The following is a 72,089-nucleotide window of genomic DNA, read 5'->3' on the forward strand; positions in this document are numbered from 1 at the left end:
TTTCTAAAGACATTGTATTGCAGACATCCTGAGGCCACAGGACAGACTGCCACCTCTGCACACCTCGGCCCACATCCCTGGTCCAAGGGGAAACTGCACAGTACCTCTGGACAGAGGGATATAGGCACAAATAGCCGCCAGTACCCATGGTACCGCACCCAGGTCCAAACTGATCCCACCAAACAGCTCCCTGCACCCAAATCCAGTAGGGGAGAGAGCTGGAACCTCAGAAGTGTGGATACTCCTGAGAAGTCAGAGGAGAATATCCTCTGCCCACAGTTCAGACCCAAGAGAGAATCCCATAGTGCCAACTGTGCCCACTGGGTGCAAGGACCTACATGAGCAATCGGGGTCAGGACCTTTGATTCCTGACTGTGCCTAGAGCTGGAAGACAGTCTCCAGGAGTGCTGCCCCAGCTGAGAGCAGAGCACCTGTTCTCAGGAAAGGCTGAAAGCAAACAGGAAAACAGTTCTACAGGAGTGCTGACACAGAGGTCTACAGCAGGGCCAAGTCACTCTCAGAAACAGCAAGACAAGCTAACACCAGAGACAACCCAATGGCTAGAGGCAAGCACAGGACCCTAAGCTACAGAAACCAAGATTACTTGGCATCATCAGAGCCCAGTTCTCCCACCAAAGAAAATACTGGATATCCAAACACACTAGAAAAGCAAGATTTAGATTTGAAATCACGTCTTTTGATAATGATGGAGGACTTTAAGAAAGACATAAAGAACTCCCTTAGAGAAATGCAGGAAAGCACAAGTAAACAAGTAGAAGCCCTTAGAGAGGAAACACAAAAATCACTGAAAGAATTCCAGGAAAACAGCCAAACAGGTGAAGGAATTGAAAATGGAAATAGAAACAATAAAGAAAGCACAAAGAGAGACAACCCTAGATATAGGAAACCAAAGGAAGAGACAAGGAGCCGTAGACACAAGAATCACCAACAGAATACAAGAGATAGAAGAGAGAATCTCAGGGGCAGATGATACCATAGAAAACATCGACACAACTGTCAAAGATAATGTAAAATGCAAAAAGCTCCTAGCCCAAAACATACAGGAAATCCAGGACACAATGAGAAGATCAAACCTAAGGATAATAGGTATAGAAGACAGTGAAGACTCCCAACTTAAGGAGCCAGTAAATATCTTCAACAAAATTATAGAAGAAAACTTCCCTAACCTAAAGAAAGAGATGCCCATAAACATACAAGAAGCCTACAGAACTCCAAATAGATTGGACCAGAAGAGAAATTCCTCCTGTCACATAATAGTCAAAACACCAAATGCACAAAACAAGGAAAGAATATTAAAAGCAGTAAGGGAAAAAGTCAAGTGACATATAAAGGCAGACCTATCAGAATTACACCAGACTTCTCACCAGAGATTATGAAAGCCAGAAGATCCTGGACAGATGTCATACAGATCCTAAGAGAACACAAATACAAGCCTAAGTTACTGTATCCATCAAAACTTTCAATTAACATAGATGGAGAAACAAAGATATTCCATGACAAAACCAAATTTACACAATATCTTTCTACAAATCCAGCCCTACAAAGAATAATAGATGGAAAACTCCAGCACAAGGAGAGAAGCTACACCATACAGAAAGCAAGAATATAATTTCCTTGGAATGAAACCAAAAGAGAGACAAACAAACATAATTCTACCTCTAACAACGAAAATAACAGGAAGCAACAATCACTATTCCTTAATATCTCTCAACATCAACGGACTCAATTTCCCAATAAAAAGACATAGACTAACAGACTGGATATGTGAAGAGGACCCAGCATTTTGCTGCATGCAGGAAACACACCTCAGAGACCAAGACAGACACTACCTCAGAGTAAATGACTGGAAAACAACTTTCCAAGCAAATGGCCCGAAGAAACAAGCTGGAGTTGCCATTCTAATATCAAATAAAATTGACTTTCAACCAAGAGTCATTAAAAAAGATAAGGAACAACCCTTAATATTCATCAAAGGAAAAAAATCCACCAAGATGAACTCTCAATCCTAAATATCTATGCCCCAAATACAAGGGCACCTACATACGTAAAAGAAGCCTTACTAAAGCTCAAAACACACATTGCACCTCACACAATAATAGTAGGAGATTTCAACACCCCACTCTCATCACTGGACAGATCATGGAAACAGAAATTAAACAGAGACATAAGGAAACTAACAGAAGTTATGAATCAATTGGACTTAACAGATACTTAAATAACATTTCAACCTAAAACAAAAGGATATACCTTCTTCTCAGCACCTCATGGAACCTTCTCCAAAATTGACCATATAATTGGTCACAAAACAGGCCTCAACAGATACAGGAAGATAGAAATAATCCCATGCATCCTATCAGATCACCACGCAGTAATACTGGTCTTCAATAACAACAATATTGACAAAAAACCCACATATACATGGAAGTTGAACAATGCTCTACTCAATGATAACCTGGTCAAGGAAGAAATAAAGAAAGAAATTAAAGACTTCTTAGAATTTAATGAAAAATGAAGATACAACATTCCCAAACTTATGGGACACAATGAAAACAGTACTAAGAGGAAAACTCATAGCTCTGAGTGCCAGCAGCTCGACAGCACACCTAAAAGCTTTAGAACAAAAAGCAATAAATAAACCTAAGAGGAGTAGAAGGCAGGAAATAACCAAACTCAGGGCTGAAATCAACCAAGTAAAAAGGAAAAGTACTATACAAAGAAGCAACAAAAGTAGGAGCTGGTTCTTTGAGAAAATCAACAAGATAGGTAAACCCATAGCCAGACTAACCACAGGTCACAGATAGTGTATCCAAATTAAGAAAATAAGAAATGAAAAGGGAGACATAACAACAGAATCTGAAGAAATTTTTAAAAAATCATCAGATCCTACTATAAAAGCCTATATTCAAGAAAACTGGAAAACCTGGAGGAAATGGACAATTTTCTAGACAGATACCAGGTACCGAAGTTAAATCAGGAACAAATAAATCATCTAAACAACCCCATAACTCCTACAGAAATAGAAGAAGTCATTAAAAGTCTCCCAACCAAAAAGAGCCCAGGTTCAGGGTTTAGTGCAGAATTCTATCAGACCTTCATAGAAGACCTCATACCAAAACTGTCACCAAACTATTCCACAAAATTGAAACAGATGGAGCACTACCGAATTCTTTCTATGAAGCCACAATTACTCTTATACCAAAACCACACAATGACCCAGCAAAGAAACAGAACTTCAGACCAATTTCCCTTACGAATATTGACGCAAAAATACTTAATAAAATTCTTGCAAACAGAATCCAAGAACACATCAAAATGATCATCCATCATGATCAAGTAGGCTTCATCCTAGGGATACAGGGATAGTTTAATATACAAAAATCCATCAAAGTAATCCACTATATAAACAAACTCAAAGATAAGAACCACAGGATCATTTCATTAGATGCTGAGAAAGCATTTGAAAAAATTCAACACCCCTTCATGATAAAAGTCCTGGGAAGATCAGGAATTCAAGGCCCATATCTAAACATAGTAAAAGTAATATACAGCAAACCAGTAGCTGACATCAAACTAAATAGAGAGAAACTTGAAGTAATCTCATAAAATCAGGATATAGACAAGGCTACCTGTTGTGGTTTGTCCGGAAGCTATCTGTATTTTGATGCTAATTCCACTGCCCCAAGGAGAGCTGCCTAGTCACTACTCAGCAATCAGGTGACTTCACCAGAACCTTCTCCCCATTGAATTTGTAAAGTACAGATGAGGGGCAGGTACAGCATAGAAGGAGGCCTGTCATTGGAGGAGACGGAAGGATGGGCGGGAGAGAAGTTTGAAGGAAGACTAGAACAGAAAGGAAGAGACAGGAGGGAGAGAGAAGGGGAGAAGCTGTGGCAGGACAATGGAGGCTGAGGTAAAGTTCTCTCTCTGTGTATTTACAGGTTGTTATCAATGTTCCTAAGGAATGGTTGGTACCTGGCTTTGTATGTTTAAGTGGGCAATTATAGCTGTCAATTGGAACTAACATTATTGTGTTGTGTGTTCTTTTATGTGACAGTTTGAGTGTAGGAAAGTGCGCGGCAGCAGGAGGCACTGGGCCACCGAGGAGTTGGGATCTGTTTCCGCCAAGATGTCTATCAGATATCTTGGGGCACCGTGGCGCTGAACCTAGCGAGGTAAAACACAACTATACTTTTTTTATTTTTATATTTTTACTACAACAGCTGCCTACTCTCTCCCTGCTTATTCAATATAGTACTCGAAGTCCTAGCCAGAGCAATCAGACAGAGAAAGGAGGTCAAAGGGATATAAATTGGAAGGGAAGAAATCAAAATATCACTATTTGCAGATGATATGATAGTGTACTTAAGCGACCCCAACAGCTCCACCAGAGAACTACTTAACCTGATAAACAAGTTCACCAAAGTGTCGAGGTATAAAATTAACTCAAACAAGTCAATAGCCGTCCTCTACTCAAAGAATAAACAGGCTGAGAAAGAAATTAAGAAAACGACACCCTTCACAATAGTCTCAAATAACATAAAATATCTTGGTGTGACTTTATCCAAGCAAGTGAAAGATCTGTATGACAAGAACTTCAAGTCTCTGAAGAAAGAAATTGAGGAAGATCTCAGAAGATGGAAAGATCTCCCATGCTCATGGATTGGCAGGGTTAATATAGTAAAGATGCCGTTTTGCCAAAAGCAATCTGCAGATTCAATGCAATCCCAATCAAAATTCCTACTCAGTTCTTTATAGAGATAGAAAGAGCAATTTGAAAATTCATTTGGAATAACAAAAAACCCAGGATAGTGAAAACTGTACTCAATAATAAAAGAACTTCTGGGGAAATCACCATCCCTGACTTCAAGGAATATTACAGAGCAATAGACATAAAAACTGTATGGTATTGGTACAGAGACAGGCAGGTAGATCAGTGGAACAGAATTGAAGATCCAGAAATGAACCCACACACCTATAGTCACTTGATCTTTGACAAAGGAGCTAAAACCATCCAATGGAAGAAAGTTAGCATTTTCAATAAATGGTGCTGGTTCAGGTGGAGGTCAGCATGTAGAATAATGCAAATTGATCCATTTTCATCACCATGTACAAGCTTAAGTCCAAGTGGATCAAGGGCCTCCACACCAAACCAGATACACTCAAACTAATAGAAGAAAAAGTAGGGAAGAGTCTTGAACACATGGGCTCTGGGGAAAATTTCCTGAACAAAACACCAATGGCTTATCCTCTACGATCAAGAATCGACAAATGGGACCTCATAAAACTGCAAAGCTTTTGAAGGCAAAGGACACTGTCATTAGGACAAAATGGCAACCAACAGATTGGGAAATGATTTTTACCAATCCTACATCCGGTAGAGGGCTAATATCCAAAATATACAAAGAAATCAAGAAGTTAGACTCCAGAAAGCTAAATCACCCTATTAAAAATGGGGTACAGAGCTAAACAAAACATTCTCGGCTGAGGATTGTCGAATGGCCAAAAAGCACCTAAAGAAATGTTCCATATCCTGAGTCATCAGGGAAATGCAAATCGAAATAATCCTAAGGTTCCCCCTCACACCAGTCAGAATGGCTAAGATCAAAAACTCAGGTGACAGCAGATGCTGGCAAGGATGTGGAGAAAGAGGAACCCTCCTCCATTGTTGGTGGGATTGCAGACTGGTACAACCATTCTGGAAATCAGTCTGGAGGTTCCTCAGAAAATTGGACGTTACACTACCTGAGGACCCAGCTATACCTCTCTTGGGCATATACCCAAAACATGCTCGAACATACAACAAAGATACATGCTCCACTATGTTCATAACAGTCTTATTTATAATAGCCAGAAGCTGGAAAGAACCCAGATGCCCTTCGACAGAGGAATGGATTAAAAAAATGTGGTACATCTACACAATGGAGTACTACTCAGCTATCAAAAGCAATGACTTCATGAAATTCATAGGCAAATGGAATGGACTAGAAAATAGTATCCTGAGTGAGGTAACTCAATCACAGAAAAAAACATTTGGTATGCACTCCCTGATAAGTGGATATTAACCAAAAAGCTCAAATTACCCAAGATGCAATCTATAGACCACAGGAAGCTCAAGAAGAAGGATGACCAAAATGCAGATGCTCCCACCCCTTCTTAAAAGGGGGAAAATATTCATAGGAGGGGATATGGAAGCAAAGTTTAGAGCAGTGACTCAAGGAATGGCCATTCAGAGCCTGACACACATATAGCCCATGTATATACAGCCACCAAAACTAGATAAGATTGATAAAGCTAAAAAATGCATGCAGAAAAGGACTGGATATAGATCTCTCCTGAGAGACACATCCAGAGCATGTCCAATACAGAGGTCAATGCTAACAGCAAACCACTGAACTGAGAACAGGACCCCTTGGGGGGAATTAGAGGAATGAAAGAGTGGAAGGAGCTTGCAACCCCATAAAAACAACAATGCCAACCAACCAGAGCTTCCAGGGACTAAACCACTACGGAAAGACTATACATGGACTGACCCAGGGCTCCAACTGCATAGGTACCAGAGAATAGCCTTGTTGAGGCACCAGTGGAAGGGAAAGTCCTTGGTCTTGCCAAGGTTGGACACCCAGTGCAGGAGAATATGGGGGAGGGAAATAAGGGGGATGTACAGGGGGAACACCCATATGGGAGAGGGGGAGGGGAGGAGATGGGGCCTTATGGAGAGAAAACCAGGAAGGGGAATAACCTTTGAAATGTAAGCAAAGAAATATATAATAAAAAAATTAAAAAAGAAAAAAATTGCACAACCTAAAAAAAAAGACATTGTATTAATCTGTTTTTCATTATTGTAACAAAATGCCTAACTTTTGAAAGAAAGGGGTTTATTTAGCTTACAGTTAGTAGTTAAGCTTGAAAGTTCAAGATTGTGTGGCCACATTAGCCAGGTCTCTGTTGAGGGCCTCCTAGCAATGGCTTCACAGCAGGAATACTTATAAGATATGGAGATCACCTGGCCATGTGGGACGCTGAAGACAGAGACTCCCAGCTTAGGTATAGGCTTTTTTATGACAACTCTCATGAGAACTCCTTTACGGAAAGCAGCACTTCTGAAGCCATGGTTCCCCATAATCTCATGACTTAACCATAGGTTCTACCCCCGAAAAGTTCCATTAGCTCCAATATTACCACACTGGAACCAAACTTAGAACGTGTGACTTGAACCATACTGAAACCAAATTCAGATGATATCAGACTCCGTTTCTAGGTGAAATTGCAGCCATAGGCACTGGGCATGATGTGTGTACCTTAAAGGGTTTAACGGATGGCTTTACCTTGGGTCCTTCTCACTTGATTTCACCTAGGGAACTACTCTTGCAACTCATCTTTTCTCAGGTTAACGTGAAAGGAACCGCCGTGACTCTGGGTGTTCACATAGTTAATTCTAGAGCAATTAGCATCATGGTTAGGATGCAAGATGCTCTTATTAATGAACTTTGATGTGACATGGTTCAGATATCCTGAATTCATACGTGAACATGTTAATCACCTAGTACTCTGTCTAACTTCTGCCCAAGCTCCATTTCGGACCATTATCTCTCAATGCAGATATTTTTGAAACCCTATCCTTCCTACCTATCTATCTATCTATCTATCCATCCATCCATCCTCTATCATCTATCTATTTGTTTATTTTGGGTGTGTGTCTGTCTGTCTGTCTGTCTATGTGTATAGAGGTGGGATGCCCACAGAATCCAGAAGAAAGTAGCAGATGCCCTGGAGATGCCCAGGCGGGTATGAGCTGTTTGTGGGTGGTGGGAAGAAGTCAGGTCCTCTGGAAGAGCAGCAATCTTACCTGCTGAGTCATCTCGGTGCTTCCTTTCGGTGTACAAGGTGAACAATTATATATCACAGTGTAAGCTTCCCTATTTATCATGGGTTCTAAATGCTTTATGGTTATGTAATTTTCATACAGTGTACCTATGAGATGGGTGCCATTACTTCCACATCAAGGCAGCAGAGACTCAGGCACAAGGTGACCCAACAGCTTTCCCAAGATCCACTAGGTAGGAATTCCACCGCGGGGATATGAATGCAAGTATTCTGGTTTCAAAGTCCACAGCCTTAATTGCCTCTGTAGTGGGTCATTTATCCCAGAGCCTAACCCAGACATCTTTTTTGGCTGTCGCTCATCTGGAGTTCATTCAGATACCTCCTCGTATCCGTGCACTCATGGGAAATTCTCTTTAATGCTGTCATTGGTCGAAAGAGATGTGATTTGTCTCAGGAGCTTATAAATCAAGGGAACAGTGGTTTTTGTATGTTTTTTAAAAAGGTAAGCACAAGTTCTTTAGAAGGTCCTGGAAATGATTCTCTCTCTCTCACTAGTGTTAACTTCTTTGTGAGTGACCATCAGGTAGAGTGACTTACAGTCCTTACTATGTACCAATAAACATGAGTGTGTGGGTCCCGTGGATAGCGTTCAATCACTCTGAAGCATTCCAAAGTACTCAGCTTCATTTCAGTGGCCCAGAGACAAGTCAAAGCAACACACACAGATATTAGTTTTCTATTTTGATGCAGAATGGCTGCCTAAGCTTAGGAATAGATCATTTGTTGATAGAAAGTCCCTGACAGTGGAAGGTTCCGAGCAGTTGACGTACCCAAGCACAGCAGAACTTGTGTGTACCATCTTCACATTCACAAGAGGAAGGCATGCTACACTTTAGGGATGATGTCTTTGATGGATGAATCTTGTAACTTTGACTTTCACCAAGGGCCAAACTGTAAATCACTAGAAGGGAAAGTTAAGGGGAAGTGGTCAGCATGCCACTCTGGCTGCTGGGAGGACTGAGGGGTTTTTGTTCAAGTTGGTATAAGGGGTTAAATCTGGCTCATGGCACTAGATAATAGTTGTCCACTATCAGAGGAGGGACTGGGAGAATCTGGTAGGAGGGTAAATCAAAAGCGTCTGGCACGTTGGGGAGCAGGCTGTGGGAAGCCCCAGGCTCCCTACTGATAACTTATCTGTCTTCCACAGTGAGGCTGGATCATGCAGTTGAACTATAGCCAGGGTATATTTTACATGTGTGGCATTGCACAGATATTTATAGCAAGTTAAATTTCTTAAAGTTTAAATGATATGATGGTTTAAGCAAATCTATGTGAAAAGCAGTGACATTGATAGAAAATACTAACCCAGTCAGATTTAATCAGTGTTTGCTTTGTTTTTGTTAACCATTTAACATTTTTGTGTGGTGTTTTTAACTTTATGTGCATTGGTTTTTTTTCTTGCATGCCTGTGTGAGGGTGTTAGATTCTGCAGTTAAAGACAGTTTGTGATCTGCGATGTGAGTGCTGAGAATTGAACCCGGGTCCTCTGGAAGAGCATCAGTGCTCTTAACCACTGAGCCATCGCTCTGTCTAGTACACCCCCTCTCTTCTTAAACAAACAAACAAACAAACCAGCAGCAGCAACAGCAAGAGCTTTCCAGAAATCTTTAAACATTTAAGGGGGAAAGCAACAATCTTATCCCATCCCCAGCCACACCTTACCTCTTCACATCCTTAGAAAATTTATAAGGAAATCTTGTCCATTCTTTTGCATCACCCACACATTTTTAAGCAGTGAATTGTAAGAGATAAGGATTACTTAAAAAAAATCCATCCACAATACCATGTCACCTAAACCATTTCATAGCAATTCCTTAATGTGCTAAAAAGTGTCCATCAGTGTTACATTTTCCCTGCTTTCTATTCTTTGTCATTTCTAAGTTTGTTTTCTTTTTTTTATCAGAATGGAAAAGTTTAACAGCCTTTTTAACTCTCCCGCCTTCAGTCTGAGGAGTCCTTTTTCCCATCTCTGTTTATCTGTCTTGAAACTCCCTTGTTGAAGAAACTCTAAAGTTTTGTGCATTGCTTCATTGTGACTGCAGCTAACGTTTTTCTTTGTCCTCTTTTCACCACTGTGGGATTTGAATTTAGACACTGGCATGGTTATACATTCCCTTCTTATCAGTCGGAATATGTACAGAGAACATGTATTCCTCTCTCAGGGGCACGTCATACACGTTTGTCTTTCCTATTGCTCAGATTCTATGTTCATGGGCTCTATTTTTCTCCCTTCTTTATTAAAGAAACACAAAGTTATAGTTACAGCTAGAGTCCTATCCTACGGTCTTTCCCTCCCTAGAGCAAAAGACTGTGCTGGTCTGTGTATTTCATGTTTTTACATGTTAAGGATGCATATTTTTCTAAAGTGTATCCAAACTATATGTGTATATATTAAATTTTTACATATTTGTTGTCACACTGCTTACGCATAGTTGCCGTTTTCATTGGAGGCTGATCTGTGTTGATATATCAGGGCCCAATTGATATGGCCCTATTTGAAGACTATTGACTTTGTACTTATGGATAATTTTGTCGTTTTAAGTTTCCTTCATATAAATAGCACTGTGGAGCAGATTGTTGTATCCAAGTCCCTGTGCATATGTCCCGAAGTTGCTCTGTTATAACAGGCAAGGTTCCAGGTTTCAGTGTTGTAATAGCTCATGCCAGCTCTGCTGGCAGCTTTTTTTTCCCTTCATTAAAAACATGTATGTGTCTGTGTGTATCTAAAGAAGTCTGTGTGTCATGTGTGTTCAGATGCCCACAAAAACCAAAGGAGGTTATCAAATTTCCTGGTGCTAGCGTCGTTAATGGAGATTTTTGAGCCACCTGATGTAGGTGTTGGAGAACAAACAGGTTCTCTGCCAGAGAGATAAGCACTCTTTTTTTTTTTTCCAAATTCTTTTTTTACAAAAAACTGGATATTTTCTTTATTTAAATTTCAAGTGTTATCCCCTTTCCCGATTTCCCCTCCAGAAACTCCCCCCATAACATCTCCCACCCCCTGCCTCCATGAGGGTGCTGCCCCTCTCTCTCCAGCCTCTTCTCCCTGATCCCCATATTCTCCTACACTGGGCAACCTTCACAGGACCAAGAGTCTCTCCTCACATTGATGTCCGACAAGGCCATTCTCTGCTACATATGCAACTGGAGACAAGGGTCACTCCATGTGTAATCTTTGGTTGGTGGTCTAATCCCTGGGAGCTCTGGGGTGTCTGGCTGGTTGATGTTGGTATCCTTCTTATGGGGTTGCAACCCCTTCTGCTACCTCAGTCCTTTCTCTAACTCCTCCATTGGGGACCCAATGAATGACCGCCTCCATTCAGGCCAATTGAATTTGTGCAGCAGTGTTGTCAGAGTCGGGTGTAGCAAATCAGGATGATCACGGACATGCAGCTCGCCAGCTTCGAGATAAGCGCTGTTGACCATTGAGCTATCTCTAGAGTTCCATGTATTTCTAAATCTCTAAAAAGATAGTGATTTGGCTATTCAACCCAAGAGCTATTAAAATTATAGAATACAAACATATGCTTAGGTGAATTATATTGAAACAAAAGTAATGCTCAAAGCTAATCTCTTACTAATTATCTTACTGAATGTGTGAGAATTATCTATACCCAGGTATTAGTTATGATAACAGTCTAAGCAAACACTCACTATAGCTATGTGACTATGCTTCTTGTCCTATCTCTTCCCCAGGTGACGTCACATTGTCTACTTGAAATCACCTGTGTTAGAAGTATTTTCACAATACAGAGTCATGAATTAGAGCTGAATTTAACATTTCACTGATCATCTAGACTTACAAAAATGAGATCCAAGCCATAATGCGCACAAATAGTGTATTGTGTGTGCAATCCTTAAACAGCACAAAAATTAAGGGATTTTCATTTCCAGTACTCAAAATCTATTATTCCAATGTCTCATTAGAAGACTACCTTAAAATTCTTCAGGAAGTGATGGATGATTCAGTGAGTGACAGAAAAATGTAAAGATCTAATTCAAGAATACTTCACTCAAGAAGGTATTTATGGTGGATGAAAGTCATTTTTTTAAAAGAACATATAAGAGAATATCCTTGCAGCTCATAAGGAAATCCCACTCAGAACATTTTCAGAAATGGTCTCGTTTGTCAGCTATTACCTTAGTCTGATCCATCTCTTCTTCTAGATTATGATCATGCTGTCATTGGGAAGAGGTTCCCCAGGTGGTGACTGAGCAAAAAGGTAATCAGTGTTCAAGCTCTTTCAACCCATGGTGCCCCGGATGACCCTTTTGATTCTGGAATCTACCTCAAGGGGCAGAAATCTTATCAGTCCTACATTCTTATCTAACAACCTCCCCCCCCACTCATTCTTCCCAATTTCTTATGTATCGTACCCACACATAACCTCTCTCTATCTCAGTCTGTTCTCTGGGGAAACCACTTACCACCATCTTCATAACAATGAGTTAGGGGAGGTTTTACCCTTCAGTAATTAGAAGTTTTATTCTGAGACTCTACTGTGTTGGAATTACTGATTTTACCACAGTTCTACTGTTTGAAATCTTGAAGAATGATTTCGGACTCTTGGCATGTGCCGAGAGGCCTGATCGAAAGTGCGTTTACTTGTGATGCTGTTGTAGTCATGGCTGAGAGCTTGAGCACCGAGTCTCCTCAGGTAAGCAAACGTTTACCTGGTTACTGTTGGCCAGCATTGACTTCAAACAGCGGGCGATTGATAACCACGTCAAATTCTCCCTCTTCTCCGTCTTACAAGGAAGAATCGGGACTGGAGACACTTATCAGGAATGCTGTGGCCAATCGACTGCGTTCCGTCTCGGTGTGGTGAAATGAATGTGTTTCAGCTTTACTCAGTAGTAGTATCACTGTGTCTACATAACTGCTGTCTAGCTGTACTTCAGGAAATGTATTTTTGTAACAAAGAATCTTGCCTTCATTGCTTCGAAATAGCACAAAGGAGTGCCTGTCGTCTGGGAAGGAGAAGGTCTTCCAGCACTTGGCTAGTATCTAGCACTCTCCAGTGGACACCAACTACAGCTCTGTTGGCTGGAGGCAGCACATACATGTTGCAGCTATAAATAGAAATGTTGTACGGATGGGTATGAGTGTTGTCCTTCTACCATACACACTCCTATTCTGTGATCTTTTCTTGATCTCTGATAATTGGCCTTCTCCTCCCTATAGTGCCAAGAAGACGAGAGCCATATGTTCACAAACTGGAATGGACACCCCAGCATTGCTTGGAAATAAAATAAGACATAATTTCTAAGAAGCCATTTCGATTGACAGCGAATAAAGACTGAGCAGGAATGAAAAGTTTTTGAAATTTTTGAAATTAGCTGGTTCCAAATCCCTTATGACACAGAGCAGTATTTATCTGAGGAGGCAGGGTGCTAGACTAGACTCCATGGCAGTGATGATTTAGACTCTGGCATTACAAAGGTCTTAGTTCTCTGTGTAAATTTTAACACCCCCAAATTCCCTCGATGTGAATGAGGAAAGATACTGTGCCCATCCCAGTGAGCCATCAAAGCGAAGCTAATCAGAAGATGGGCTGGAGGAGGGGAGGAAGCACAGTTCCATGTCTCCCCGGTCAGGGTCAGGGCCACACTGTATGAATTCAGTCTCCCCCAAAAAGAAAAGATTGCTTTTTGTTTTCCTTGTACCTATCAAACAGCTGGCAGTATCTCTTCAAATTCAACCTATTCTGTAGGGTCTGAGAACCAGGAAAAGAAAAAAAAAAAGAAAAAGAAACCTTTCTCATGGTCACCCAGAACAAATGAAGTTAAATGTTGTATACTGTAGTTGAAAAAGGAAAAATCCACCAAGCTAAAAAAAAGTGTGAAAAGCAATTTATGTTCAGGTTGGTTTAGAGTTTACAACATAGATGCCTGGGAGCAGGATATAATAATAATAATATACAACAGTAACATTCCACCAACAACTTAGTCTCACTGTGTTTAGATGAAACACTTATGTCAAGATATTGGGGGAAAAGAAGAAAGATCTATGTAAAGGCATACACTCTCAGTAGCCCTCTGTCGTGCTTTAGGCAACAAAACCAATATTCTCGCACCCTCAGGTCTTGTTTTGTTTACTAAAGAACTGGTGCCAAGAGAATCAATGTGTATGAAATCTATGTTGGCTATAGATACATGTATATATCTAGATATAGGTATATGTAGGTTGGATGTAGACAGATCTGCCAGATCTATCTGAATACAGACTGTACCCTTTCTACCGGGTTACCGTGCTTCCTGCTGCATCTCGTCCACGGTTAACGACAACACAAGGACAACGGTATAATCGTTACAGCAGCAAGCGTCTGTGTGCCCTTCATGTGAACAAAGCTGCGTATGTGTGCATATGCATGCAAACTCATTTAGTAGAACTTATTAATAAATAGGGCCATGATTGCCACATCTCAGGGAAGAGGGAGCTGAGTCCCAGAAGTGCTTCTTCAAGTGGCCCACAAGAGTATCAGTGAGAAGCACCAAGAGCCTCTTTTCCCAACATGAACACCTAACCCAGTGTCCACAAACGTTCATTGATCTGTTTCAGGAAACAGATTAATTCTTATTCCAGTTGATTGTCTCCCTATGACTTCTCCTGAGTCCCACAGACTTCTTAAAGAACGTAATTTTGTAAGCTTCAAACTAAACGTATATAAAATTGTTTCTTTTGTGGGGGGCATTTTATTAGAAGGTCAGGACTTAGCTATGTAAAGCAAATTGATTGTAGGGCAGAAAAGGGAAGAAGTATACCAACATGTTTGGCACTTAGCATGATGAGCCAGGCATTTTGCTTATGTTTGTATATTCTCTTAGCATCTACAGCTTAGCTATAGGTTTTAGTGGATAGAGGATGGTGAGAGTAGTTGGGACACTTAAAGAGCCACGGGTAAGATGACATCAATTGTAGGGCCAGCCTGTGCGATTACCTAAGCTGACACACCGGAAATGTTCAAAATGAATTCTCAGCACAGGAAGAAAGAGAAACCTTTGCTGTGTTCTGTCAGGACGGAGAGGACACACTCCGGAAAACCCTGACAGCATTGCCACATTGAGGAGGACATGGACTCTTAAAGGAGCCAAGGCATTTCACAGGAGTGAGAAGATGGCCTGGCTACCATCTCGCTTTATAATTCTGGGTGCCGGGGGACCCTGTGGATAGTTTGAGTCTGAAGTCACTATGGGACTTGGTAAGACCTGAGTCTGAGGGATGATATCATAATCAATAGAAGGAAATGATTGTTTACTGAGCTCCAAAGAGCACATCTATTAAAGTAACAATGAGATGAATGGAAAGCCTACAGTTAAAATTCAGAATTTGGCAAATGATATACAAAGTTTGGCCAACATTATTTTTTTTTGCCACAAATCTGCTGCACTTAAAAAAAAAAGTCAAAGATCTTCAAAAATAATGTCCAGGCAATTGAAGAAGCCAGCATGTGATTTACAATATGCCACTGAATTTGAAGCGCTTTGCAAGAGCGTTTACTTAAACCTCATGGAGACAATGATTTAAAGCATGGAATGGAGCCACCAGCGTGGGCAGAAGTGGGAAAGGTTATTGCGAAAACAGCCTGTCTTCCCTTGCGTAGAAAAAAACCAGAAGCAGGGAGTATCTGTAGTCGGTGTGTCTAAATGGCTATATCACCCTAAAAAATGTGGGTCAACACTGGGCTTTAGAGTCAAGAGGAATTCCTCCTCCTTCCCCCTCCCTCTGTCCCCTGAGGACCTGTGATGCCCTCCTTTGTGATCAGGGTGGGAGATAAGCAGCAATGAGCTGGAAGTGAGATTTGGAACAGAGTACTCTGAAATCGATACGCCAGCTGGAGCAGAAAGTCCAAAAAAAAAAAAAAAAAAAAAACCACCATAAATTTCTTGGAAAATGACCCTGTCTTTTGGCAATTATTACCATGAATGAGAATAACTCAAACACCCGAAGTGTGGCGTGGCTTGCCTCACAGTCCTCCGTGCCTGCTGCGTTTTAACTCTTGTGTTTTCTCTAGTGGTCGTAGCTGACAGGCTTTGAGGGACACAAGCTGTAAGACAATATCACATTTTATTTAGTGTGATGGTTTTCCTTTGTGTTGTACTTACCTGGCAGGGGTGTTTCCGTGGCCGCAAAGACAAGGGTTTCCCAGGATAGGACGGAACTCTTGCACTCTTGTGCTGACCCCTGACATGTCTCCAAATATGTGAGACCCCACTGAACAGTCTGGATAGTGTATTCACACACGTCTCTGTTATTTAAAAAAAATCTTATCAATGTATTTCTGTGGAATAATTTCAAGGTGAAACACATAATACATTTAAATTGTATTAATGAGCACATGTTAAACATTTCTACCTTTATACATAAAATCAATATAATATTTTAGCCTAATGAACCCCCTGGACTAGGACCTCATGGGGGAACCGAAGCAAACAGCAGAAGGATGTCGTGCATTTTGCCAATTATTTTTCTTGGAGGGGGTCATCAGCCATATGAGGAGCCTGATTAATAAATTCTACCTTATCCATGGTAAATACACCATGTACAGCGAGGGTCTCTGAACACATAGGGTTCGTCTTTATTGCATTATAGAGGTCTTGAGTTTGGTCAGCCAGTCAATAAAAAAGCGATCTGTTTCACCTTTTTTATAACCCAGAAATCTGTTTTTTCCCCCTAGATGCTCTTTCTCATACTCTCCCAGTCTTTGCAAATTTAGCAGTGACTGTAAGCAAGGTATTATATTTTCCTAACTCCCTCTTGAAGTTGGAATTCTAGTTACAGCTTTGCCATTTAGCAATATGGTGTTGAACACCCTTGGCCCCTGGGATTCAGGTTTTGCTATGCATTTTATTTTTCTCAACTCATGTGCCTTAACATATTTACTATATCTCTTCTCTTGTGCCTAACCCTGAGTCAGACACTTGGGGGAGGAGGGTAGAAAAACAAACGCTTTACATAAAAACTCAAGTCTTGGGAAGCTCAAAGACTCCTGAGAGGAAAGAGACAAAACAAATTATTGTAGTGATAATTAGATGATTATGATTTTTGCATTTATTTATTTATTTATTTATTTATTTATTAGACAGGGTTTCTCTGTATAACAGCCCTGGCAGTTCTGAAACTCCTTCCTTTGTAGAACAGGTTAGCCTCAAACTAAGAGATTTGCCTGCCTCTGCCTCCAGACAATTGGGATTAAAGGCATATACCTCCACCATGTGGTTCATGTTATGCTTTTGTTGAGCGGCAAGAAGAAATAGTAGCAGGACATAGGATGATACCTAACAGTAGATTCTAAAGTGTCCTGTGCGAATTCTAAATTCCAAATTGTGTCTGGCACATAGTAGGTCTAATAAACTGTGCCTGAATTGAAAACTGTGTCATTTGAATAGTGATAATACTGTCAAGGAAATAGTACCAGAGTTTCCTAGGTTTTGTTTTATGCCACCTGCTTATCAAGAAACAGAAAACAATTTTCTTGTTGGTGGGTTGACAGAAAAGGGAAAATTTTGTTTTATCTTGGGGATAGAAAAAATATTTCAAGAGCTGAAATTTAACATGTCTCTCTTTGATGTGCATAAACCTTAAAGAGATCATGTAAGCAATTTGGAGATATTTTTTTTGTTTGTTGTTGGCTTTTTATCCCCACACTGCTTTAGTGTCTTACTCAAAAGTTAATTCCTTTGACAAGCGATTTTATCTCATGTTCAGAAAAAGGCTTAGACCACAATGCAAATGACTGTTTAACTTCGAGCAAGGGATTTAGATTGGATGAATTCAATTTTGCTTTGTACAACTCATCACCTTTTTAAAACCATCGGTTCCTCCCTTTTATTAACTCACACATAACTACTTGTCTTCTGGTTTGCTGACACAGCAAGTCAGACAACCCTGATGTCTGTCAAAGGGACTAGCCATGAAAACCCCAGCACGGCATTCATCAGAAGGACACTCTTGATGAAGGCGACTAAATTTGCCGTTTTCATTCACCTTACAGTGTTTCAGCACAGCTAACCTAATCTTCTTCCTCTCATGCTTGTTCTTCTTGAGAGTGATATAGGATTTCTTCCTTAGCCCCAACTCGAAGTCTCAACACGAGATGAGGGTGGACTCCTTTTGAATAAAGTACGGCCATCTGCCAGCTGCTTGTCAGTGAAGATCAGCCTCTACCGATCAGGAGGAATTCCTTCCTTATCCTGGATCTTGGGCTTTACATTTTCTATAGGGTCCTAGGGTTCAACCTTGAGCATCCCTGTAAAGGCCTTCAAACATCTGCATGGTGGTGGCTCCACCCCAGATGGTGGATGGAAAAGTCACTCCTCTTGTTTTTATCTGATAAAAGAATAAAAGATGAGAGGAGAGAACCTGAAAGGAGGATCAGTGGTTAAGATCACTTTCTTCTCTTCATGAAGACCCAGGTTTGCTTCCCAGCACCCAGTTGGAGGCACCGAGCCATAGGTAACTCCAGTTCCAGAGACTCTGCGGGCCATTTCTTGCCTCTTCCGGGTACTGCAAGCAAGTGATACACATAGATACATGTAGACAAAACACTCTTAGATACAATAAAGATAAGGTATCTTTTTGCAAAATGGAAGAAATCCAGCCTCATAGTTAAAGGAGCTTTGTTGTACGACTACTTATGAAACAATGTGACTATTCTGTTTCAGGCTAATCTAACATGGAATATTACATCTCAACGGCGACCCCGGAAGCTATAGGCTCGCCCCCGGAAGCTATAGGCTCGCTCAGTTGATGAGGCTCACGTCTGCAGGGAAACCCTGCTTCTGTTGATGCTTCAGTAGCCTTAATTGTCTTCGCCATTCAAGGTAGTTTGTGTTACTGTGGCTCTATAAGATCAAGAAGTAAATACGAACCAACAGAAGTGACAACCTCGGGAAAACGTTATTACTTGGAAATAGAGCCAAAAATACCTTTGCCTGACTCCTGAGATTAGATCTGAAGGGACAATGTTTTGATAAGAAAAATGGCAAGATGCAGAGAGACAGAGAGAAGGTACAAAGAAAGAAAGCCACCCAGAATAGAGTGGCAAAGGAGGTTGAAGAAGTGAGATTCAAAAATAATTTTCTTTTCCATACTGATATATAGCTACTGATATAGGGTAGCTAAGAAAACTTACAGAGATTTCAAGGAAAACACCATCTCTGGGAAAGTTTTTCTTTGATCATTTGACCGCTTTTGAATAAAAATCCCCGGACACCAGCAACTCAAAAGTTCAGAAGATCAAAACCTGACAGGGATCAAAATTTCAATCGATACTCAAAGAAAAGTTTACAGATAGGGGACTGGGTCAAAACAAAGAATACAAAATGTGCAGTCACTAGCTTAAGACTCTGGCCTTACACTCTTAACTACCAGGAGGTTTGTTGCCTGTTGAGAGTCCTTGATGGGGACAGGACAGACTCTGTTCTGTTTCCTGTTACCAGGCTCATAAAAACCGGACTGGGTATACATTCCTAATACCCACTTCACTTAGCACCTGAAGTCAGTACAGGTCAGCTATGCTACCTCCTTAGAAGAGACTTTTCTACGTGCCCAAGATCATATATTTTACTGTTTGACTTGGAGGAAAGGTGTTATGCCTATGGTGTGAAGTCAGAAGACTGAGTGAGGTGACACATGCCACTGCAGTTAAAATACGTGCTGAAGACAAATCCTCTTCCTGTTTATCATACCTCTCTGAACTGTTTATTGGATTTCAGGCAAGTCACATGTGTTTCTATTTCTCATTTTCCTCCTCTGCATATAAAATGATATTTAATGTCTACCTGATAGGCATAGATATTAAATACACGTATACAGCCAGTATAATTACGGGGTTATAGCAGTTGTCTGCACTGGGCCTGCACCATGAGGAAACAGTAATAATCAGTCATAGATGCAGGAGGATTTCAAGGGGGCATAGCCTTCTTGATGAAGTTTGGCCACTGAGGGATGCCATGAGGGGGTCATTGTCTTCCGTTGTGTACACTATAGTGAACCTGCCAGACTCTAGTGGATGATTCACATGTATGGTTACACAGATGGCTCTGGTTCAACTAGTGGATCAGAAAACAAAGACATGGTCATGAGTCAGAAGAGGGATTTACAAGGGGCAAGCCCGTGTACAAACTACTTAAAGTTAAACAAAAAGCAAAGGTAACTTGCTTGGCAAAACCTCCGGCTTCCTGTGAAAATATTAATATTGCAGTCATTAATGCACAGATTCAAATGGGAGCACCTACTTTTTAGTTTTGTTTGCTGATACCTTCAAAGTCCTTAGAATTTCCATAATGCCACACTTAAGATGCATTTTTAATTATAGTTCTCTTTGTGACAGGTGTGAAATTGTAATAGCTAATTTGCTTATTTCTCTTGATACAATGCATATGATCTGAACACGGAAAAATAGTGTTAAAAGCCTTAACAATAACTTTTGGCGTTTTGACAACCTGAGAGAAATTTCTATTTGTATTCATTTAGAGTTTAAGAAAAATGAGAGAATTACTTTTTAAATGATACATTCTGTTTGGGGGCATTTGTGTGTGTGTGTGTGTGTGTGTGTGTGTGTGTGTGTGTGTGTGTGTGTGTGTTATGTGTGTGTGTGTGTGTGTGTATGTGTGGTATGTGTATGTGTGGGGTGTGTGTGTGTAGTGTGTGTGTGTATGTGGTATGTGTGTGTATGTGTGGTGTGTGTTATGTGTGTGTGTGCGGTATGTGTGTGTATGTGTGGTGTGTGTGTGTGTGTGTGTAGTATGTGTGTGTATGTGGTGTGTGTGTGTGTTTGTGTTTGTGTGGTGTGTGTGTGTGTGTGCGAGTTAGATAGGGGCTACACTTTTTAAAAGGAGTTGAGAATGAAGTTCAGCTGTAGAGCCCTTGACTAGGGTTGATTACCAACTCCACAAATAATAGATCACAAAAAAGCAAGGAAACATGTTTTTCCCCTAGAGCAGTGGTTCTCAATCTTCCTAAAGCCGTGACCCTTTAATATAATTCTTTGTGTTATGGTGACCCCAATTATACAATTATTTTCTTTGCTACTTTATAGCTGTAACTTTGCCACTGTTGTGAATTATGATGTAAGTATTTGTGTTTTCTGGTGGTTTTAGGTGACCCCCATGAAAGGGTCAGTCAACTCCCAAGGGGGTCTGAACCCACAGGTTGAGAACCACTTCCGTAGCACATCTTGCATGGTTTTATTAACCATACTTTTTGGTCCCTAAGATTTTTTTCTAGCCTTGAACTCTAAAGTAGTGAATTTGTATGGCAGTAAGCCATGGGGCATGTTGGTAACATGTTACAATGGCCATAAGAAACAAATACAATGTTAATGTGAGTTTTAAAATTCAGTTCTTTTAATATGCATGCTTATTTCTTAATAAAATCTCAACCTTTTTCTAGTACAGTTTTACTTTTAAATCAATGATGGCTAAGCTGTTGCACTTAAAATTGTACCATGCAATATCAAGACAAAAGGTCAATTTCAACTAAGTACTTCTGTGAGATATTTCATAAACACAACATTTATTTCAGTGACAGCATGGCTTTTTTTTAAAAGCATTTTTTTCTTTCCAACAAATAAATGTTCCCACTTCCTCTTTTTATTTAGTTTGAATACATATTGTAATTATGTTTCTTGTTTGCTGTAATAAAACAATGACCAAAAACAACCTATGGGAAGAAAAGATTTACTCCTTCTTACAGCGTAATTCTATCACAAAGGGAAGTGAGGGCAGGAACTCAGGGTGGAAAGTCAGAGATAGAAACTGAAGCAGGTGCCACAGAGAAAAACTGCTTACTGCTTCCCATCCCAAGACTTGTTCAGCCCACTTTCTTATACAATCCAGGACCAGCTGCCATGGGTGTCACCACCCACAGTGGGCTGCACTCTCCCACATCAATCAAAATGAAGAAAATGTCCCCACGGGCTTGCCTACAGACCAATCTAATGGGGACACTTTCTCACTGGAGGTTTCCTCTTCCCAGATAACCGTAGTTTCTGCAAACAAAAGCAAAAAAAAATGTGGATAGCTTGATTTGTATTCTGAGTTTGTTAGGGTCTGAGAAATGCTGAAGGAAAACCCCAGACTCAGTATGAAGGCAAAGAGAATTTATTCTGTAGAAACAGCCACCGTGCAGGAGTCAACCAAAAGACGGTATCAACTTGAGGAGCTCAAAGGCCCCCTTTTTACAGGGGCTACGAGAATTTTCCAGGAGGGTTAGGTAACTTCTATTGGTTGCGGCAAAACAGTGACATTACTATAGTTTTGATTGGTTGCTATATTAGTTTCATTATCTTTAGTGAGACCTTGAAGAATTTTGTAGACCAGCTCAGTTCTGGCTTTGTTATCTCCTCCAGCTAAGGTGTCCCAGGAGCTGTCTCAGCTCCAGACGTACCCTCCTAAGTCAGGCCATCACTGATCTATGGTCCATTGTCAGTGGCTCCCTCTGAGGAGCCCAGTTTGCTTCCTGGGGAACTGAACATTTTTACTCCCAAGGCTTTTGAACCTCTCAAGTTGACACTTGCATTTTTGAACATAGCAATATCAATAAGAGGAGCTCTTTTTTACTAAAGTCAGGGGTCTAGTAATTCTTGGGCTCTTCTTTTATTTCTAAAATGTTGCCTAATAAGTGAATTAGTAGGAACAGCCCATAGAAAGCATTTAGATTATAAAAGTCACTATTTCATTAATACCCTTGGCTTTTGTTAAAAATTATAATGCTCCCGACTTCCCCTCTCTTGCTAACCTATTGAAAGATCCTTACTCATTCTATATTCTTACAATTTTTTATTTTTAAAAAGTTCTCTAATGTATGTATGTATGTATGTATGTATGTATGTATGTATATGTGTGTGTGTTTAATATATAAACAGGCATACACAATCACTCCCTTGTAGTGTTTCCAATATTCTTAATTGTACTGGAAACACTAAATTTCATCAGCTATGTAGAGAAAGGATATGAAAATGAATAAAGCACAGAAACTCTGAGTGTTCTCTGGGCTTCATCTTTCTCTGTTCTCCTTAAACAATTGCATGTATGTCTTGTAACCTATCATACTTCCTGTTCAACACAGAACACAGCTCTCTCCACCCCAACCCAGTAAAGAGACCTGCAGCAGGTGAGTTAGAACCTCAAATGAGAAAGCCGAAGAGTCAACTGAAAGACCAGGAAATACTTGATTGCTAGCATGCATCTCCCTAAATTGGAATACAGCCACAAACCCTCGGGGCGAAATCCCCAACCCCCACAGCAGCAGCCGGACAGCATCTGGGTAAGGATTATGTGATTCTCGGGTTTTGTGTTGAAATTAATTTCCATGAAGTAAGATCCTCTTGGGGGACTCTGTGGCAAAATGCACAAACCAACAAGCATTCATTTAATGTGACTTTCTAGAAGTGGAAACACTGTATTCTTTTCTGGACATAGTAAACAAAAAATAATTAAACTTTGTCCCCAATAGGACGTGTTCTAATCCTACAGAATCATCAGTTCTAGATAAAAACCTACCTAGTACACACACGAAGAACTGAAAACCCCGTTAAAGACAAAAGTAGGAAGTTACTGCATTCACGAATGCATAGTTTCATAAGAGAACTGTAGAAAGCAACCGGTATATTTAGTTTATGATTCTTACACATCCACATTGGTAGGTAATATTTGACATTTCTCTCCCCTCCCAGGATTGCAGTCTTACCCTCACTGTGGGATGACCAGAGGTAAACTCTGCAAGGTACTGTGTGTGGCAGCTCAGAGCTCTGAGACCCTAGACAGGCTGTTGCAGGCGCCCTTTGTCAACATACTTGTCTTGGTCAGAAGTAACAGGAGAGGACAGTGTATCAGGGTTAATTGCTAGGAAGAAAATGTGTGAATTCAAGGGAATATAAATAGGTTAGCAAGAGAGGGAAAGTTGGGAGCAGAAACTCTAGAATATTTACTTGCTTTGAACTGAGAGAGAAGGGGAGCCAAGTCCTCAAGGAAACTAACGTTTCAGTAACACTTGCTTTTTAAAATCCCGCATTCCTACTTGCTTTTCTAAAGGCTGCCTCGCCGCGTCAAACTTTCTAAAATATGAAAGAAAGATATGTGCACATGAGGTCAACCCAAAACCATCAGCACGGTGATCCAGAATCTAGCCAGCTTCTTGCTATCAGAAGGCTGCCATAGGGGGATATAAAGTCTCTGAGAGAGGTTTCCACAAAAGACAGATGATCAAATCGTGAAAGAAGAATTCAAGCTAGAGAGTAAAAGGAAAAAAGGAAGTTGGAATGCCCAGGCGTTTGTGAGATACTGGGGACTTAGTTTATGTTGGTGTTGAAGGAATTCTAAAGGTCCAATATATCTTGTCTGGCGCAGTGATTGTCATGGTGGCTCGAAAGGAGAATTGACCTTCCTTCTACAAAAGGAAGTGGTAGATGTTCATCCTTTGGAAACTTGTGAGATATAGGGTGGTAGTGCAGGAATGTAGCCAGAAGCTACCATTGTTCTGTCCACGGGCATGCTGGGAATTATACCATTCTGCAAGGACAGAGAGAGTGTCAGCACTCTCTACTGTTCACTGCTCTCTCCACAGGCAGTCACGTGAGCCCACTCTTTAAAGTGTATGTGTGGTGGGAATTTGTGACTGTATAATGTGTGTATGTGAGTGTGTGCTAGTATGTAAATGTATGTGATGTGTACGCGAGTGTACATGATATGTGTATGAGTATGTGTATTTTCCCCCAGTTTTTCTATGACATTTTCATACATGTGTATAACCAATTTCAGTCACTTGCCCCACTTCCCCTGCCCCATTCCCGCTGCCACCACCCTGAAAACCTTCTAATGAATCTCTTTACTCTTCTCTTGTCTTCCATTTGTCTGTGGCCCTTAGAACTTAGACAAATTGCTTTCATGAGCTTTGGTGAAGGGTAATTCACTGGAGCATGGACAGCTTGTCAGTGCTTCTCCAGTGAAGAAGGAGATGCCCCTTCCTCTAACAACCATTAGCCACCAATATTCCCTCAAAGGCCGATGCGGTCTCCATGAAGAAATTCTGACTGGCCCAGTCTCTTACAAGCCCTTTGTAGTGAGTCCATGAGTATAAAGCGGTGTCACACCTAATCGTCATCTTTGTTGCTTATTTCCCATCTCTCACACTCTCTCTGCTCCCTCTTCAGTGATGTTCTCTGAGCCACACACAGTCAAGAGAAATTCTAAGTTCCTCCCTGAACCCCAATCGGCTGTTCCGGAAATGATCTCTTGACTTCCTCGTCTTATGCCCATTGCTTTCTTTTTCAGGGAGTTAAGAGTAGACCTGAAAATGTCAAACATACTGTGTGTGTTGTGGATGGAAGTTTGTTCCATACACTTGTCCATAAGTAACTCAGCTCTTTCGTCATTAGGAGGCTACGACTTTTTAGAGCACAAGTGCCATGTAAGTTGAGCTCCTCTTAAGTAGTGGACCAGTGTATAACTTAGGTTAACTTTGTGGCAATTAGAAAAGAGGAAGGGGCCTAGAGAGAAGGCTCAGTGAGTAAGAATGCCTGCTGTTCTTTCAGAAGGTTTGAATTCAGTCCCAGTGCCCAGTGCCCAGGTTGGGACAGATACCTACACACATGATATAATTTCATACAAACATAGACAGAACACATAAACAAAAATAAAAATAAATAGAAGAAAGCAGAAAAAAGTACTTAATTTTTTTTAATCTTTTAGCTTAGGTATTAATACTATGAAGAGCATAGAGATTAATACAAGAGCTAATGTTCACACTGGCGTATAGCCAAGTCACCTCCACTTAGCTCTAGCCTAGAACATTTTCAGTACTCCAGAAGACTTCTACATCATTCTCCCAGTCATTCCTCCCTCCACAGAGATTCTCTCCCTCTTTTCTGCTCCCTCTCCCTCCCCTCTCTCCCTCCCACCTTGAATTAAAGCTTCATATCCTTTAGCTTCCCAGGACTGGAACTATACAGCACGCACTTTCTTGTGCCTGCCTTCATTTTCTCAACTATTGTCTAAAGGATTCATCTCTGTGGCATATGGAAGTGTTTATTCTTTACACTGTTTGACACAGAGAAGTTTATTTACACAGATTCCTTTTGGTGGGATTTTTAATTGTTTCTGGGTTTTGACTCTTATGAATGGGTATGAGCTTCACGCTTATTTGGTGTTCTCTGAGCACAATTAACTAGTAGTCTTTTTATGCTGTAGGAGGCTGTACAGGCTTTGGTTTAGCCAATACTGCCAAAGATGCCTTCCTTAGTATGCATTTCAAATTACAGTCTTGCCCAAAATGTATGAAAACTACAGTTAGAGACCTTTCACAACCAGCAGTGTTATAGTTTAGATGTCAAATGTCCCCAAAAGGCCTTGTGTTAAAGGTTTGACCACCAGGGAATGGGGAAGTGGTGGGGCCTTTAAAAGGTGAGGGCCTGTAGACAGAAGTAGGATCAGAACACGAGAGCCCAGCCCCTTCCCTTCTGTACGTTTGTTTCTAGGCCTCTGTAAGGTGGGTGCCTTTACTTAGCCACGTGCTCCCTGTTGCTGGTTTTCCCTCCCCACTGGTGAAACTGACATCCTAACCTCTGCAACAGTCAATCGAAGTAAACCCAGCATCCTTTTAAGCTTTCGTAGGTGTTTGTCCCTGTAACTCGAAGCTCACTAACACCCTTGGTATACTTAATAGGCATATAGCATGGGTTTTGTGACTTCTTTCTTTTTTTTTTTTTTGTTTCTTTTTTTTTCTTTTTTTTTAATTTATTTAATACTTAATAATAATTCTTTGGTTTCCGGGCAAACATCCCCCTCCCCCCTCCACTTCCTTATGGGTGTTCCCCTCCCAACCCTCCCCCCATTGCCGCCCTCCCCCCAACAGTCTAGTTCACTGGGGGTTCAGTCTTAGCAGGACCCAGGGCTTCCCCTTCCACTGGTACTCTTACTAGGATATTCATTGCTACCTATGAGGTCAGAGTCCAGGGTCAGTCCATGTATAGTCTTTAGGTAGTGGCTTAGTCCCTGGAAGCTCTGGTTGCTTGGCATTGTTGTACATATGGGGTCTCGAGCCCCTTCAAGCTCTTCCAGTTCTTTCTCTGATTCCTTCAACGGGGGTCCTATTCTCAATTCAGTGGTTTGCTGCTGGCATTTGCCTCTGTGTTTGCTGTATTCTGGCTGTGTCTCTCAGGAGCGATCTACATCCAGCTCCTGTCGGTCTGCACTTCTTTGCTTCATCCATCTTGTCTAATTGGGTGGCTGTATATGTATGGGCCACATGTGGGGCAGGCTCTGAATGGGTGTTCCTTCTGTCTCTGTTTTAATCTTTGCCTCTCTCTTCCCTGCCGAGGGTATTCTTGTTCCCCTTTTAGAGAAGGAGTGAAGCATTCACATTTTGATCACCCATCTTGAGTTTCATTTGTTCTAGGCATCTAGGGTAATTCAAGCATTTGGGCTAATAGCCACTTATCAGTGAGTGCATACCATGTATGTCTTTCTGTGATTGGGTTAGCTCACTCAGGATGATATTTTCCAGTACCAACCATTTGCCTACGAATTTCATAAAGCCGTTGTTTTTGATAGCTGAGTAATATTCCATTGTGTAGATGTACCACATTTTCTGTATCCATTCCTCTGTTGAAGGGCATCTGGGTTCTTTCCAGCTTGTGGCTATTATAAATAAGGCTGCGATGAACATAGTGGAGCACGTGTCTTTTTTATATGTTGGGGCATCTTTTGGGTATATGCCAAAGAGAGGTATAGCTGGATCCTCATGCAGTTCAATGTCCAATTTTCTGACCCACCTTCCCATTTGTCGATTCTTGATCTTAGAGCATAAGCCATTGAAATTTTTTCCAGTGCCCATGTGTTCCAGATGCTTCCCTAGTTTTTCTTCTATTAGTTTGAGTGTGTCTGGTTTGATGTGGAGGTCCTTGATCCACTTGGACTTAAGCTTTGTACAGGGTGATAAGGATGGATCGATCTGCATTCTTCTACATGTTGACCTCCAGTTGAACCAGCACCATTTGCTGAAAATGCTATCCTTTTTCCATTGGATGGTTTTGGCTCCTTGGTCAAAAATCAAGTGACCATAGATGTGTGGGTTCATTTCTGGGTCTTCAATTCTATTCTATTGGTCTATCTGTCTGTCTCTGTACCAATACCATGCAGTTTTTAATCACTATTTCTCTGTAATACTGCTTGAGTTCAGGGATAGTGATTCCCCCTGAAGTCCTTTTATTGTTGAGGATAGTTTTAGCTATCCTGGGTTTTTTGTTATTCCAGATGAATTTGCAAATTGTTCTGTCTAACTCTTTGAAGAATTGGATTGGTATTTTGATGGGGATTGCATTGAATCTGTAGATCGCTTTTGGTAAAATGGCCATTTTACTATATTAATCCTGCCAATCCATGAGCATGGGAGATCTTTCCATCTTCTGAGGTCTTCTTCAATTTCTTTCTTCAGTGTCTTGAAGTTCTTATTGTACACATCTTTTACTTGCTTGGTTAAAGTCACACCGAGGTACTTCGTATTATTTGGGTCTATTATGAAGGGTGTCGTTTCCCTAATTTCTTTCTTGGCTAGTTTCTCTTTTGTGTAGAGGAAGGCAACTGATTTATTTGAGTTAATTTTATACCCAGCCACTTTGCTGAAGTTGTTTATCAGCTTTAGTAGTTCTCTGGTGGAACTTTTGGGATCACTTAAATAAACTATCATATCATCTGCAAAAAGTGATATTTTGACTTCTTCTTTTCCAATCTGTATCCCCTTGACCTCCTTTTGTTGTCTGATTGCTCTGGCTAGAACTTCAAGAACTATACTGAATAAGTAGGGAGAGAGTGGGCAGCCTTGTCTAGTCCCTGATTTTAGTGGGATTGCTTCAAGTTTCTCTCCATTTAGTTTAATGTTAGCAACTGGTTTGCTGTATATGGCTTTTATTATGTTTAGGTATGGGCTTTGATTTCCTATTCTTTCCAGGACTTTTATCATGAAGGGGTGTTGAATTTTGTCAAATGCTTTCTCAGCATCTAATGAAATGATTATGTGGTTTGGTTCTTTCAGTTTGTTTATATAATGGAACACGTTGATGGTTTTCCGTATATTAAACCATCCCTGCATGCCTGGGATGAAGCCTACTTGATCATGGTGGATGATTGTTTTGATGTGCTCTTGGATTCGGTTTGCCAGAATTTTATTGAGTATTTTTGTGTCGATATTCATACGGGAAATTGGTCTGAAGTTCTCTTTCTTTGTTGGGTCTTTGTGTGGTTTAGGTATAAGAGTAATTGTGGCTTCATAGAAGGAATTCAGGAGTGATCCATCTGTTTCAATTTTGTGGAATACTTTGGATAATATTGGTATGAGGTCTCCTATGAAGGTTTGATAGAAATCTGCACTAAACCCATCTGGACCTGGGCTCTTTTTGGTTGGGAGACCTTTAATGACTGCTTCTATTTCCTTAGGAGTTATGGGGTTGTTTAACTGGTTTATCTGTTCCTGATTTAACTTCGGTACCTGGTATTTGTCTAGGAAATTGTCCATTTCCTGTAGATTTTCAAGTTTTGTTGAATATAGGCTTTTATAGTAAAATCTGATGATTTTTTGAATTTCCTCTGAATCTGTAGTTATGTCTCCCTTTTCATTTCTGATTTTGTTAATTTGGACACACTCTCTGTGTCCTCTCGTTAGTCTGGCTAAGGGTTTATCTATCTTGTTGATTTTCTCAAAGAACCAACTTTTGGTTCTGTTGATTCTTTCTATGGTCCTTTTTGTTTCTACTTGGTTGATTTCAGCTCTCAGTTTGATTATTTCCTGCCTTCTACTCCTCCTGGGCGTATTTGCTTCTTTTTGCTCTAGAGCTTTTAGGTGTGCTGTCAAGCTGCTGACATATGCTCTTTCCTGTTTCTTTCTGCAGGCACTCAGCGCTATGAGTTTTCCTCTTAGCACAGCTTTCATTGTGTCCCATAAGTTTGGGTATGTTGTACCTTCATTTTCATTAAATTCTAAAAAGTTTTTAATTTCTTTCTTTATTTCTTCCTTGACTAGGTTATCATTGAGTAGAGCATTGTTCGATTTCCACGTATATGTGGGCATTCTTCCCTTATTGTTATTGAAGACCAGTTTTAGGCCGCGGTGGTCTGATAGCACGCATGGGATTATTTCTATCTTTCTGTCCCTGTTGTGGCCCGTTTTTTGACCAACTATATGGTCAATTTTGGAGAAAGTACCATGAGGAGCTGAGAAGAAGGTATATCCTTTTGCTTTAGGATAGAATGTTCTATAAATATCTGTTAAGTCCATTTGGCTCATGACTTCTCTTAGTCTGTCTACGTCTCTGTTTAATTTCTGTTTCCATGACCTGTCCATTGATGAGAGTGGGGTGTTGAAATCTCCCACTATTATTGTGTGAGGTGCAATGTGTGTTTTGAGCTTTAGTAAGGTTTCTTTTACGTATATAGTTGCCCTTGTATTTGGGGCATAGATATTTAGGATTGAGAGTTCATCTTGGTGGATTTTTCCTTTGATGAATATGAAGTGTCCTTCCTTATCTTTTTTGATGACTTTTAGTTGAAAATTGATTTTATTTGATATTAGAATGGCTACTCCAGCTTGCTTCTTCTGACCATTTGCTTGGAAAGTTGTTTTCCAGCCTTTCACTCTGAGGTAGTGTCTGTCTTTGTCTCTGAGGTGTGTTTCCTGTAGGCAGCAGAATGCAGGGTCCTCGTTGCGTATCCAGTTTGTTAATCTATGTCTTTTTATTGGGTAGTTGAGGCCATTGATGTTGAGAGATATTAAGGAATAGTGATTATTGTTTCCTGTTATATTCATATTTGGATGTGAGGTTATGTTTGTGTGCTTTTCTTCTCTTTGTTTTGTTGCCAAGACGATTAGTTTCTTGCTTCTTCTAGGGTATAGCTTGCCTCCTCATGTTGGGCTTTACCCTTTATTATCCTTTGTAGTGCTGGATTTGTAGAAAGATATTGTGTAAATTTGGTTTTGTCATGGAATATCTTGGTTTCTCCATCTATGTTAATTAAGAGTTTTGCAGGATACAGTAACCTGGGCTGGCATTTGTGGTCTCTTAGGGTCTGTATGACATCTGTCCAGGATCTTCTGGCTTTCATAGTTTCTGGCGAAAAGTCTGGTGTGATTCTGATAGGACTGCCTTTATATGTTACTTGACCTTTTTCCCTTACTGCTTTTAATATTCTTTCTTTATTTTGTGCGTTTGGTGTTTTGACTATTATGTGACGGGAGGTGTTTCTTTTCTGGTCCAATCTATTTGGAGTTCTGTAGGCTTCTTGTATGCCTATGGGTATCTCGTTTTTTACGTTAGGAAAGTTTTCTTCTATGATTTTGTTGAAGATATTTATTGGTCCTTTGAGCTGGGAGTCTTCACTCTCTTCTATACCTATTATCCTTAGGTTTGATCTTCTCATTGAGTCCTGGATTTCCTGTATGTTTTGGACCAGTAGCTTTTTCTAATTTACATTATCTTTGACAGTTGGGTCAATGATTTCTATGGAATCTTCTGCTCCCGAGATTCTCTCTTCCATCTCTTGTATTCTGTTGGTGAAGCTTGTATCTACAGCTCCTTGTCTCTTCTTTTGATTTTCTATATCCAGGGTTGTTTCCATGTGTTCTTTCTTGATTGCTTCTATTTCCATTTTTAATTCCTTCAACTGTTTGATTGTGTTTTCCTGGAATTCTTTCAGGGATTTTTGTGACTCCTCTCTATGGGTTTCTACTTGTTTATTTATGTTTTCCTGGAATTTTTTCAGGCATTTTTGCGATTCCTCTCTGTAGGCTTCTACTTGTTCTCTAAGGGAGTTCTTCACGTCTTTCTTGAAGTCCTCCAGCATCATGATCAAATATGATTTTGAAACTAGATCTTGCTTTTCTGGTGTGTTTGGATATTCCATGTTTGTTTTGGTGGGAGAATTGGTGTCCGATGGTGCCCTGTAGTCTTGGTTTCTGTTGCTTGGGTTCCTGCGCTTGCCTCTCGCCATCAGATTATCTCTAGTGTTACTTTGTTCTGCTATTTCTGACAGTGGCTAGACTGTCCTATAAGGCTGTGTGTCAGGAGTGCTGTAGACCTGTTTTCCTGTTTTCTTTCAGCCAGTTATGGGGACAGAGTGTTCTGCTTTCGGGCGTGTAGTTTTTCTTCTCTACAGGTCTTCAGCTGTTCCTGTGGGCCTGTGTCTTGAGTTCACCAGGCAGGTCACTTGCATCAGAAAAGTGTGTCTTACCTGTGGTCCCGAGGCTCAAGTTTGCTTGCGGGATGCTGCCCACGAGCTCTCTGCGGCGGCAGCAACCAGGAGGATGTGCGCCGCCCTTTCCGGAAGCTTCCGTGCACTAGGGTTCCAGATGGCGTTTGGTGTTTTCCTCTGGCGTCCGAGATGTGTGTGCAGAGTGCAGTCTCTTCTGGTTTCCCAGGCGTGTCTGCCTCTCTGAAGGTTTAGCTCTCTCTCCCACGGGATTTGGGTGCAGAGAACTGTTTATCCTGTCTGTTTCCTTCAGGTTCCGGCGGTGTCTCAGGCACAGGGGTCCTGCCGCTCCTGGGCCCTCCCCTACGGGAACCCAGAGGCCTTATACAGTTTCCTCTTGGGCCAGGGATGTGGGCAGGGGTGGGCAGTGTTGGTGGTCTCCTCCGATCTGCAGCTTCGGGAGTGCGCACCTGACCAGGCGGTTGGGTCTCTCTCTCACCGGGTCTGGGAGCAGAGAGCTGCTGCGGGCTGGGGTCCGCGGGTGTGGGACTTCCGGTAAACACAGGAAGTTCCCGGTCCTAGAGGTATTTTGCCTCTGTGTGTCCTGAGTTCACCAGGCAGGTTTCTTGCAGCGGAAAAGTTGGTCTTACTTGTGGTTCCGAGGCTCAAGTTTGCTCGTGGGGTACTGCCTAAGTCCTCTCCGTGGCAGCAGCAACCGGGAAGATCTGCGCCGCTCTTTCCGGGAGCCTCCGTGCACCAGGGTTCCAGATGGCGTTTGGTGTTTTCCTCTGGCGTCTGGATGTGTGCAGAGTGCAGTCTATTCTGGTTTCCCAGGCGTGTCTGCCTCTCTGTAGGTTTAGCTCTCCCTCCCACGGGATTTGGGTGCAGACAACTGTTTATCCTGTCTGTTTCCTTCAGGTTCCAGCGGTGTCTCAGGCACAGGGGTCCTGCCGCTCCTGGGCGACTTCTTTCTTTTTAAGTTGCATTTTTCATGTGCTTATTATCCATTTGGATATCTATAAGAAGTCCCATTTAAAGGTCTTTTTCACTTTTTGTTTTACTAATTAATGAGACTAAAGTTCTTGAGTGTTTTGAGTCTTGAGTCATTTGTTACGTATAGACTCAGATGTCACATACAAATGTACATGGGTATGTATAGGTGTGTTAGTCATAAATACATATGCATATCAAACACAGGTATGCTATGTCTCCATATACTAGTGACTGTACATGTGTATATCTTCTTCGATCTGTACTTAGACCTATTTTTCAAGCCTTTTATTGAAGGGGAACTCTCAATTTTAATTTTAACTTTCCCTTTCTTGCTGGGTACCTTTTATATTCTCCTTAGAAGTCCTCAATACACCAAATGATTCAGACACTTACTCGTGTCTCCTACTGAAGCTTCACTCTTCTGCTGTCCAGATTTAATGCTGAAAAAATCTCAGTTTATTTTTATCCATGGTAATGAAGTAGGGCAAAGTTCATTTCCTTCCATCTACTTAAGTGTCATCATTAAAAAGAGACTTTCACATTTTCTTTACTGAGCTGCTTTAACATGCATATAATCAAGTGACCGTACACATGTGTCAGCACTGGATCCTCCACCTTGGTTGCTTTGGTTTGAGTCAGAAGCATATCTCAACAACTGTAACTAAATTAAAAAACATTGAAAAATAGAACTATAAGTCCTTTCCTGTAGCAAGCCTAGAACTTGCTGTGTAGACAAGGCTAGCCTTAGAATCACATTGGTCTACCTGTCTCTGCCTCTTGGGTCATCATCTTTTTTTATTGGATATTTTTATTTATATTTCAAATGTTATTCTCTTTCCCAATTTCCTGTCCATAAACCCCCTATCCTTTCCCTCCTTCCCCTTCTTCTATGAGGGTATTCCCCCATGTACCCACTGACCCATTCCAACCTCCCCACCCTGATATTCCATTACACTGGGGGGTCAAGCCTGGGCAAGAACCAAGGGCTTCTCCTCCCATTGGTGCACAATAAGGCCATACTCTGCTACATATACAGCTGGAGCCATGGGTCTGTCCATGTGTACTCTTTGGATGGTGGTTTAGTCCCTGGGAGCTCCGGTTGGTTGGTATTGTTGTTCTTATGGGGTTGCAAACCCCTTCAACTTCTTCAATCCTTTCTCTAACTCCTCCAATGGGGACCTCATTCTCAGTTCAGTGGTTGGTTGCAAGCATCTGCCTCTGTATTTGTCATGCTCTGGCAGAGCCTCTCAGGAGACAGCTGTATCAGGCTCCTGTCATCTTGTACTTCTTGGCATGAGCAATATTGTCTGGATTTGGTGGCTGTATGTATATGGACTGGATTCCCAGGTGAGGCAGGCTCTGAATGGCCATTTCTTCAGTTTCTGCTCCAAACTTTGTCTCTGTATTTCTTCCTATGAATATTTTTGTTCCCCCTTGTAAGAAGGACTGAAGCATCCACACTTTGGTCATCCTTCTTCTTGAGCTTCATGTGGTCTGTGGATTGTATCTTGGTTAATCTGAGCTTTTGGGCTAATATCCACTTATCAGTGAGTGCATAGCACTGGGATTGAGTTACCTCACTCAGGATGATATTTTCTAGTTCAATCCATTTGCCTATGAATTTCATGAAGTCATTGTTTTTGATATCTGAGAAGTACTCCATTGTGCAAATGTACCACATTTTCTGCATTCATTCCTCTGTTGAGGGACATCTGGGTTCTTTTCAGCTTCTGCCTACTATAAATAAGGCTGCTATGAACATAGTGGAGCATGTATCCTTGTTATATGTTGAAGTCATCATCTTATTACTATTATTGTTGTTGTTGTTGTTGTTGTTGTTACTATTAATAAGTCCAGCCCTCCATGATCCAACTGTTTACGTGTTGTCACTGTCATTATGTCCCTCTCCCCCCCCCACCTCCCACCTCACCCTACCACTCAAAGACTGGGTTATAACTTCTATGTTCATACTGGGGGGCCTGGAGTCAGGTTCTCACGCTTCTATAGCAAGCATTTTACCCACCAAGGCACCTCCCCAGCCCAGCCTGAAACTTTGTAACTTTACAACTTTGTAACTGTTCTAGATTCTTTGCTATAGACTCAACTTGCCTAATTTCACAAGACGTAGCTTGTTCAAAAATTGGACTACTTTGCATTGAATCTATATGTCACTTTCAGCACAACTAACCTTTTAAGACTATTGCATCTCCCAATAAAAATACATTTCTCCATTTGTCTGGGTTTAAAATTTTCCTTCCCATCATATATTTGTTCAATATAAAATCCTTTAATGTCTTGTTTTTTCGATGTTGCTCCTTGTTGTAAGTGACTATCCTCTGGGCCAAGCAATTGTCATCTTGAGGAATCCTCCTCAGTGCTTCTTTACAAAAGATCATTCCAGTTGAGTTGGTCCATGGATTACAGCCCAGCACAGAGGGGAGGAGTAGAGCATGGGATCCTTGTCTGGTATCCAGCTGTTCTTTGCCACCTGGCAATTCTTCATGTGGCCTCAGGGAGAGGTAATAGAGATCAGGAGACACTGGAAGGGTGCTTCATCTATGTCACTATGAGCAAGTTCTCATTAATTCTGGGTAAGGCTTTTCAGGTGTGGCTAGTTGGAGGAAAAGTGACCACACTACTGTAAGGAAACACTCATCAAAGCTCTGAAAAGAAGCCCAATAATCTCCTTGATTCCCCAGAGTGAATTTGGGTGGAATCCCTACTCCATTGATAACTGGGACCTTGGGAGGAGAGGTAGACTTGGCTTAGTCTCTCCAAAGGAAGGAATTTTAGTAACAACAGGCTAAACAATATTTTTTTAAAAAAAACTCATCCAGTCATTGATTTATCTCCTCATGCATATTGCATAGTAATCTATGTCCAGCAAGGTACCGTTAATTCTCATAGTTGTTTTGTAGATTCTCTTGGATTTTTTAAAGTGCATAATAGTCATCATCTGCGCATAACAGCAGCTCAACTTTTCTGTCCAGTTTCTATTTTTTTTATTTCCCTTCCTCCCTTTTCTCTCATCACATTGGGTAGGAGCCAGAGAGAATAAGGACTAGAAAGAGTTACCATCATCGTTAACTCCAAACCTTTTCCTCATCTTTATATGTAATTGAAGACTTAGTGCCTTTACTACTTCCCATGTATGTCTTAGTATTAGGTGTTAAACCAGTCACCCTTCCAAGCTGCTCTCCGAAGTCTCTTTCATTCCTTTCCCCCAGCTCCCTTTATTCTGCTTAGGTTTCTATGGCTTGGAGCCTGAGGAATACATCATCTCCACTGGAAAATTGCTCTTATGTGTTTGTTATATTTTTATCAGAAAATTATAGATGTAGTTGACTTACTACGTTTATATAAAGCTCCTATCATGTAATTAGTTGAGTTGGTAAAGCAAAATATCACAACAATAGCATAAAGTATGCCAGAAAAAAATCTAAATCTATTCGTCAAGTAAATCTACAATATCCATTTTCATCCATGTCATAAAAACACAAAGAAATGAAGTGGCACTTGTGCATGTAAAGCATTCAAGATTAAATGAAGATGTAGACTTCCTATACTTTGCTGGTTTTGTCAGGTATTAAAGTAATACATGAAAATGCTCTTCTTCATTATTTAATAAGGTAATAACAGGAAATCATGGACCTCATAATGTTTTAGTCAATGACAGCCAGCCTATATCACAGTGGACTCATAAGATCAAATCACTTAGTGACATCATAGCCTCTTGGTTTACGCAAGTGGGCTCTGTGGGGATGCTCACATGATGAGAGAAAACCCTAAGGACATGTTTCTCAGAATACAGTCACTACCCAGTACATGACTGCTATCCAAAATATAGCCAGGGCTGGAAACGATGGCTCGGGGGTTAAGAAGAGGCACCTCTCTCACAGAGGACCCTAGTTCAATTCCTAGAGCCCAAGTCTGGCAGTCTGCGATCACCTGCAACTACAGCTCCAGAGGCTGTGATGTCCTCTTCTTGCTTCCACAGGCACCTATATGCTCATGGCACACATATGCACAGGCTCCTACACAAACACAGAAAACAAGAAATCATTTTAGATGCTGTTCTGTTTTGTTTTGTTTTGTTTTTAATGAGGATATAACTCAATGGTACAACACTTACCTAACATGTATGAGCCCAAGGTTTGGTTTCCATCATCTACGTTCGTTCTCTCTCTCTCTCTCTCTCTCTCTCTCTCTCTCTCTCTCTCTCTCTCTGTCTGTCTTCCTCCCTCCTACTCCCCTCTTTCTCTTGTGTGTACACGCTCGCACGTGTGTGCGCGCACATACACACACACACACACACACACACAAACGAAGGAGGAGGAGTGGGAGAAGTGGGAGGAGGAGGAGGAGGAATAAGTATTGATTTTGAATAGGAGAACAATTCATACTCATAAGGGCAAACTCACCACCCTCCTGCCAGTACTTTTTTGCTTATTTGATTTAATAATAATGCCACAATATTGTCTTTGATAGGAAATTTCTAACAGGCTTCTTCCTAATATAAATATATTCTGGGGGGTGGTTATTGGGCTTTATCATTAAGAGATTATCTCTTTTTATTTTAGTTTAATGAAAACCCAATGGCCTTTTAAATCCTAAGAAAACACCCTTGATTGAGATTGTGGGGTAGGTAATATCTTCTTATATTTTTGGTTGTGAGCCTAGCCTTTTTAACGGCTGAGCCATCTCTCCAGCCCGGTAATATCTTCTTATCTTTGCTAAGTGGGAGGAGGTTCATGGACAAACTGAACGTTATAGAAATGGGTACAGTAAAAAAGAAACATCTGGTAGGTCCTTTACGAGTATACGTGCTTCCTACCCCTCGGTAATCATCCTTACACTTCAGTTTGAGAAACGGATTTGAGTTAGGAAGCACAACAGTAGCTACTTAACTACAGGAGCCTGTTCTCAGCATTATAGATGATGTAAGCCGTACCCTGTCTGGTCCATTTGCCTGGGCTTACGGCTCATCACCTCTCACCCTGCTTCTTACCCTGGAGGTTGAACTTTAAAGCATCAAATCAGAAACACCTTTGCCCTCTGGGTCCCAGCAGGGTTAATCAATGGTAAGTAAGCCTTCATGGGAAAATGTGAGCACATTATTAGTAACCTGCGTCCTTCCTTCCCTGTGTGAGCCCCCTTCAATGCTCTATGCAAATTTTTCCCTCTGGGCTTTGATAACCTTTATCCTTTTTGCTCTAAAGACTGGAGTATTCTACCACTGCTGGCTTCTGCACTGTTCTCTGTGACTTCCCAAAATTGCATTCTGTCACAATGAGTCACTTGGTAAATAAACCCTTCCTGGATTTTATCCCAGTTTGGGAGCACTATCTGCTTCCTGTTTGAAATACTGACACACATTTTGGAGATTAATGTTGCCAGGTTTTCTCAGGAGAATGGTTCCAAGCACGTTCTGGAGGGGGTGTGGCGCTCCCATTTCACATGGATGGGACAGTCTGCTGCACATGCAGATACAGACACAGCTCAGCACATCATAGCCTTCTTATCGAATTCTCCCAGCCACGCCACAGTGACTCAGCACAAGAGCTGTGTAAACCTAGATGACTCCTGGTTACTTTCCCGGTCACATTCTGTAGGAAAGTTCCAGAGATCCCTGAGGGTCCTGGTCCATCCTGTAATGGTGATAGAGATCACAGGTCTCTCTAGGGTAGGGAGCATCTCTTAATTACAGGATAGGCATGCAAGGCCTTGGTGGGTTAAGATAAATAAAAGGAATAATAATCACATTTGAAATTAGTCCTTAGGGGCTGTGGAGATGGCTAAGTGGGTAAGAGTGCTCTCTCTCTCTCTCTCTCTCTCTCTCTCTCTCTCTCTCTGTGTATATATGTATGTATGTATATATGTATGTATATCAAGTGTATGCCTGGTGCTGAGGGAGGTTCAAAGAGGTCATTGGATTTCCCTGGAACTGGAGTTACAGAAGGTTGTAAGCTACCATGCGGCTGCTGGGAACCAATCCTCAGTTCTTCTAACTTCTGACCCTTAACTGCTAAGTCACCTCATCAGCACTCCCTTCCCCGTTGTAGGAGAACTTCCAGGGCAGGCTTTGTTCTCATGACTCTCAACACAAAGCCAGATTGGAGGCGAGCATATGAAACACCATCCACCTGGCCCTTTACGCTGAGGAAAAGGACAGCGGCCCCACTGCTCTTGAAACGCTGACACACGTTTTTGGAGATTAATATGGCTGGATATTCTCAGAGAATAGCTCGAGGTGTGCTCTGGAGGGGGAGGGGGAGCTTACATCGCACATGGCTGAGACAGTCTGCTAAGCTAAGGTGCAGACACAGCTCAACACATCACCTTCCTGTCATATTGTCCCAACCGTACAATGAACCAGCAACCCGAGTGTGGGGATCAACCCAGGGTCCTGGGCATTTGAGAGAAGAATTCTACAACTGGGCTACGTGGCCCAGCCTAGAGAACTCTTACTTCCCTTTGCGAAGCCATTCATTCTGGTCTGCTTGGGAGCTACGTCTCCACATTCCTGGGCAAAATGTTTTAAGCCCCCATTTTCCTCCTTTCAGGAAGCTTCACCTTTGTCCTTTTCCACGTTGTGACCTCTGGTCTTAATAGGAGTCAGGACTATGATCATTAGAACGATACACACCTTAGGCCACTTCCTTACCTGTGCTTAAAGCTAAAAGCTGCCCAAGCCTTAGCTTTCCAGCACTTAGTTTCAGTGTTCCACAGAACTTCTTGTCCCATAATGAAAAGAGCAGTGCCTGCCCCATCCTCCCTCCCCTTGCCCCATGCTACTGAGCATCTCTCTCCCTTTCAACTATTTTCTCTCATGTAATTCCCAGATCCTAATGTTTAATCTTAGGTTTCTTCATTTTAATGCTTCAACATTTCTGCGGTGGGCACTGGGATGACGTATACCTTCAGAAACAAACAGCTCATCCTCAGGTAATCATTTTTTTTGTTGTGACAAACCAGTTTAAGAAAGAGGAGGGAGGAGTTATTTTGCCTGGAAGTTAGTTTAGTCTGAAAGCACCTAGCTCCATTATTTTGGGCCAGAGGCAGGCTGGCCATAATGGCGAAGGGAATGTGTGGAGGAGGTGGAAGGCTGCTGTCTTACATCATGACAGAGGACTAGAGAGCTGAGGATAGACAGGAGCACTCTCAGTGGACCAGTTCCTGAAGCAAGGTCCACCTCCTAAAATTTCCACCACCACCTCCCAAAATAGCACCAAGAGCTAGGAAGAAGAGCTAACAGAGGAGCCTGGGGTTGTTGGGAGGGGGTGAATTTCATATGAAAACCATAGCATCTCCCAACCACAAGCAGTGTGGGTGTCAACAGAGTCAGTCTTCAATTACAGATCCATTCAGAAACTACAAATGACTCAGTCCAGTGAAGCCAGCTTCCAAAGATGTTTCAGTTTCTTTTCTAGTAGTGATTTAAAAAAAAAAAAACAAACAAAAAACCCACTCTGGCAAAAGCAACTTAAGAGAGAAAAGAAAGGGTTCACTTGAATTTCAGGTTTCACTACTCACTGCTGGGAAATTAAGCTGGCATGAACTTAAACTCGCCAGTCACGTGACACTCAAGCTCAGCGCAGGGAGGTGTGAGTTAAGCACTCCTGTTTTCCTCTCTTACAGTTCTTCCCATATGCTTCAGAAGTCCTAAGACTCTGACCTGAACTTCTGTGAAATTGAACACACTACATACTTCCTACATATGGTAGTACGGGGCAAAGAATTTCTATAAGAGTGCAGAATCAAGAGTCTTATTCTGGGCTGGAGAGATGGCTCAGCAGTTAAGGGTACTGGCTGCTCTTCCAGAAGTCATGAGTTCAATTCCCTGCTCCCACATGGTGGCTCACAGCGATCTGTAATGGGATCTGATGTCCTTTTCTGGTGTATGAACAACAGTGTGCTCATATACATAAAATAAATAAGTCTTTTTTAAAAAGGTCTAATTCCAAAAGCCAAAAACCACACCATAAAACAAGCTCATCAAATATAGCAGAGAAATGTCTGACATCTGAGCCTTCCAGTATAGTCATGATCTCCAAAAAGTCCAGGTATCTTCATTCCCCGAGCCCTGCTAACTGAAACGCACACAGCTTGTATCTGTTGCATAGACTGGTGCCGCTGAACATCCGCAGATTTCCTCTGTGGATGTCTCAGGGTCCCAGCATCCTCATCAATACTCAAGGGTCTACAGTGCAGCCTACGCTTCGCATTTACCACTCCTCCTGATGGTCTCGTAGAGCTTCTGTGCATTAGCTCCAGCTTTGCTGTACAGTGTCTGGCCTCAATCTCTAGGTGTCCTTCTGTGTTTCTGTACCAAAATACTCGAGACTGGGTGAGAAAAGTTTTTTTCCTTATAGAAGCTGAAGAAATTCAAGTTCTGGTTGCCACATCCGGCATGGGTTCCATGCTGCATCATGAGATAATGAATGATGTCACCTGGTAGGAGTAGCAGTCAGGGGTAAGGGGTGTATACAGAAGAGATAAAGCACGAGGTCATCTTACTTTATAACAAGCCACTCACTGTACTCAATTCAGTCCCTGAAGAACTGACTCACTCTTGTGGCATGGACCTTAATCCCTGCTGAGGTTAGAGCCCTTTGGTTTAATTATCCCCCTGGAGGTTCCTCCTTCTACAGGGTCCACCATCTTTTGGGTCTGCTATTTGGAGTCTCAGCTTCCAGCACACAAACCCTGTGTAAGTCATAGCACCTTTTCTGAGACCCCATTACAGCTCAAGGTTTCCTTCCTTTCAAAATAACATTCACTCATGAGCTTCCGGAATACTGACCTCCATCTCAGAGCTGGTATCTTGGGCATCTCCCCACCCTGGAAAACCTATTATTGTGGATGTGAGTTTTCTGCATTGTGCTTCACCCATCGTCTGTCCATAAAATGAACTGGTCCCCTCATTTAGTTTTTTTATATTAAAGAAGATATTTTTAATTGTTTGGATGAACCTTAGCAACCTGGTGATGATGACAATGATGGTGGTGACTATGATGATGACGATGACGACAACAGTGACGAATGAGACAAGCAAATTAGAAGCTCTCTATACTCTCATGGAAGTTATCCACATGAGGGCCTTATCATGAGGCCATTCTGTGGCTGTCAAAATACACAATGTTTGTAGTTATTTTTGCCTTAAGCAAATCATTCCCAGAGAGTAATCGTTCCTTTATCTGCCTAGAGTTCAGATCTCCTGGCTGCTACAGCTTTAGGGAATGGAGCTAGAGGTTGAAGCATTAGGTATGACAACTTTTAGTGCTTTTCCTCATCTATCTGGAATGGCTCTTCCCACTGTGGTGCGCTGCTCTCCCTAGACGATCACCCAGGACTGGTTTATTTCATTCCTTAGGGTTGACTGCTCAGGGAGGTTTTCCTATTTATCCCGTTGCCTGTGTTATCAGGAAGAAGCTTCACCTGAGTCCTTTTCATCTAAAAGTGGAGAATTCATCAGTTAAGCAAAGCAAAGTAAGGCACATACTCAAAGACAGAACAAAACAAACCAACCAAACAAAAAAGCTGAAGTGAACCTTCCAGAAAGGATGTAGTCACCAGCACAGTGGGGTCTGTGGTGTGAACTTTTAGGAAGTTTTGTAAACATGTAGGAGCCAGGTGTCATATTTATGGGTAAGGTGACTTTTTTCCCCTTCCCAAATTATAGCAGACTGAGTCATTGTTTAGTGTATTTCTTTGGATGATGCTCTTGAGAAGTCCATGGGCAGGGGTTACTTTAAAACCACAATCAAATGATGTTATAATGAAGGTGAGGGTCATATTACAATACATTCTTAATTCGTGTGTACATGTATCAATTTGGAAAAGCGCCTAGTTACTGATTTCTGATATATCTAGAAGATCTTAACTTCAGCTTCAAGGATGTCAAACACATAGGGTTGTTCTGACTACCTGTATCTGTTTAGATTCAGATCCACCAGGAGTACATGCTGGGTCCCTTATCTCAAAAATAAATAAATAAAATTTCACTTATCTTTAACTGCTTTCTTCTGAAGTACACTCTGATGACTGTGTGAGTCCACTAAACAGTGGCTGGAATTAATTTGTATATTGGTACAAATAATTTCATCGTTCTCAAAAAAGAAATGTTTAGATAAAGTCACATGAAGTAGCCCTGGCTAGTCTTGTACTCTCTAAGACCAGGCTAGCCTCAGACTCACAGAGATCCACCTGCCTTGGTTTCCCAAGTGCTGGGATGGGTTGTGTACACTATCAGACCCAGCTCAGCTTTTCTTGGAAGGCTTTATAAGTTGTGTTTTCTGTTTCTTACAACTGTTCTTTTGAATGATGGCATACACTCTCCTAGTGTCCTGGTCAAATGTTTTAGCAGTATTTGGAAATGAAGGTGGGGCGTGCTTTTTTACTTTCTGTTCCATGTTTAAATAAAAGTCTTCTTTAGCCTTCTACTTCCTTCCATTTTAAAAGTCAATTTGAGGAACAACATGAGTGAGAAGCTCATTTCTTCTACTTCACAGAGAGACTAGTGTCTCTAAATGCTTCAACCCTGAGAGTTAGTGACCAGCATAATTCAGGGTTAGTTATTTAATACCCAATAAGCCCCAGTAAGCAGAGACCAGATGGAAGAGGGTAGGACGTGTGTGTGTGTGTGTGTGTTTGTGTGGTGTGTATTGTGTATGTGTATGTAGATGGTGTGTGTGTGTGTGATATATATTGTGTGTGGTGTGTATGTGTACGGTGTATGTGTGTGTAGATGGTGTGTGTGTGTGTGTGATATATTGTGTGTGGTGTGTATGTGTATGGTGTATGTGTGTGTAGATGGTGTGTGTGTGTGTGTTTGTGTGGTGTGTGTGGTGTGTATTGTGTATGTGTGTGTAGATGGTGTGTGTGTGTGGTATATATTGTGTGTGGTGTGTATGTGTACGGTGTATGTGTGTGTATATGGTGTGTGTGTGTATGTGTGTGTGTGTGAAAGGGGTGTAGGTGTCATAAACATATAGACACAGGAAGGGTAGTCCTTGAACTTTTCCTGCTCTGGAAACCAAAGAGCCACCGTGGGTAAACATGCCACCACAGCGTTCCCCCCTTTCCCTTCACACTGTGCTAGTGCTCTTTGCCAGGGAGAATGAAGCAAGCAAATATCCTCTTCCTCTTGTTTGAAATGCTTGAGTTTTGCATTTAGAATGCATTACTTACTTTCTTCCAAACGGTTTGAGATACAGTCTTTAAAGTTCCACATGGTCCACTGGCAAACAAGTCCTCTCCCTTCCTCTGTCATTTCTCCAACCTACCCCAGTCTGCATTTTGTCCCAAACATCTGACTTGAACCGTTCCTTTTATATTTTTAATTGCTTGAGAATTACATACCTATATCTACTGTGTTTTGATCAAACTCACTCCTATTTAGTCCCCTCTAATTTCTTTCCTATTCCCTCCCACTTTTCCTCCTAACTTCATGTGCTCTTTAAAAAAATCAAACTCCACTGAGTCCACTTAGTGCTGCTAATGTGTGAATGCAGGTAGGGCCATCTATAGAGCATGCGTAGCTTATTAGAGGCTGCGTGCCTTAAGAAAATTGGGTCTCCTTCTGCCAGCAGGCACCAATTGCCCCTCCCTTATTCATCCTGGGACTTGGGCCACCTTAATCCAGTGTGGGTCTTTGGCATTCAGTCACCGTCACATAAGGTCATGAGTGTAAGGAACTTGTCGTATCTAGAAAACAGTGTTTCACTGTAGTTATTCCTTACCTTCACCTTGTATAATCTTTCCATTTCCCCTTTTGTGATAATTCCTCAGCCTTGGGATGAGAGTGAGTGTGATGTAGATGTATGTATTTAAATCTGAGCACTCCATAGTTTTTCTTCTCTGTATTTGTCTCTTTATGGTTCTCTATATTAATCACCATCTACTGTAAAAAGAGGCTTCTCTTATGAGGGTTAAAAGGTACACTCATCCAAACAGTGTAAAGAGAAGAAGTTAGAGGGTAGATTAATATATTATGTCCATTTAGTAGAATGATAGTAAGTTCTCCCTTAAGGCATAGGACCTTCCTAGACATGGGTTTGGAGCCCAGTTAATGGGCATACATTCCATCTTGTAGAGAGGGCTTTGAATCCAATAGGAAAGTGGTTGGTCACTCCTTTAATATTTTCTGGCACTGTTGCCCTCGTGAGCATATCCTGCCTGCCAGTTCCTGTGGTAGTTCTCAGGGTTTACAGCTGGGTAAGACTGACAACTGCTTTTCTCTCCTTGCAGTGTGCTGGTGTGCATAGCACCCTCCAGCGTGATGAAATCGAGCCAGTAGAGCTGAACTTCAGACCAGCACCAGCTTGATTGATTTGTGTATGTTGGGCAGGCTTTTGTGCCACCTGTTTTTGTTTTTGTATTTATTCTATGTGCAGCAAGAAGCCAAAGGGAAGAAAAGGAGCATAGAGTATTTCTTCCCTTTATTCTTTCCTTGGAGTTTTCCAGCTTCTCTCCATCACCAAAGGAGGCTGCTCTTCTCAGGGCGATCACTCTCCATGAGTCTTCCTCCTGGCTGCCCTCTTCTTCTTGTCTTAACATGCAGCTGGGATCCTCTCTTGTTCCCTGACAATTATGACTACTCTGAAACTGTGAAGCAGGATCCATAAATGTGAAAACTCTGAATAGCTGTAAACAGTTCCCAAGCTGGAACTGCTTGGGTCGGAATTAATAAACGACAAGGTTGGAGGAGGCCGATGTGTTCCGATTTGTTATCTTTTTGTTGCCTCTGTGTATATGACTAAGGAATCCATCGAAGTTCTCAGTCCAGACATCTAATGAGCGTGTTTTAATAACTCTTCTCCCACACATGTTTAGCATGTTTAACAAGTAGACTAAGTGTGTCTTCTAATTAGTTGGCACTGGCCGAGCAGTCATCCTTTTACATTAATTTAGACTGATTGATGGGATGAGACCTGAAGGAGAAATATCTACTTATATCTACTTGAGGAAGTGGAGGATTACAATGACAGTTCCTCCACTTGTTTTCTGATACAGTAGCATCTTAGGGGCTGTCCTAGTTAGGGTTTTACTGCTGTGAACAGACACCATGACCAAGGCAACTCTTATAAGGACAACATTTAATCGGGGCTGGCTTACGGGTTCACAGGTTCAGTCCATTATCATCAAGGTGGGAACATGGCAGCATCCAGGCAGGCCTGGTGCAGGAGGAGCTGAGAGTTGTACATCTTCATCTGCCTAAAGCCCACACCCACAGTGACACACCTACTCCAACAGGGCCGCATCCTCTGATAGTGCCACTCCATGGGCCAAGCATATACAAACCATCACGGGGGGGAAGGGGTCAGAGGAGAAGTGCTTCCATATTGGTTTACACAAATTACATTGTACAGACAAGGTTCAGACATGATGATGATGTGGCAGATAGAGCAGTGAATTGGCTTAGACAAAGACTTGATGAAAATGTTAGACCATAAAAAAATCCATGAAGCAATAAGGCCCAAGGTAGCTTGGGTGAGAATGATAAAATTTTTATGGGTTTACCTAATATTCAAATCGATTTCTAAAGTTATCCTTAATGTGATTTGGTATTTCCTATCTCAGCTATTTTTTTGAAAGTATTCAACTGATAAAAATCCTTTGACAAAAGTATTTGGGTATTTTAAATTCTAACGACAAACTAATCGTTTTGGGGAAGGGGGCGATTGGAATTAGCATTGAAATTTCTCATTTTCAGACCAGAAACGGTGAGTGTCAGTGCCAACAGAACTGTTTCTGTGATTATGAAATACTGAGGCGGCTATATTCAGTATTTTATATACTTTCTTCTGCATAGTTTTCCAGCTGATGGAATATATAACCCTGGCTATGTATAAAGGGTCTGTCCAGTGTGAAAATACATTCAGGGTGGATTTTAAAGGTACAGAGGAAGGAAACACTTCAGGTAACAGGTGTACAGGATATGTGCTAATTGACGGACCTGCCAGTGTAAACGCATGCTGAGAAATTGTGATTACTGGTCTCCCCATGTGGTGCCGCGAGGGGAATTTAGGCTCACATGCAAGCATCACGGAGGGGAAAGTCCGTCACAGCGAAAGGCTGAAGAAAAGGAGCTGTTTGATACATTATTTGGCAACCGAAAGATAGGCTTTCTATAAGCAAAAGGTCGAAGCAAACCTGATTGCTGTTGGTCATACTGGTCAACGTGCTATTTAAGTATGTCAGCTGCTAACTCTTCACCATCACAGCTCCGCTACTGTGTGTGTGTGAACTCACGGTCACTCAGGAACACCAAGAGGGAGGAACTGCTGCTAAGTTGAGAAGACCATGTGACAAGAGACTAAATTTCATTAACGACACCCTGGGAGGAGCTCAGAGGGAGCAGTGGGAGGAATCCCCACCACTTAACACAGAAAACCTCCTCACAGCTCCACCTCCACACTTGCCTCATCTGCTGTAAAATAATGCGGCAGCCAGAGATCTGTAGGTGTGAGCAAGGGCCAGCAGCAAGATGATCTACGGTGGTGGGAGCTGAACAGCCAGCCCACAGCACTATGCAAACGCAGAAAATATGTTTTCTAAACAAAATTAACACAAACCACCAACTCTCAGGGCCCGATGAGCACAACCATCACATACAGAGAAGCTCACATACAGGCCCAGTACTCGGGAGGCTGAGACAGGCGTATGTTTCAGTTCAAGGCCAGCCTAGTCTACAGAACGAGTTCCAGGACAGCCAGAGAAATCCTATCTTGGAAAAAGAAAACAAAACAAACAAACAAACCCCCAGAGGAACTAGCAAGGAAGTACTCAGAAACATGGTTGAATAGACAATGAATAATACTGACATTCTGAGTAACTTCGAGGAAGAGTCTGAAGAGTAGAGAACCTCGCTCTGGATAAACTTAGTTAATATGACACTTTAGTGATAATTACCTTACTGATAAGAAATACTTCTTGCTTAAAGACATGAAGCGTATATAATTTTCAAATTATTAGAATACCTACATCGTGCATGGAGAGATGGCTCGGTAATTATGAGCACTGGCTGCTCTTCCCAGAGGTCCTGGGTTCAATTCTCAGCAGCCACATGGCAGCTCACAAGTGTCTATAACTCCAGTTCTAGGAGATCAGACAGCCCTCACACACATGTACATGCAGGCAAAACACCAATACCTTTTTCTTTTTACTTGCTTATATTTTTTCTTTATTAAGTTGAGTATTTCTTATTTACATTTCGATTGTTATTCCCTTTCCCGGTTTCCAGGCCAATATCCCCCTAGCCCCTCCCTCTCCCCTTCTATATGGGTGTTCCCCTCCCCATCCTCCCCCCATTACCACCCTACCCCCAACAATCATGTTCACTGGGGGTTCAGTCTTGGCAGGACCAAGGGCTTCCCCTTCCACTGGTGCTCTTACTAGGCTATTCATTGCTACTTATGTGGTTGGAGCCCAGGGTCAGTCCATGTATAGTCTTTGGGTAGTGGCTTAGTCCCTGGAAGCTCTGGTTGCTTGGCATTAAAACACCAATACCTTAAAAATGAAAATAAATAAATTTAAAAATACCTAAATATTTTTTTTGTTTGTTCTTTTGTTGGGATAGAATGTGGTAGTAATTTAGATCAGGGCTTTACATGCACTAAGTAAACTTGGCCACTGAGCCATATTTTCACCCTGCAAATCCAGGTTTAACAATTCCAGAGTAACAACAATAGACAATATTTTTTTGTCTATTTGTTTTTGTTTGTTTGTCTCCTGGTCACACCATTGTATTATTCAGTCCATAAATACTGAATACCAAATGGCTCCAAAATTTCCTTGGATATTACAAAGGACACACACACACACACACACACACACAAATAGAAATTATAGTTCTTATAATTAATGTACTTCAAATGGAATTGTTGAAATTGTTATATGTTCAAAGTAAAGCAAAGGATAGCCAAGCATTAAGCAGCTGGAAACTGAGTTAAATTACTAGGGGATGATCGGTTAATGCACACTAAAGTCAGGACAAGGAAGAACTTACAGGACGGAGAGGAAGGGAGGAAAAGTTTTTTTTGTGGGGGGGAGGGTGGAGGTCTGGTAGAACAGAGATGAGGGAAGTGAAAAAATGAGGCAGATGCTTTTCACACCCCACATTAGAAGCCAAAGTGAGGCACAGATCTCCCAGCGTGTGGGAGACTGTAAGGATCTCTGGACTTGGAGATGCTGCGCTGAGAACTGACAGGTGCCACTGTTTGGAGACTGATTTTTGACTCTTGATGTTTTGTACTGAAGACAAGAGTTTTTTTTTTTTTCTAGGTATGTTGTGCCTTCATTTTCATTAAATTCTTTTTTTTTTTTTTTTGCTTTTTTTTTTTTATTAACTTGAGTATTTCTTATATACATTTCAAGTGTTATTCCCTTTCCCGGTTTCCGGGCAAATATCCCCCTCCCCGCTCCCCTTCCTTATGGGTATTCCCCTCCCAACCCTCCCCCCATTGCCGCCCTCCCCCCATAGTCTAGTTCACTGGGGGTTCAGTCTTAGCAGGACCCAGGGCTTCCCCTTCCACTGGTGCTCTTGCTAGGATATTCATTGCTACCTATGGGTAGAGTGAAGGGTCAGTCCATGTATAGTCTTTAGGTAGTGGCTTAGTCCCTGGAAGCTCTGGTTGCTTGACATTGTTGTACATATGGGGTCTCGAGCCCCTTCAAGCTCTTCCAGTTCTTTCTCTGATTCCTTCAACGGTGGTCCTATTCTCAGTTCAGTGGTTTGCTGCTGGCATTCTATGAGTTTTCCTCTTAGCACAGCTTTCATTTTTCCCATAAGTTTGGGTATGTTGTACCTTCATTTTCATTAAATTCTAAAAAGTTTTTAATTTCTTTCTTTATTTCTTCCTTGACCAGGTTATCATTGAGTAGAGCATTGTTCAATTTCCACATATATGTGGGCATTCTTCCCTTATTGTTATTGAAGACCAGTTTTATGCCGTGGTGGTCCGATAGCACGCATGGGATTATTTCTATCTTTCTGTACCTGTTGAGGCCCGTTTTTTGACCAATTATATGGTCAATTTTGGAGAAAGTACCATGAGGAGCTGAGAAGAAGGTATATCCTTTTGCTTTAGGATAGAATGTTCTATAAATATCCGTTAAGTCCATTTGGCTCATGACTTCTCTTAGTCTGTCGACATCACTGTTTAATTTCTGTTTCCATGATCTGTGCATTGATGAGAGTGGGGTGTTGAAATCTCCCACTATTATTGTGTGAGGTGCAATGTGTGTTTTGAGCTTTAGTAAGGTTTCTTTTACGTATGTAGGTGCCCTTGCATTTGGGGCATAGATATTTAGGATTGAGAGTTCATCTTGGTGGATTTTTCCTTTGATGAATATGAAGTGTCCTTCCTTATCTTTTTTGATGACTTTTAGTTGGAAATTGATTTTATTTGATATTAGAATGGCTACTCCAGCTTGCTTCTTCTGACCATTTGCTTGGAAAGTTGTTTTCCAGCCTTTCACTCTGAGGTAGTGTCTGTCTTTGTCTCTGAGGTGTGTTTCCTGTAGGCAGCAGAATGCAGGGTCCTCGTTGCGTATCCAGTTTGTTAATCTATGTCTTTTTATTGGGGAGTTGAGGCCATTGATATTGAGAGATATTAAGGAATAGTGATTATTGCTTCCCGTTATATTCATATTTGGATGTGAGGTTATGTTTGTGTGCTTTCATTCTCTTTGTTTTGTTGCCAAGACGATTATTAGTTTCTTGCTTCTTCTAGGGTATAGCTTGCCTCCTTATGTTGGGCTTTACCATTTATTATCCTTTGTAGTGCTGGATTTGTAGAAAGATATTGTGTAAATTTGGTTTTGTCATGGAATATCTTGGTTTCTCCATCAATGTTAATTGAGAGTTTTGCTGGATACAGTAACCTGGGCTGGCATTTGTGTTCTCTTAGGGTCTGTATGACATCAGTCCAGGATCTTCTGGCCTTCATAGTTTCTGGCGAGAAGTCTGGTGTGATTCTGATAGGTCTGCCTTTATATGTTACTTGACCTTTTTCCCTTACTGCTTTTAATATTCTTTCTTTATTTTGTGTGTTTGGTGTTTTGACAATTATGTGACGGGAGGTGTTTCTTTTCTGGTCCAATCTATTTGGAGTTCTGTAGGCTTCTTGTATGCCTATGGGTATCTCTTTTTTTAGGTTAGGGAAGTTTTCTTCTATGATTTTGTTGAAGATATTTACTGGTCCTTTGAGCTGGGAGTCTTCACTCTCTTCTATACCTATTATCCTTAGGTTTGATCTTCTCATTGAGTCCTGGATTTCCTGTATGTTTTGGACCAGTAGCTTTTTCCGCTTTACATTATCTTTGACAGTTGAGTCAATGATTTCTATGGAATCTTCTGCTCCTGAGATTCTCTCTTCCATCTCTTGTATTCTGTTGGTGAAGCTTGTATCTACAGCTCCTTGTCTCTTCTTTTGGTTTTCTATATCCAGGGTTGTTTCCATGTGTTCTTTCTTGATTGCTTCTATTTCCATTTTTAATTCCTTCAACTGTTTGATTTTGTTTTCCTGGAATTCTTTCAGGGATTCTTGTGTCTCCTCTCTATGGGCTTCTACTTGTTTATTTATGTTTTCCTGGAATTCTTTCAGGGATTTTTGTGTCTCCTCTCTATGGGCTTCTACTTGTTTATTTATGATTTCCTGGAATTCTTTCAGGCATTTTTGCGATTCCTCTCTGTAGGCTTCTACTTGTTCTCTAAGGGAGTTCTTCACGTCTTTCTTGAAGTCCTCCAGCATCATGATCAAAAATGATTTTGAAACTAGATCTTGCTTTTCTGGTGTGTTTGAATATTCCATGTTTGTTTTGATGGGAGAATTGGGCTCCGATGGTGCCATGTAGTCTTGGTTTCTGTTGCTTGGGTTCCTGCGCTTGCCTCTTGCCATCAGATTATCTCTAGTGTTACTTTGTTCTGCTATTTCTGACAGTGACTAGACTGTCCTGTAAGCCTGTGTGTCAGGAGTGCTGTAGACCTGTTTTCCTCTCTTTCAGTCAGTTATGGGGACAGAGTGTTCTGTTTCGGGCGTGTAGTTTTTCCTCTCTACAGGTCTTCAGCTGTTCCTGTGGGCCTGTGTCTTGAGTTCACCAGGCAGCTTTCTTGCAGCAGAAAATTTGGTCTTACCTGTGGTCCCGAGGCTCAAGTTCGCTCGTGCGGTGCTGCCCACGGGCTCTCTGCAGCGGCAGCAACCAGGAAGACCTGTGCCGCCATTTCCCGGAGCTTCAGTGCACCAGGGTTCCAGATGGTCTTTGGCTTTTTCCTCTGGTGTCCGAGATGTGTGTGCAGAGAGCAGTCTCTTCTGGTTTCCCAGGCTTGTCTGCCTCTCTGAAGGTTTAGCTCTCCCTCCCACGGGATTTGGGTGCAGAGAACTGTTTATCCGGTCTGTTTCCTTCAGGTTCAGGCGGTCTCTCAGGCAGGGGTCCTGCCGCTCCTCGGCCCTCCCCCACGGGAGCCCAGAGGCCTTATACAGTTTCCTCTTGGGCCAGGGATGTGGGCAGAGGTGAGCAGTGTTGGTGGTCTCTTCTGCTCTGCAGCCTCAGGAGTGCCCACCTGACCAGGCGGTGAGGTCTCTCTCTCTCACGGGGTCTGGGAGCAGAGAGCTGCTGCGGGCCGGGATCCGAGGGTGTGGGACTTCTGGTAAACACAGAACGTGCCCGGTCCTAGAGGAATTCTGCTTCCGTGTGTCCCAAGCTCACCAGGCAGCTTTCTTGCAGCAGAAAAGTTGGTCTTACCTGTGGTCCCGAGGCTCAAGTTCGCTAGTGGGGTGCTGCCCACGGGCTCTCTGCAGCAGCAGCAACCAGGAAGACCTGTGCTGCCGTTTCCGGGAGCTTCAGTGCACCAGGGTTCCAGATGGTCTTTGGCTTTTTCCTCTGGTGTCCGACATGTGTGTGCAGAGAGCAGTCTCTTCTGGTTTCCCAGGCTTGTCTGCCTCTCTGAAGGTTTAGCTCTCCCTCCCACGGGATTTGGGTGCAGAGAACTGTTTATCCGGTCTGTTTCCTTCAGGTTCAGGCGGTGTCTCAGGCAGGGGTCCTGCCGCTCCTCGGCCCTCCCCCACGGGAGCCCAGAGGCCTTATACAGTTTCCTCTTGGGCCAGGGATGTGGGCAGGGGTGAGCAGTGTTGGTGGTCTCTTCTGCTCTGCAGCCTCAGGAGTGCCCACCTGACCAGGCGGTGAGGTCTCTCTCTCTCTCTCACGGGGTCTGGGAGCAGAGAGCTGCTGCGGGCCGGGATCTGAGGGTCAAGACAAGAGTTAACTGAACAGTTTAAACCTGCCTGTAGGTCAGAAAATGCTAATAAAGGAAGAGTTCTGGTTAGCTCGTCGGAGTTTTAGAAACTTCATCTTCATTTTTGCTTCTGTTTGATTTGCATAGGTAGACTATGCCGAGTGTAGAAAAACGGTGTGTGCTGCTGGTTCATGATTCGGAAGGTTCATGTGTGACTTCATGAGAGTTACCTTTCTGAAACTCATCTGTAATAAAGTAAAACATGACCTCATCTAGTGATTGGGAGGATGGAATACGCAAATCTAGTAAGTCGCTTGGCCCATGATTGGCCTTCGGGATATCCTCCCCCCACGCAGTGCTTTTTCTTTCTGCTCGTATGATTGGCAGTAATCCTCATGAAGACCACATCACTTCTCACTTGTTACACTCCACTCTGTAATGCTGAGGGGAAATATTTTTTTTTTTTTCTTTTTTTCGGAGCTGGGGACCAAACCCAGGGCCTTGCGCTTGCTCGGCAAGCGCTCTACCACTGAGCTAAATCCCCAACGGAAATATTTCTACAATGTAGATTGAAACACAAATGTGGTAAACTGAGAGAAAAGTATATGTTTCCTATAAAAAGAGAAAGGAAAATCACCCCCTAAATTAACAAAAATATAAACCATTGACTAAAAGCTTGCTCACAAGAGGTGTTCCACGTTTTGCTTCGTTTGTTTGTTTACTTCTATTTCAAAGTCAAAAATCTCACTGGATCATGGCCAACAGTAATATTTAAAGTGGTACTAAGGATGATCACAACTGCAAATTCTCACTCCTGTACTCTCAGAACAACCACATTTCTCTCTCGCATAGCCTCTCCCCGTCTGGCTTTGCTGACCTATAACCGACATATAACAGTTGAATTTATTTGAAAGGTCCAATGTGATGTGTTGGCAAACATGACAAATATCATGTCCGCATTGCGACAAGAACATGTGAGATCTGCTCTCCCAGCCAGTGTGGGATGCATAGTAGTGTGACTGTACTATGATCATCATGCTGCCTATTTGACCCACAAAAACAATTTATTCTACAGGACTGACCAACATGAAGCTATTTTCTCCACTCCCCTGGTGAATTCTTCCACTATTTCCCTATCTGTATTTCATAAAGTACATCAAGTTCTGCTATGGTATACTAACTTGCAAAACTTCACTTTTAAAGCTGAATACTTCCCCCAGGACGCATATAAGATTGTCTTTACTTCTAGTCACATGCTAATGAACACTTAGATTGATTCCTTATCTCGGCTATTAATAATGCTGTAGCGAACATAGAAACAACAACATCTCTGTCGCTTAATATTATTTCCTTTGGAGTATATCTTAAAGGAATATTTCTGGGTCATATGGTAGGTGTTTGTTGTTGTCAAGGTGTTAAGAATGAATATATCATATATGTCAGAGGTGTGAGCTTTACCAGTGAGCTATAATCACTCTGTTTGGCTCTTTGAGAAACTTTCATGTTTTCTAGAATGCCTATACCAGTTTACATTCCTCAAAGCAATGGATACAATGATTGCAAAATTTATCACAATGTAATAGGAATCCAAATGATCCTAGCATAAAAGCATATATATATATATATATATATATATATATATATATATATATATCTCAAATGGACAGTATAAAGCATTCATAATAAGTGTACACATTTAACAAATAAATTAATACTCAACAGAAATGCCAACAACACTCAGTCAGTTCATTAGTCGTTGCTCTTTAGATGACCAGAACTGAGAGAACAGACTGGAAGAACAATGGCTGCTTTTCAGTGGGAAGTTGAAGAGCTAGATGTCTCAGCTGGTCCTCATTATGTGTCAGAATCCCAAAGAAGAAGGGGCTCTAATCGCAGCGAAGAGACAGTGGCGACAGGCAGGAAAAGTGCAAATGTTTCTTTCTTCTTTGGCCTTTAGCTAGGATGCCATGAGAGAATATGGCCCAGATTTAGGGTGGGGTTTCCCTCAAATGATCTGAAATTTAGGTATCAAGGTTTCTCAAAGGTATTGGTCTACTGTAAGAAGTCCAATTTTCTGTAAGTTAATGTCAGATTGCAGAACTACATGCCAATTTAAAAACTGGCAGTAAAGTAGTTGTATATAGATGCATATATATAATATATATGAAATATGTCACAACTATATCAAAATATCATTTCCCCAGGAATTAAAAAAAAACTATCTTCAATTTCTGATATCAATTTGGAAATCGAGCCTACATAGTTCGTACTGCTCACAGGTGTAGCCAACTTGTTGAAATGCATTAAATCATTTCCTTTGATTAATAGTCAAGTTCTGGTACCAATTGTGTTTTTGAAACCATAAGCATGCTGATAATAGGCCATGAATCATAAAATCTTTTCTACATTTGGACTTGACCTAGCTATCTTCCTTCCCAAAAGTAAACAATACCACCATTATCACTATCAACACTTTCAGGAATTCTGGGAACTGATTATGGGTCAATCCCTTTGCCCTCATGACTGTCATAGTCTCCTAACATATTTAACACACCTTACATTTATTTATTTAGTGTGTGTGCGCGTGTGTGTGCGTGTGCGCGTGTGTGCATGCTTGTGTGTGTGTGTGTGTGTGTGTGTGTGTGAGAGAGAGAGAGAGAGAGAGAGAGAGAGAGAGAGAGAGAGACAGGTGCCACAGTCCATGTGTGGAGGTCACATAACCTATTTCTCTTTCTACCACGTGGATTCTGAGCAGTGAGTTTGTCAGGCTTGGTGCCAGGTCCCTCTACCCACTTAGCCATCTCACAGGCCCCAAATTCAGGGTGTTCACCCCCAAATTTCCTTGATGTGCTGTACAGCAGCACTTCGTTCCGTGAGAGTCTTGGCTTGCCCTTGTATTACCTACGAATTGTGTAAGCCTATTTCCCTACCATCTCTAGGGCACCATCAGTATATTGTCAATAGACAGGGAAAGCTGTTTTAGCATTCATTTTAGTTGCTTCCTGCAAATTTCTTAATTTGTCTTTTATTATATTTTTTGGTTTTTTTGTTTTGTTTTGTTTTGTTTTTTAATTTAAATAGCCGGGTCACTTTTCTCCTCATTTTTTGCTGCAGTCCCTTGTGACTCTTGCTCCAACCCCTTCTATATTCCCCCTACTCTCACATTATTAGGTTCCTTTTCTTTGATGTGTGTGTGTGTGTGTGTGTGTGTGTGTGTGTGTGTAATATGTTTGTGTCTGTGTGTATATGTATGAACCCATAAATGCATACATACAACTGGTGGCTTAGTCCAACTCTGTTGTTCGTGTGCACACATGCACACGGCATCAGGGATGACCCCTTAGTATTGGACTCACACTAGGAAAGGCTTAGCCCCTCCTTGTGCTGTCAGTAGCTGCCCTTAGTTCTTTGTCTAAGGGTGGGTCCCAAGTGAGACGTTCCTTTTTCCAAGCTGGCATGTCTATTAGTTGTGTCTTTTGATGGCACCAAAGACATGATGTCTTCAGGAGCAATATCCGTCATCAGTACCACAAATAACACGGGCAAGCTGGGCCCTGAGCACAGCATCCGAGCTGTCATCCACCGCCAAATCAGTGACTGCATCAGCAGCTCCACTCTTTAACTTCTCTCAAGAGGTTTTCTAAACTCTTCCAGCTGCTTAATGCAGTCTGACAAGAGAAAGGGACTTAGAAATAGCTACATATTCTTAAATACCTAAGTCTAAACTAGTTAGTTTATATATTGTTACTTTGTGTGTATTCGCAGGCCTGACAGTTAAATGTCCAGTAACCAATTTGCCTGCTCTTCTCTGGGGAAGACTATTTCTCCTGCTCTCAGCATTCCTAAACAACTTTAAGCAACTTTGTGTTCTTTGTGTCAGGTAGCAGCCTCATGGGCCTCTCCCTTTCCACCATATTAGCATAAAATATACATATATGAAGGTAACAACAAGTAATAAGAAAAAAAGAAAGAAAACTGGGCCATGATTTTGAATAAAGAGCAGAATGGTATGTGGGAAAGTTTGGAAAGAGGAAAGAGAAAGGGAAAATGATATAATTATAATTCTCAAAAATAATTAATAAAATAGATATACTTGAAAATTTCAAGGCATATTATATCTACTGAACTCTTCATACAAACTCCCACATAATGAGCTTTTATAGCAGAATCTGTCTGAGTTCAAATTAAACACTTTTTGTGGCTGGGGAAACAGATGTCTTTCCAGTTTTGCTAGTCTTTCCTGATACACTCAGAATCCAGCAGTGTGCTTTTTGCATAATCTTGCCTTTTCAAACCGGTCTTTGAAAGCTTGTACCTGCTCTCTATAGATGAGAATGCTTTAGCCTTTGGCTTGACCAGAATGTAGCATCCGTGTACTGTCTTGAACAGTGAAAACTGTTCATTTGTAACTTTTCTATTGAGGAAGATTTGTTTTCTTTTGAGACATTGTGGAATCCACTGAGGGATTACAAACAAAAAAACAACCCAAAACAAAGTGGAGATGGAAGGCACCAGGGAGGTGACTCAGTCTCAGTCAGATCAGTCAAGTGTTTGAACAGCAAGCAGAAGGACCCGAGTTCCATCCCCAGAGGCCATGAGAAAATCACCAGTGTGGTATTTGTAATCATAGATATTTGGAGCCTCATGCCGGCCCTATGGTTGGGCTTGGCTCTTTTTTTTTTTTTTTTTTTTCAGCATCCTAAACTGGTTTCGGTATCAATGTAATAGCTGCCCTTGTAAAATGAATCTGAAAATACTCTGTCCTTTTCAATTGTGTTGGAAGAGCTTGAGGAAAAATTATGTTAGTTGTTAAACATCTTACAGAGTTCCCAGGTGAGGCCACCAGGCACCTGGCTTTTCATTAATGGTAGATGTTCAATTATCAATCCCATTTCCTTACCCCGGCCTGTGCAGATGTCTGTTTCTACCTGACTCAGTCTTCCCAGATCCTTTACATTTCTGGGATATCAGTTATAGTATGTCCTCTTTCATATTTATTTGACTTTTATTTAATTAGTCTAGATAAAGACTTCATTTTGTTTTATCATTCAGAAAACTACTAGTTTCACTGTCTTTTCTATTTCGTTTCCACTATTTCATTCATTTAGATATTATTAATCTTTACTATTTATTTCCTTCTGCTAGTTTTGGGAAAGTCTGCTACTCTTTTTTTGTCTCTTGAGGTATAAAAGTTAGTTTCTTTATTTGAGGTATAAAAGTTAGTTTCTTTATTTGACATTTCTTTTTTCATAATGTAGGTACTTACCAGTACGAACAGGCTTCAAAAATTGCATTAGTTGTAGTCCATAAATTTTTACATGTTTTGCTTTTTTTTTTAATTTGCTTTGATTCAGTGATGTTTGGGGGATGGTATTAAATTTTTTTTCTCGCCATTGCAGTTGGAAAAGATAGTTGACCTAACCTCAGTCTTCTTGAATTATTCACGCTTGCTTTGTGATATGCCCTGATGTTCTCTGGAGAATGACCAGAGGATCCTGGAGGACCATGTATATTTGGCTCTTGCTGGAAGGGTCTGCATTTATCTCTTGGGTTCATTGAGTCTGTGATGGTGCTCCACTCCACTGATTTTCTGTCTTGAAAATGCATCTGTTGTTGAAATGTAATATTGGTCAGTGGTGGCAGGGAGGCGTGACCCAACACCACCACCAGTAGCCTGAGGAAATTTCCCCTCAGGGTCCTCCCATGTAGGTAAAGCCATATCCTTAGTGGTGCCTCAGAAAATAATTTCAGAGCTTGTTGGGGGGCGAGGCAATCCCTGAGTGTAAATAGAGACACGGGATAGTGTACACAAAGGTTAAGAATCTCCAAAAGAGTAGAACTTAATATGTAAACATTTTCATTTGCTTTACTTATTCTTTTCTTCAATAGAATGTTCTTTTATAAGTTAAATGATAAGGCTGTTTAATAGGGAGTATTTGGGAGGCTGTCTGAGAAGACTTACTATTGCTATGAGGAAACATGATGTCTAAGAACAGCTTGGGGAGGGAAGGGTCTATTTACCTTATACTCCCACATCCTCGTCCATCACTGGAGGAAGTCAGGAACAGGAACTTAAACGGGCTTGAAATTTGGAGGCAGGAGCTGGGGCAGAGGTCATGGAGGATCGCTGCTTGCTGGCTTGTTCCTCATGGCTTGCTCAGCCTCTTTTCTTATGGAGCCCAAGACCACCATCCCTGGGGTGGTACCACCCACATGGGCTGGGCTCTTCCCCCATTGATCACTGCTTAAGAAAATTCCTTACGGACTTGTCTACAACACCATTTTATGGAGGCATTTTTAAAATTGAGGCTCCCTCTTCTCAACTGACTAGCTTGTGTCAAGTTGACAAAACACTATCCAGCTTAGGGGCCTAGGGATGGGAGATGGATGGTAACACAGTTAAACTAACGACCACAAACATTCTAGCCTAAGCTAGCAATAGTGTGCGCATGTACGCATGTGCATGCGTGCGTGCATGCCTCTGTGTGTGTGTGTGTGTGTGTGTGTTTGTATGTGTGGGTGTGTATACATGTGTTGTATGTACGTGCTCATGTGGGTGTGGTAGCATATATGTGTAGGTGCCAGTGCATACATATAATTCATGGCCACTTTTTTCACTAATTGTTGTTACATACATACACAAATAGATACAAACATACCTATGTTCATATTTACATTCCTAAATACACAAATACCCTGCTCAGTGTGTATAATGTAACTTATATGTGTTCAAAGCTGACCATTAGGCATTGGATAACCCATTGGTGTGTTCTTCTCAGGGGAAGACTATTGCTTCTGCTTTCAGTGTTCCTTAGCGGCATATAGATCTTGGTATAGGATTGAATGCTCATGCGTTTTATTGTCATCCATATTAGCATGGCTATTCATGCCCTCGTGGTTTAGATCAGGTTATGGCGGCCAGTCCTGTTGGTGAGACTTGTGGGTGTAGCTTCTGACATTTCTTCTTTTTCTTCCTTCTTTTTCGTTTTGCTTTGATTTTCAAGACAAGAGTTTCTCTGAGTATACCTGGCTGGCTTCTTCACATTTCTAAGAGACACAATCTCACAGCAAACTCTGCTCCTCTGGCTCTTAAAATCTTTCTGTTCTCTTTTCCCCCAATGCTCTCTGAACCCCAAGTACTGGAACTGTGTTGTAAATACATCCACTGAGATTAGGTTCTAGGAAGCTGCATTTTGATTGGTTCTGGTTCTCTACAATGGACTCCATCTGTGGCAAAGATAAATTTCCTTGATGAGAACTGAGGACGACACTTACCTGTGGATAGAAGGACAGATGTTTAGAATGTAGTTGAGGGGCTATTCTGCTTTATTTTGTGTTTGTTTGTTTGTTTATTTATTTATTTATTTATTTATTTTATTTATTTATTTATTGTGCTTTTCAAAAGTGGAGATTGGGTTCTTTTCCAAGATCCATAACTTTATTGGTGCTGGGTAGTTGCCTGGGTGTGTACTTCTAGGCATGTTTCCCTCTTTTTTTTGTTTTTTGTTTTATTAACTTGAGTATATCTTATATACATTTCGAGTGTTATTCCCTTTCCCGGTTTCCGGGCAAACATCCCCCTCCCGCTTCCCCTTCCTTATGGGTGTTCCCCTCCCCACCCTCCCCCAATTGTCGCCCTCCCCCCAACAGTCTAGTTCACTGGGGGTTCAGTCTTAGCAGGACCCAGGGCTTCCCCTTCCACTGGTGCTCTTACTAGGATATTCATTGCTACCTATGAGGTCAGAGTCCAGGGTCAGTCCATGTATAGTCTTTAGGTAGTGGCTTAGTCCCTGGAAGCTCTGGTTGCTTGGCATTGTTGTTCATATGGGGTCTCGAGCCCCTTCAAGCTCTTCCAGTTCTTTCTCTGATTCCTTCAACGGGGTTCCCGTTCTCAGTTCAGTGGTATGCTGCTGGCATTTGATTCTGTATTTGCTGTATTCTGGCTGTGTCTCTCAGGAGTAATCTACATCCGGCTCCTGTCGACCTGCACTTCTTTGCTTCATCCATCTTGTCTATATGGGTGGCTGCCACATGTGGGGCAGGCTCTGAATGGGTGTTCCTTCAGTCTCTGTTTTAATATTTGCCTCTCTATTCCCTGCCCAGGGTATTCTTGTTCCCCTTTTAAAGAAGGAGTGAAGCATTCACATTTTGATCATCTGTCTTGAGTTTCATTTGTTGTAGGCATCTAGGGTAATTCAAGCATTTGAGCTAATAGCCACTTATCAATGAGTGCATACCATGTATGTCTTTCTGTGATTGGGTTAGCTCACTCAGGATGATATTTTCCAGTTCCAACCATTTGCCTACGAATTTCATAAAGTCATTGTTTTTGATAGCTGAGTAATATTCCATTGTGTAGATGTACCACATTTTCTATATCCATTCCTCTGTTGAAGGGCATCTGGGTTCTTTCCACCTTCTGGCTATTATAAATAAGGCTGCAATGAACATAGTGGAGCACGTGTCTTTTTTATATGTTGGGGCATCTTTTGGGTATATGCCCAAGAGAGGTATAGCTGGATCCTCAGGCAGTTCAATGTCCAATTTTCTGAGGAACCTCCAGACTGATTTCCAGAATGGTTGTACCAGTCTGCAATCCCACCAACAATGGAGGAGTGTTCCTCTTTCTCCGCATCCTCGCCAGCATTTGCTGTCACCTGAGTTTTTGATCTTAGCCATTCTCACTGGCGTGAGGTGAAATCTCAGGGTTGTTTTGATTTGCATTTCCCTTATGACTAAAGATGTTGAACATTTCTTTAGGTATTTCTCAGCCATTCGGCATTCCTCAGCTGTGAATTTTTTGTTTAGCTCTGAACCCCATTTTTTAATAGGGTTATTTGTCTCCCTGCGGTCTAACTTCTTGAGTTCTTTGTATATTTTGGATATAAGGCCTCTATCTGTTGTAGGATTGGTAAAGATCTTTTCCCAATCTGTTGGTTGCTGATTTGTCCTAACCACAGTGTCCTTTGCCTTACAGAAGCTTTGCAGTTTTATGAGATCCCATTTGTCGATTCTTGATCTTAGAGCATAAGCCATTGGTGTTTTGTTCAGGAAATTTTTTCCAGTGCCCATGTGTTCCAGATGCTTCCCTAGTTTTTCTTCTATTAGTTTGAGTGTGTCTGGATTGATGTGGAGGTCCTTGATCCACTTGGACTTAAGCTTTGTACAGGGTGATAAGCATGGATCGATCTTCATTTTTCTACATGTTGACCTCCAGTTGAACCAGCACCATTTGCTGAAAATGCTATCTTTTTTCCATTGGATGGTTTTGGCTCCTTTGTCAAAAATCAAGTGACCATAAGTGTGTGGGTTCATTTCTGGGTCTTCAATTCTATTCCATTGGTCTATCTGTCTGTCTCTGTACCAATACCATGCAGTTTTTATCACTATTGCTCTGTAATACTGCTTGAGTTCAGGGATAGTGATTCCCCCTGAAGTCCTTTTATTGTTGAGGATAGTTTTAGCTATCCTGGGTTTTTTGTTATTCCAGATGAATTTGCAAATTGTTCTGTCTAACTCTTTGAAGAATTGGATTGGTATTTTGATGGGGATTGCATTGAATCTGTAGATCGCTTTTGGTAAAATGGCCATTTTTACTATATTAATCCTGCCAATCCATGAGCATGGGAGATCTTTCCATCTTCTGAGGTCTTCTTCAATTTCTTTCTTCAGTGTCTTATTGTACAGATCTTTTACTTACTTGGTTAAAGTCACACCGAGGTACTTTATATTATTTGGGTTTATTATGAAGGGTGTCGTTTCCCTAATTTCTTTCTTGGCTAGTTTCTCTTTTGTGTAGAGGAAGGCAACTGATTTATTTGAGTTAATTTTATACCCAGCCACTTTGCTGAAGTTGTTTATCAGCTTTAGTAGTTCTCTGGTGGAACTTTTGGGATCACTTAAATAAACTATCATATCATCTGCAAATAGTGATATTTTGACTTCTTCTTTTCCGATCTGTATCCCCTTGACCTCCTTTTGTTGTCTGATTGCTCTGGCTAGAACTTCAAGAACTATATTGAATAAGTAGGGAGAGAGTGGGCAGCCTTGTCTAGTCCCTGATTTTAGTGGGATTGCTTCAAGTTTCTCTCCATTTAGTTTAATGTTAGCAACTGGTTTGCTGTATATGGCTTTTACTATGTTTAGGTATGGGCCTTGAATTCCTATTCTTTCCAGGACTTTTATCATGAAGGGGTGTTGAATTTTGTCAAATGCTTTCTCAGCATCTAATGAAATGATCATGTGGTTTTGTTCTTTCAGTTTGTTTATATAATGGATCACGTTGATGGTTTTCCGTATATTAAACCATCCCTGCATGCCTGGGATGAAGCCTACTTGATCATGGTGGATGATTGTTTTGATGTGCTCTTGGATTCGGTTTGCCAGAATTTTATTGAGTATTTTTGCGTCGATATTCATAAGGGAAATTGGTCTGAAGTTCTCTTTCTTTGTTGGGTCTTTGTGTGGTTTAGGTATAAGAGTAATTGTGGCTTCATAGAAGGAATTCAGGAGTGCTCCATCTGTTTCAATTTTGTGGAATAGTTTGGATAATATTGGTATGAGGTCTTCTATGAAGGTCTGATAGAATTCTGCACTGAACCTATCTGAACCTGGGCTCTTTTTGGTTGGGAGACCTTTACTGACTGCTTCTCTTTCCTTAGGAGTTATGGGGTTGTTTAACTGGTTTATCTGTTCCTGATTTAACTTCGGTACCTGGTATCTGTCTAGGAAATTGTCCATTTCCTGTAGATTTTCAAGTTTTGTCGAATATAGGCTTTTATAGTAAGATCTGATGATTTTTTGAATTTCCTCTGAATCTGTAGTTATGCCTCCCTTTTCATTTCTGATTTTGTTAATTTGGACACACTCTCTGTGTCCTCTCGTTAGTCTGGCTAAGGGTTTATCTATGTTGATGATTTTCTCAAAGAACCAACTTTTGGTTCTGTTGATTCTTTCTATGGTCCTTTTTGTTTCTACTTGGTTGATTTCAGCTCTGAGTTTGATTATTTCCTGCCTTCTACTCCTCCTGGGTGTATTTGCTTCTTTTTGTTCTAGAGCTTTTAGGTGTGCTGTCAAGCTGCTGACATATGCTCTTTCCTGTTTCTTTCTGCAGGCACTCAGCGCTATGAGTTTTCCTCTTAGCACAGCTTTCATTGTGTCCCATAAGTTTGGGTATGTTGTACCTTCATTTTCATTAAATTCTAAAAAGTTTTTAATTTCTTTCTTTATTTCTTCCTTGACCAGGTTATCATTGAGTAGAGCATTGTTCAATTTCCACGTATATGTGGGCATTCTTCCCTTATTGTTATTGAAGACCAGTTTTAGGCAGTGGTGGTCCGATAGCATGCATGGGATTATTTCTATCTTTCTGCACCTGTTGAGGCCCATTTTTTGACCAATTATATGGTCAGTTTTGGAGAAAGTACCATGAGGAGCTGAGAAGAAGGTATATCCTTTTGCTTTAAGATAGAATGTTCTATAAATATTTGTTAAGTCCATTTGGCTCATGACTTCTCTTAGTCTGTCTACGTCTCTGTTTAATTTCTGTTTCCATGATCTGTCCATTGATGAGAGTGGGGTGTTGAAACCTCCCACTATTATTGTGTGAGGTGCAATGTGTGTTTTGAGCTTTAGTAAGGTTTCTTTTACGTATGTAGGTGCCCTTGTATTTGGGGCATAGATATTTAGGATAGAGAGTTCATCTTGGTGGATTTTTCCTTTGATGAATATGAAGTGTCCTTCCTTATCTTTTTTGATGACTTTTAGTCATTTGTTTGGAAAGTTGTTTTCCAGCCTTTCACTCTGAGGTAGTGTCTGTCTTTGTCTCTGAGGTGTGTTTCCTGTAGGGAGCAGAATGCAGGGTCCTCGTTGCATATCCAGTTTGTTAATCTATGTCTTTTTATTGGGTAGTTGAGGCCATTGATGTTGAGAGATATTAAGGATAGTGATTATTGCTTCCTGTTATATTCATATTTGGATGTGAGGTTATGTTTGTGTGCTTTTCTTCTCATTGTTTTGTTGCCAAGACGATTAGTTTCTTGCTTCTTCTAGGGTATAGCTTGCCTCCTCATGTTGGGCTTTACCATTTATTATCCTTTGTAGTGCTGGATTTGTAGAAAGATATTGTGTAAATTTGGTTTTGTCATGGAATATCTTGGTTTCTCCATCTATGTTAATTGAGAGTTTTGCAGGATGCAGTAACCTGGGCTGGCATTTGTGTTCTCTTAGGGTCTGTATGACATCAGTCCAGGATCTTCTGGCCTTCATAGTTTCTGGCGAGAAGTCTGGTGTGATTCTGATAGGTCTGCCTTTATATGTTACTTGACCTTTTTCCCTTACTGCTTTTAATATTCTTTCTTTATTTTGTGCGTTTGGTGTTTTGACTATTATGTGACGGGAGGTGTTTCTTTTCTGGTCCAATCTATTTGGAGTTCTGTAGGCTTCTTGTATGCCTATGGGTATCTCATTTTTTAGGTTAGGGAAGTTTTCTTCTATGATTTTGTTGAAGATATTTACTAGTCCTTTGAGCTGGGAGTCTTCACTCTCTTCTATACCTATTATCCTTAGGTTTGATCTTCTCATTGAGTCCTGGATTTCCTGTACGTTTTGGACCTGTAGCTTTTTCCGCTTTACATCATCTTTGACAGGTGAGTCAATGATTTCTATGGAATCTTCGGCTCCTGAGATTCTCTCTTCCATCTCTTTTATTCTGTTGGTGAAGCTCATATCTACAGCTCCTTGTGTCTTCTTTTGGTTTTCTATATCCAGGGTTGTTTCCATGTGTTCTTTCTTGATTGCTTCTATTTCCATTTTTAATTCCTTCAGCTGTTTGATTGTGTTTTCCTGGAATTCTTTCAGGGATTTCTGTGACTCCTCTCTATGGGCTTCTACTTGTTTATTTATGATTTCCTGGAATTCTTTCAGGGATTTTTGTGATTCCTCTCTGTAGGCTTCTACTTGTTCTCTAAGGGAGTTCTTCACGTCTTTCTTGAAGTCCTCCAGCATCATGATCAAATATGATTTTGAAACTAGATCTTGCTTTTCTGGTGTGTTTGGATATTCCATGTTTATTTTGGTGGGAGAATTGGGCTCCGATGGTGCCCTGTAGTCTTGGTTTCTGTTGCTTGGGTTCCTGCGCTTGCCTCTCACCATCAGATTATCTCTAGTGTTGCTTTGTCCTGCTATTTCTGACAGTGGCTAGACTGTCCTATAAGCCTGTGTGTCAGGAGTTCTGTAGACCTGTTTTCCTGTTTTCTTTCAGCCTGTTATGGGGACAGAGTGTTCTGCTTTTGGGCGTGTAGTTTTTCCTCTCTACAGGTCTTCAGCTGTTCCCGTGGGCCTGTGTCTTGAGTTCACCAGGCAGGTCACTTGCAGCAGAAAAGTTGGTCTTACCTGTGGTCCCAAGGCTCAAGTTTGCTCGTGGGGTGCTGGCTATGAGCTCTCTGAGGTGGCCGCAACCAGGAAGATCTGCGTTGCCCTTTCCGGAAGCCTCAGTGCACCAGGGTTCCAGCTGGCGTTTGGTGTTTTCCTCTTGAATCAGTAATGTGTGCAGCGTGCAGTCTCTTCTGGTTTCCCAGGCGTGTCTGCCTCTCTGAAGGATTAGCTCTCCCTCCCACGGGATTTGGGTGCAGAGAACTGTTTATCCGGTCTGTTTTGGCATGTTTCCCTCGTATTGATTGGTTATCAAGTCCAATTACAGAGATGCAGGTTTGTGCCAAGATATTCATGCCACTGTTGCCCTCGTGGGCTTACGGCGCCATGCTGGTCATTGCTGTGTTTTATAGACATCATATCTGGGCGGGATTACTGGCTGGTTCTCTCCTTTGGAGGCTCGCACAGTGCCTTATTGCGGGATTTTCCTTTCTGATTATCACGAGGCTTACATAAAACATCACATAGTTATGAAAGCCCACTTTGAACTCACAAGAACAATGGCTAACAGAAAAAGCATACTTTCATATATTGCCAGCAATATATGACCCAATAGTCAACATCACTAACCATCATGGAACTCCAAGTCAAGACCACAACAAAGAAATCAAAGGTCAGGAGAGATACCTGCATACTCTGGTTTATTGAGACATTCACAATAGCTAAATGATCAGATCCTCCTTATTACCCACCAATAGATGAAGGGGTAAACAAAAGGCTTACAGTACAAAATCTTGCTACTTGCTGAAAGATACATAGAACTACAGATCATATTAACTGAAATAAGCAAGACTGAGAAAAAAATTTTCACACTTTCTTTCATAACAAAACCCAAAAAAGCAAAGCATCTAAGTAGGAAGGAGATTATTTGGGAAGAGGAAGGGGATGGGCAAGAAGCAAGGAGACTGAGAAATCAGCTGTCAGAATGGGGAAGGATGAACATATTAAAATATTATTTATGAATGTATGACAATAGCACAACGACACCTATTATTTTCTAAAATTAATATATGCTAACTCTCTCAGACAGCAAGACACCTATCGGGAGGGCTGTTAAAAAAAAAAAAAAAACAAAACCCAAAACTAACAACTGTTGGGGAGGCAGAGGAAAGGGAGCCCTCGTGCACCTCTGGGATCTAAATTGGTATAGGCATTAGAAAGTAGTTTGGCGATCTAGAAAAACAACAATAAAGCAGAATGACTGTGTAGTCTAACGATCTATTCCACGCTGTATCCAAAGGCTATGGTGACGTTCACATTCCTAAGCTCTCTGCACGTCATAGTAAGGAGCCAGTCTAATCCTGCACCAGTGACAAAGGAGAAAAAACACCGCTGCGTACTAAACAATGGGATGCCATTTAACCTTTAAATAAAGGAAACCCTGGCGTTTTCAATAGGAAGTATTGATTGGAGAATTCAAATTTTCACTTGTAAAATGAATAACTTCTGGCAATTTAACATACAGCATGACACGGAGAATTTCAAAGTATTTGTCTTTCTTATCTTTTATTTTATTTTTGAAAACTCTTACAATGTAGCACAGGCTAGTTTTGAACACAGGATCTTTTTATTTAAGTGTTGAGGGGTTGGAAACACAAGTACCTCTCGCAATGTCCAGCTCACAAATCTCCAGTTTTAAGAGACAGTTGTGGGTCATTCATTCATTCAGCCTTAAAACAGAAAGCACATCATATTTTTCTTATTGTTAATAGTTCATGGTATGCTGTTAGGAGCTGTACAAGACAGATGCAGGTTGTTTCAGACTAGCTTGGTTTGAGTAAGTTTCTAACCATTCAGTCCATCCAAGCCTAATTGGCATGGTCAGTGGGTAGAATTGCTGGCAGATTCCCCAAGCAGGCTTCTATGGTACCAACATCAACAGGCGTGTCTGGCAACTCTATCCACTAGAGTCAACCTCAGACTAGACTTGTGAAAGCCAGTCTGAAACCTTGGTCTACTGGAAGAACCTCATGCCTCAGTCCACATGGGATAGGCAGACACTAGGATTGGCCTGTGGGCCAGAAAGCTGGGTCTACTAGACCAGTCTTGGAACCTGAATGCCCAAGGACTGATCTAGTGCTATGTTGAGTCCATAGGGTAAGATATGATTCTGGGTCCTAAGGGTGCTAGCTATCTTGGAAGCAAGGTCTTCATGGCTCTTCCTCGAACTTTAGTCATAGCGTGTAGAGTATGTGGACCATACGTGAGACCAGTGAGGTAGAAGCTCGCTCAAACCCCAGGAATCTCACAGATTTGAGATGGAGGAGTAGGGCTGCTTACTCTCTTTCTCTCTGCAGTTGCCACAGGTAAGGCCTTTGCCTAAATGAACCGTGACACGTGACGCTAAGACTCCTAAAGAAGGTCTTTTCTCCCATCCCTCTGGCACTGGGCACTCTCTCCCTACTGGAATAGCATCCTGTCTGGCCAGGCCTCTGTTTTCCCCTTCTGGCTGCAGTGGTATCTGATGCCCCAAGGGAAAATGGGATTCATGGGTCAACCTCTAGTCCGGACTTCCTTTCAGGTTTAGTGTATCCATGGCACCTGGACACCTTGAGAAGAGACCTGGAATTACAGCATTCATCCTAGGCCTCGATTTCCCCTTCTAGTCTGGCATGCAATGGCACTCTGACACGAAGGGAAATACTTACGTAGACTCCTGGTCCCAGAATTTGTTTGGTCCTCTCTGAGCCAGTATATTGCCAGAGGAGAGGCAAACCATGGGACCGCAATAGTGCTTGCCAGGTTTAAAGGACTGGACGTAGGATGTAGGCCTTTTGGTGTAGGCTTTGAGTCTGTGTCCACCAGAGCCGTGGGAACTAGCCTAGAGCATCGAATCACAGAGGCCAGCTGGTAGCCAAGAATCCCCTTAATGGATCCTATGTCCATTGGATCAGGGAGAAGGGGGTTTGTGTGGTGCTAGGACAGGGTCTCTGGGGACTTTACTAGAACTTGGGATCATGCATGTAGTCATTGGCCTGGACTGACTGATGTATGGACCCATAGGAACTGACTGTTAGCGGGAAGGCCTGAAATCTGTGTTCATGGGTGTTAGCCTGCTGCTTGACACTAGGTGTGGTAACCTGGCATTAGAGTAGAGGTGACACCCATTGTTGTATGGACTAACTTGGGTTTGGGTGGACCCTGAGCCCGGGGCAGGCCTTCATCTGTATTAGGTGGCAAAGCCCAAGGCAGTGGGAGCACTGGGTGGACACGGACGTTTAGTCTACGGGTTGTTCTGGAGCTCTGTGTCTAGGGTTGTGGTGTCTAGCTTATTGCTGTGGCTTTCCTGGAACCCAGGGCAGCAGGAACCTGGCTGGTGTTGGGGTGAACATGGGGCTTGAATCAACAAGGCAGCTGACTCCTCAGTGCTGGATGGCACCAAGTTCACTGGGACAATCTGGGTGCGAGAGAGTCAGTTTTTGCTTACGTGGTTATTCTCCACAGAGAAGGCTTTTGTCTCTACACCATTCTCTGTGGGCTGAAGGAGGGTGAGACACGGGTCTTGTGGTGGCTCTTTTTTTTCCTTCCATGCCTCAACTCCATGCCGTGAGTTAGTTGCTGTGAGTTTCTTAAAGTTCAGGAGTAGTTGTTCACACCGATGTCAAGTGAGGAGAGAAGTCCTGGAGACCCATGTTCTGGCACCTTGCAGACATCCTCCTCCTCCTCCTTTTTCAATCCCCTTCCTTCCTGCAAAGTAGGAGATGAGTGAATGGGTCTTAAATGGGCCAAGGAAAGATCACTCCTTGACTTACAATGGTCTGATGTGTGACTTTTGATTTTACTGTGGTATGAAAACCCTTTCAGTAGAAACCACGTGTCAACATTTGAATACTGACAGTTTCCTGGCTAGCCGTTTGTGGTACAATATTCTCTTCCTACACTCAGCAGCAGCAGCAAGCTGCAGTTTCAGTCAGTCACACAGTCACAAGCATAAAACTGACCAGTTCCGTGACCTGTGCTGCTAAGCTGGGAAGGCAGACAGATCTGGTGAATTAATGACCTTATAACTTAAAGCATTATTATCATTATTTTTATTATTATTATTTATTATTATTATTATTATTATTATTATTATTATTATTATTATTATTATTATATTCAGAGAACTGCTGCAAGTGGGAGGCCAGCTTCAGTCAGATACGTAATGAGTTCTAGGCTAGCCTGGGATACATATTGAGTTTCTGTCTCAAACACCACTAACAACTGCCCTGCTCCCAAAACCCACAAAACAACAAACAAAAAGGGGAAGGAATACAGATCCCGACTTCCCTCTTTCAAGGTGACTTGTCATCTATACATACCTTAATACTTAGTGGCATTAATATTGTGTTTGTTCCTGTGCTTACCTTTGCACTTGATCCTGTGATTGCCAAATAAACCAATGGACATTCTCAGTCCAAGTAGCTTCTGTCCTACTCATTAATTAGCACGTTCCCATGTCTGACTGGACAGCCAGGGGCAAAGTGAGCCAACCAAGGCTGGGCTGTAATCATCTCTCTACTCTTTTTCTTACAGGAACTGCTTGCAGCAGGCAGTACTCATTATGCGGTGGGCCTCCTCTCTCATCCTCCCAAGACACTTAACGTTCAATTCCAGGTCTTTCTGTTAGGGTGTGTTAGCAATCCTATAGACATCCTCCTGGTCTCCTCAGGATGCCAAGCTCCCTCCTGCAGTGTCAGTAAATCAGTGTTACAGAACGCAAGGCAACCAGAGCCAGCTTCCTTTTCTAGGCAGTTTCGCTATGTAGGGATCCTCCTGTCTCAGCCTCCCACTTGCTGGTATTACAGGCAAGAAGCATAGCAGGCTTCAGCCAGTCTCCCAGCGCCTTTACGGTATGTGCAGGTAAGGTGCTCTCTGATTCTGAGTTTCTCCATGTTTTCTTGCTTTGTGTTTTAGGCTTTGGGGTACGCATCACTTTGCTTTTCATTTTTCTATGGGGGCTTTGGCGGCAATGAATTAAAAAATAAAGAAAATAAAACAAGGAAAGAGGGTGAAATTCGCATCACCTAAGTTTAGGAATTTTCAGTCAGCGTTCCCAATACATTCTTGAGATAAAAGCGTGCCAGTCAGAATTTCAGACAGCGTGGTGGTTTTTCTGATGGAAACATCCAGCGTTCACAGAATGGCTGGTGCAGACTGGTTTCCTTGACCAGTTGCCAAGGCTACATCATCACTGAGGGGTCTAAGGCATGTAAATCTTTGAGTGTTTGAAGTAGACTTCGGGCTCCTTCCTTATCCTGTATCCATTCTCACCTCTGTCCCTTAGGAAATGGCCACAAAAGTAATGGTGGCTCTCTTTCATCTACAACCCTTCTTTAGTTTTCTCTCACTTGAGGACATCTAT

At 41.7% G+C, this 72,089-nt stretch overlaps 1 long non-coding RNA gene and 1 pseudogene across 2 annotated transcripts; one reads left to right on the forward strand and one right to left on the reverse strand.

Annotated features, from left to right (window-relative positions):
* Nucleotides 1-17,752: 17,752 nt before the first annotated feature.
* On the reverse strand, nt 17,753-18,153 carry LOC148001649 (ubiquitin-ribosomal protein eS31 fusion protein pseudogene; annotated as a pseudogene).
* Nucleotides 18,154-18,625: 472 nt separating this feature from the next.
* LOC120096262 (uncharacterized) lies at nt 18,626-45,788 on the forward strand. Of its 2 annotated transcripts, XR_015635999.1 has the most exons (4): nt 18,626-19,623; nt 22,979-23,176; nt 23,586-23,635; nt 45,328-45,788. It is a non-coding gene; the product is annotated as an uncharacterized LOC120096262 (long non-coding RNA). The 2 variants fall into 2 exon arrangements; XR_015635998.1 differs by lacking the exon at nt 23,586-23,635 and having other exon boundaries at nt 18,635-19,623.
* Nucleotides 45,789-72,089: the final 26,301 nt, after the last annotated feature.

This window comes from Rattus norvegicus, chromosome 13, assembly GCF_021556685.1.
Source record: "Rattus norvegicus strain SHRSP/BbbUtx chromosome 13, alternate assembly SHRSP_T2T, whole genome shotgun sequence".
Lineage (NCBI taxonomy): Eukaryota > Metazoa > Chordata > Mammalia > Rodentia > Muridae > Rattus > Rattus norvegicus.